We start from the raw sequence: 72,089 nt of genomic DNA on the forward strand, positions 1-72,089 counted from the left end.
GTGTCTCCGCTCTCCTTGTGCTCCTTTATCCTGTGTCTCCGCTCTCCTCACGCTCTTTTAGCCTGTGTCTCCGCTCTCCTCGTGCTCTTTTATCCTGTGTCTCCACTCTCCTTGTGCTACTTTATCCTGTGTCTCCGCTCTCTTCACGCTTTTATCCTGTGTCTCCAATCTCCTCGCGCTCTTTTATCCTGTGTCTCCGCTCTACTCACACTCTTTTAACCTGTGTCTCTGCTTTCCTCGTGCTCTCTTTTCCTGTGTCTACACTCTCCTCGTGGTCTTTAATCCTGTGTCTATGCTCTCCTCACGCTCTGTTATCCTGTGTCTCCGCTCTCCTCACGCACTTTTAGCCTGTGTCTCCGCTCTCCTCGTGCTCTTTTATCCTGTGTCTCCACTCTCCTTGTGCTACTTTATCCTGTGTCTCCACTCTCTTCACGCTCTTTTATCCTGTGTCTCCATTCTCCTCGTGCTCTTTTATCCTGTGTCTCCATTCTCCTCGTGCTCTTTTATCCTGAGACTCCACTCTTCTCGCGCTCCTCTTTCCTGTTTCTCCGCCGATCTCTTTGTGCTCCTTTATGCTGTGTCTCCGCACTCCTCATGCTCTTTTAACCTATGTCTCCGCTCTGTTCGCGCTCTTTTGTCCTGTGTCTCCATTCTCCTCTCACTCTTTTAACCTATGTCTCCACTCTCCTTGTGCTCTTTTATCCTGTGTCTCCATTCTCCTCATGCTCTTTTATCCTCTGTCTCCACTCTCCTCGCGCTCTTTTATCTTTTGTCTCAGCTCTCCTCACACTCTTTTATTGTGTGTCTCCGCCGCTCTCTTCACGCTCCTTCATCCTGTGTCTCCATTCTCCTCGTGCTCTTTTATCCTGTGTCTCCGTTCTCCTCGCGCTCTTTTATCCTGTGTCTCCACTCTCATCACGCTCTTTTATCCTGTGTCTCCGTTCTCCTCGCGCTCTTTTATCCTGTGTCTCCATTCTCCTTGCGCTCTTTTATCCTGTGTCTCTGCTCTCCCCGTGCTCTTTTATCCTGTGTCTCCTTTCTCCTCACACTTTACATCCTGTGTCTCTGCTGTTCTCATTGCGCTCCTTTATCCTGTGTTTCCGCTCTCCTCACGCTCTATTATCCTGTGTCTCCACTCTCATCGCGCTCTTTTATCCTGTGTCTCCATTCTCCTCGCGCTCTTTTATCCTGTGTCTCCATTCTCCTTGCGCTCTTTTATCCTGTGTCTCTGCTCTCCCCGTGCTCTTTTATCCTGTGTCTCCTTTCTCCTCACACTCTTACATCCTGTGTCTCTGCTGTTCTCCTTGCGCTCCTTTATCCTGTGTCTCTGCTGCTCTCCTTGCGCTCTTTTATCCTGTGTGTCCGCTGTTCTCCTCGTGCTCTTTTATCCTGTGTGTCCGCTGTTCTCCTCGTGCTCTTTTATCCTGTGTCTCCACTGTTCGCCTCGTGCTCTTTTATCCTGTGTCTCCCGCTGCTCTCCTCCTGCTCTTTTATACTGTGTCTCCGCTGCTCTCCTCGTTCTCTTTTATCCTGTGTCTCCGTTCTCCTCGCTCTCTTTTGTCCTGTGTCTCCGCTGCTCTCCTCGTGCTCTTTTATCCTGTGTCTCCACCGCTCTCCTCGTGCTCTTTTATCCTGTGTCTCTGCTCTCCTCATGCTCTTTTATCCTGTGTCTCCGCTCTCCTCACGGACTTTTGTCCTGTGTCTCCGCTGCTCTCCTCGTGCTATTTTATCCTGTGTTTCCGCTCTCCTCTCGCTCTTTTAACCTATGTCTCCGCTCTCCTTGTGCTCTTTTATCCTGTGTCTCCATTCTCCTCATGCTCTTTTATCCTCTGTCTCCACTCTCCTCAAGCTCTTTTATCTCTTGTCTCTGCTCTCCTCACGCTCTTTTATTGTGTGTCTCCGCCGCGCTCTTCACGCTCCTTCATCCTGTGTCTCCATTCTCCTCACGCTCTTTTATCCTGTGTCTCCATTCTCCTCGTGCTCTTTTATCCTGTGTCTCCACCGCTCTCCTCATGCTCTTTTATCCTGTGTCTCTGCTCTCCTCGCGCTCTTTTAACCTATGTCTCCGCTCTCCTTTTGCTCTTTTATCCTGTGTCTCCATTCTCCTTGTGCTCTTTTATCCTCTGTCTCCACTCTCCTCGCGCTCTTTTATCTTTTGTCTCAGCTCTCCTCACACTCTTTTATTGTGTGTATCCGCCGCTCTCTTCACGCTCCTTCATCCTGTGTCTCCATTCTCCTAGCGCTCTTTTATCCTGTGTCTCCATTCTCCTCGCGCTCTTTTATTCTGTGTCTCTGCTCTCCCCATGCTCTTTTATCCTGTGTCTCCATTCACCTCTCGCTCTTTTAACCTATGTCTCCGCTCTCCTTGTGCTCTTTTATCCTGTGTCTCCATTCTCCTCGTGCTCTTTTATCCTGGGCCTCTGCTCTCCTCGCGCTCTTTTGTCCTGTGTCTCCGCTGCTCTCCTTGCGCTCTTTTATCCTGTATCCCTGCTCTCCTCGTGCTCTTTTATCCTGTGTCTCCGCTGCTCTCCTCGCGCTCTTTTATCCTGTGTCTCTGCTCTCCTTGCGTTCTTTTATCCTGTGTCTCTGCTCTCCTCGCACTCTTTTATCCTGTGTCTCCGCTCTCCTCACCCTCTTTTATCCTGTGTCTCCATTCTCCTCGCGCTCTTTTATCCTGTGTCTCCGTTCTCCTTGCGCTCTTTTATCCTGTGTCTCTGCTCTCCTTGCGTTCTTTTATCCTGTGTCTCTGCTCTCCTCGCACTCTTTTGTCCTGTGTCTCTGCTCTCCTCATGCTCTTTTATCCTGTGTCTCCATTCTCCTCATGCTCTTTCATCCTGTGTCTCCGCTCTCCTCGTGCTCTTTTATCCTGTGTCTCCGCTCTGCTCACGCTCTTTTATCCTCTGTCTCTGCTCTCCCCGTGCTCTTTTATCCTGTGTCTCCTTTCTCCTCACGCTCTTTTATCCTGTGTCTCTGCTCTCCTCGCGCTCTTTTATACTGTGTCTCTGCTGCTCTCCTCGCACTCTTTTATACTGTGTCTCCGCTCTCCTCCTGCTCTTTTATCCTGTGTCTCCGCTCTCCTCACGCTCTTTTAACCTATGTCTCCGCTCTCTTCGCTCTCTTTTATTCTGTGTCACCATTCTCCTCTCGCTCTTTTAACCTATGTCTCCGCTCTACTTGTGCTCTTTTATCCTCTGTCTCCACTCTCCTCGCGCTCTTTTATCTTGTGTCGCTGCTCTCCTCACGCTGTTTTATTGTGTGCCTCCGCCGCTCTCTTCACGCTCCTTCATCCTGTGTCTCCGTTCTCCTGGCGCTCTTTTATCCTGTGTCTCCATTCTCCTCATGCTCTTTCATCCTGTGTCTCCGCTCTCCTTGTGCTCTTTTATCCTGTGTCTCCGCTCTGCTCACGCTCTTTTATCCTGTGTCTCTGCTCTCCCCGTGCTCTTTTATCCTGTGTCTCCTTTCTCCTCACACTCTTATATCCTGTGTCTCTGCTGTTCTCCTCACGCTCTTTTATCCTGTGTCTCTATTCTCCTCACGCTCTTTTATCCTGTGTCTCTGCTCTCCTCGCGCTCTTTTATACTGTGTCTCTGCTGCTCTCCTCGCGCTCTTTTATACTGTGTCTCTGTTCTCCTCGTGCTCTTTTATCCTGTGTCTCCGCTCTCCTCGCGCTCTTTTAACCTATGTCTCCGCTCTACTTGTGCTCTTTTATCCTGTGTCACCATTCTCCTCTCGCTCTTTTAACCAATGTCTCCGCTCTCCTTGTGCTCTTTTATCCTGTGTCTCCATTCTCCTCGTGCTCTTTTATCCTCTGTCTCCACTCTCCTCGCGCTCTTTTATCTTGTGTCTCTGCTCTCCTCACGCTGTTTTATTGTGTGTCTCCGCCGCTCTCTTCACGCTCCTTCATCCTGTGTTTCCATTCTCCTCGCGCTCTTTTATCCTGTGTCTCCGTTCTCCTCGCGCTCTTTTATCCTGTGTCTCCACTCTCCTCGCGCTCTTTTATCCTGTGTCTCCATTCTCCTCACGCTCTTTTAACCTATGTCTCCGCTCTACTTGTGCTCTTTTATCCTGTGTCTCCATTCTCCTCATGCTCTTTTATCCTCTGTCTCCACTCTCCTCGCGCTCTTTTATCTTGTGTCTCTGCTCTCCTCACGCTGTTTTATTGTGTGCCTCCGCCGCTCTCTTCACGCTCCTTCATCCTGTGTCTCCGTTCTCCTTCCGCTCTTTTATCCTGTGTCTCCATTCTCCTCATGCTCTTTCATCCTGTGTCTCCGCTCTCCTTGTGCTCTCTTATCCTGTGTCTCCGCTCTGCTCACGCTCTTTTATCCTGTGTCTCTGCTCTCCCCGTGCTCTTTTATCCTGTGTCTCCTTTCTCCTCACACTCTTATATCCTGTGTCTCTGCTGTTCTCCTCACGCTCTTTTATCCTGTGTCTCTATTCTCCTCACGCTCTTTTATCCTGTGTCTCTGCTCTCCTCGCGCTCTTTTATACTGTGTCTCTGCTGCTCTCCTCGCGCTCTTTTATACTGTGTCTCTGTTCTCCTCGTGCTCTTTTATCCTGTGTCTCCGCTCTCCTCGCGCTCTTTTAACCTATGTCTCCGCTCTACTTGTGCTCTTTTATCCTGTGTCACCATTCTCCTCTCGCTCTTTTAACCTATGTCTCCGCTCTCCTTGTGCTCTTTTATCCTGTGTCTCCATTCTCCTCGTGCTTTTTTATCCTCTGTCTCCACTCTCCTCGCGCTCTTTTATCTTGTGTCTCTGCTCTCCTCACGCTGTTTTATTGTGTGTCTCCGCCGCTCTCTTCACGCTCCTTCATCCTGTGTTTCCATTCTCCTCGCACTCTTTTATCCTGTGTCTCCGTTCTCCTCACGCTCTTTTATCCTGTGTCTCCACTCTCCTCGCGCTCTTTTATCCTGTGTCTCCATTCTCCTCACGCTCTTTTAACCTATGTCTCCGCTCTACTTGTGCTCTTTTATCCTGTGTCTCCATTCTCCTCATGCTCTTTTATCCTCTGTCTCCACTCTCCTCGCGCTCTTTTATCTTTTGTCTCAGCTCTCCTCACACTCTTTTATTGTGTGTCTCCGCCGCTCTCTTCACGCTCCTTCATCCTGTGTCTCCATTCTCCTCGCGCTCTTTTATCCTGTGTCTCCGTTCTCCTCGCGCTCTTTTATTCTGTGTCTCTGCTCTCCCCGTGCTCTTTTATCCTGTGTCTCTGCTCTACTCACACTCTTTTAACCTGTGTCTCTGCTTTCCTCGTGCTCTTTTTTCCTGTGTCTACACTCTCCTCGTGCTCTTTAATCCTGTGTCTATGCTCTCCTCACGCTCTGTTATCCTGTGTCTCCGCTCTCCTTGTGCTCCTTTATCCTGTGTCTCCGCTCTCCTCACGCTCTTTTAGCCTGTGTCTCCGCTCTCCTCGTGCTCTTTTATCCTGTGTCTCCACTCTCCTTGTGCTACTTTATCCTGTGTCTCCGCTCTCTTCACGCTTTTATCCTGTGTCTCCAATCTCCTCGCGCTCTTTTATCCTGTGTCTCCGCTCTACTCACACTCTTTTAACCTGTGTCTCTGCTTTCCTCGTGCTCTCTTTTCCTGTGTCTACACTCTCCTCGTGGTCTTTAATCCTGTGTCTATGCTCTCCTCACGCTCTGTTATCCTGTGTCTCCGCTCTCCTCACGCACTTTTAGCCTGTGTCTCCGCTCTCCTCGTGCTCTTTTATCCTGTGTCTCCACTCTCCTTGTGCTACTTTATCCTGTGTCTCCACTCTCTTCACGCTCTTTTATCCTGTGTCTCCATTCTCCTCGTGCTCTTTTATCCTGTGTCTCCATTCTCCTCGTGCTCTTTTATCCTGTGACTCCACTCTTCTCGCGCTCCTCTTTCCTGTTTCTCCGCCGATCTCTTTGTGCTCCTTTATGCTGTGTCTCCGCACTCCTCATGCTCTTTTAACCTATGTCTCCGCTCTGTTCGCGCTCTTTTGTCCTGTGTCTCCATTCTCCTCTCACTCTTTTAACCTATGTCTCCACTCTCCTTGTGCTCTTTTATCCTGTGTCTCCATTCTCCTCATGCTCTTTTATCCTGTGTTTCTGCTCTCCTCGCGCTCTTTTATCCTGTGTTTCTGCTCTCCTCACACTCTCCGCTCTCCTCGTGCTGTTTTATCCTGTGTCTCTGCTTTCATCGCGCTCTTTTATCCTGTGTCTCCACTCTCATCGCGCTCTTTTATCCTGTGTCTCCGTTCTCCTCGCGCTCTTTTATCCTGTGTCTCCATTCTCCTTGCGCTCTTTTATCCTGTGTCTCTGCTCTCCCCGTGCTCTTTTATCCTGTGTCTCCTTTCTCCTCACACTTTACATCCTGTGTCTCTGCTGTTCTCATTGCGCTCCTTTATCCTGTGTTTCCGCTCTCCTCACGCTCTATTATCCTGTGTCTCCACTCTCATCGCGCTCTTTTATCCTGTGTCTCCATTCTCCTCGCGCTCTTTTATCCTGTGTCTCCATTCTCCTTGCGCTCTTTTATCCTGTGTCTCTGCTCTCCCCGTGCTCTTTTATCCTGTGTCTCCTTTCTCCTCACACTCTTACATCCTGTGTCTCTGCTGTTCTCCTTGCGCTCCTTTATCCTGTGTCTCTGCTGCTCTCCTTGCGCTCTTTTATCCTGTGTGTCCGCTGTTCTCCTCGTGCTCTTTTATCCTGTGTGTCCGCTGTTCTCCTCGTGCTCTTTTATCCTGTGTCTCCACTGTTCGCCTCGTGCTCTTTTATCCTGTGTCTCCCGCTGCTCTCCTCCTGCTCTTTTATACTGTGTCTCCGCTGCTCTCCTCGTTCTCTTTTATCCTGTGTCTCCGTTCTCCTCGCTCTCTTTTGTCCTGTGTCTCCGCTGCTCTCCTCGTGCTCTTTTATCCTGTGTCTCCACCGCTCTCCTCGTGCTCTTTTATCCTGTGTCTCTGCTCTCCTCATGCTCTTTTATCCTGTGTCTCCGCTCTCCTCGCGGACTTTTGTCCTGTGTCTCCGCTGCTCTCCTCGTGCTATTTTATCCTGTGTTTCCGCTCTCCTCTCGCTCTTTTAACCTATGTCTCCGCTCTCCTTGTGCTCTTTTATCCTGTGTCTCCATTCTCCTCATGCTCTTTTATCCTCTGTCTCCACTCTCCTCAAGCTCTTTTATCTCTTGTCTCTGCTCTCCTCACGCTCTTTTATTGTGTGTCTCCGCCGCGCTCTTCACGCTCCTTCATCCTGTGTCTCCATTCTCCTCACGCTCTTTTATCCTGTGTCTCCATTCTCCTCGTGCTCTTTTATCCTGTGTCTCCACCGCTCTCCTCATGCTCTTTTATCCTGTGTCTCTGCTCTCCTCGCGCTCTTTTAACCTATGTCTCCGCTCTCCTTTTGCTCTTTTATCCTGTGTCTCCATTCTCCTTGTGCTCTTTTATCCTCTGTCTCCACTCTCCTCGCGCTCTTTTATCTTTTGTCTCAGCTCTCCTCACACTCTTTTATTGTGTGTATCCGCCGCTCTCTTCACGCTCCTTCATCCTGTGTCTCCATTCTCCTTGCGCTCTTTTATCCTGTGTCTCCATTCTCCTCGCGCTCTTTTATTCTGTGTCTCTGCTCTCCCCATGCTCTTTTATCCTGTGTCTCCATTCACCTCTCGCTCTTTTAACCTATGTCTCTGCTCTCCTTGTGCTCTTTTATCCTGTGTCTCCATTCTCCTCGTGCTCTTTTATCCTGGGCCTCTGCTCTCCTCGCGCTCTTTTGTCTTGTGTCTCCGCTGCTCTCCTTGCGCTCTTTTATCCTGTATCCCTGCTCTCCTCGTGCTCTTTTATCCTGTGTCTCCGCTGCTCTCCTCGCGCTCTTTTATCCTGTGTCTCTGCTCTCCTTGCGTTCTTTTATCCTGTGTCTCTGCTCTCCTCGCACTCTTTTATCCTGTGTCTCCGCTCTCCTCACCCTCTTTTATCCTGTGTCTCCATTCTCCTCGCGCTCTTTTATCCTGTGTCTCCGTTCTCCTTGCGCTCTTTGATCCTGTGTCTCTGCTCTCCTTGCGTTCTTTTATCCTGTGTCTCTGCTCTCCTCGCACTCTTTTGTCCTGTGTCTCTGCTCTCCTCATGCTCTTTTATCCTGTGTCTCCATTCTCCTCATGCTCTTTCATCCTGTGTCTCCGCTCTCCTCGTGCTCTTTTATCCTGTGTCTCCGCTCTGCTCACGCTCTTTTATCCTCTGTCTCTGCTCTCCCCGTGCTCTTTTATCCTGTGTCTCCTTTCTCCTCACGCTCTTTCATCCTGTGTCTCCGCTCTCCTCGTGCTCTTTTATCCTGTGTCACCATTCTCCTCTCGCTCTTTTAACCTATGTCTCCGCTCTCCTTGTGCTCTTTTATCCTGTGTCTCCATTCTCCTCGTGCTCTTTTATCCTCTGTCTCCACTCTCCTCGCGCTCTTTTATCTTGTGTCTCTGCTCTCCTCACGCTGTTTTATTGTGTGTCTCAGCCCCTCTCTTCACGCTCCTTCATCCTGTGTTTCCATTCTCCTCGCGCTCTTTTATCCTGTGTCTCCGTTCTCCTCGCGCTCTTTTATCCTGTGTCTCCACTCTCCTCGCGCTCTTTTATCCTGTGTCTCCATTCTCCTCACGCTCTTTTAACCTATGTCTCCGCTCTACTTGTGCTCTTTTATCCTGTGTCTCCATTCTCCTCATGCTCTTTTATCCTCTGTCTCCACTCTCCTCGCGCTCTTTTATCTTGTGTCTCTGCTCTCCTCACGCTGTTTTATTGTGTGTCTCCGCCGCTCTCTTCATGCTCCTTCATCCTGTGTCTCCATTCTCCTCGCGCTCTTTTATCCTGTGTCTCCGTTCTCCTCGCGCTCTTTTATCCTGTGTCTCCACTCTCCTCGCGCTCTTTTATCCTGTGTCTCCATTCTCCTCACGCTCTTTTATCCTGTGTCTCCGTTCTCCTCGTGCTCTTTTATCCTGTGCCTCCGCTCTGCTCGTGCTCTTTTATCCTTTGTCTCTGCTCTCCCCATGATCTTTTATCCTGTGTCTCCTTTCTCCTCACACTCTTACATCCTGTCTCTCTGCTGTTCTCCTTGCGCTCCTTTATCCTGTTTCTCTACTGCTCTCCTCGCGTTCTTTTATACTGTGTCTCTGCTCTCCTCGCGCTCTTTTATCCTGTGTCTCCACTCTCCTCGTGCTCTTTTATCCTGTGTTTCCGCTCTCCTTGTGCTCTTTTTTCCTGTGTCTTCATTCTCCTCATGCTCTTTTATCCTCTGTCTCCACTCTCCTCGCGCTCTTTTATCTTCTGTCTCCGATTTCCTCACGCTCTTTTATCCTGTGTCTCCGCCGCTGTCTTCGCGCTCCTTTAACCTGTGTCTCCGTTCTCCTCACGCTCTTTTATACTGTATCTCTGCTCTCCTCGCACTCTTTTATCCTGTGTCTCCGCTCTCCTCACCCTCTTTTATCCTGTGTCTCCATTCTCCTCGCGCTCTTTTATCCTGTGTCTCCGTTCTCCTTGCGCTCTTTTATCCTGTGTCTCTGCTCTCCTTGCGTTCTTTTATCCTGTGTCTCTGCTCTCCTCGCACTCTTTTGTCCTGTGTCTCTGCTCTCCTCATGCTCTTTTATCCTGTGTCTCCATTCTCCTCATGCTCTTTCATCCTGTGTCTCCGCTCTCCTCGTGCTCTTTTATCCTGTGTCTCCGCTCTGCTCACGCTCTTTTATCCTCTGTCTCTGCTCTCCCCGTGCTCTTTTATCCTGTGTCTCCTTTCTCCTCACGCTCTTTCATCCTGTGTCTCCGCTCTCCTCGTGCTCTTTTATCCTGTGTCACCATTCTCCTCTCGCTCTTTTAACCTATGTCTCCGCTCTCCTTGTGCTCTTTTATCCTGTGTCTCCATTCTCCTCATGCTCTTTTATCCTCTGTCTCCACTCTCCTCGCGCTCTTTTATCTTGTGTCTCTGCTCTCCTCACGCTGTTTTATTGTGTGTCTCCGCCGCTCTCTTCACGCTCCTTCATCCTGTGTTTCCATTCTCCTCGCGCTCTTTTATCCTGTGTCTCCGTTCTCCTCGCGCTCTTTTATCCTGTGTCTCCACTCTCCTCGCGCTCTTTTATCCTGTGTCTCCATTCTCCTCACGCTCTTTTAACCTATGTCTCCGCTCTACTTGTGCTCTTTTATCCTGTGTCTCCATTCTCCTCATGCTCTTTTATCCTCTGTCTCCACTCTCCTCGCGCTCTTTTATCTTGTGTCTCTGCTCTCCTCACGCTGTTTTATTGTGTGTCTCCGCCGCTCTCTTCATGCTCCTTCATCCTGTGTCTCCATTCTCCTCGCGCTCTTTTATCCTGTGTCTCCGTTCTCCTCGCGCTCTTTTATCCTGTGTCTCCACTCTCCTCGCGCTCTTTTATCCTGTGTCTCCATTCTCCTCACGCTCTTTTATCCTGTGTCTCCGTTCTCCTCGTGCTCTTTTATCCTGTGCCTCCGCTCTGCTCGTGCTCTTTTATCCTGTGTCTCTGCTCTCCCCATGATCTTTTATCCTGTGTCTCCTTTCTCCTCACACTCTTACATCCTGTCTCTCTGCTGTTCTCCTTGCGCTCCTTTATCCTGTTTCTCTACTGCTCTCCTCGCGTTCTTTTATACTGTGTCTCTGCTCTCCTCGCGCTCTTTTATCCTGTGTCTCCACTCTCCTCGTGCTCTTTTATCCTGTGTTTCCGCTCTCCTTGTGCTCTTTTTTCCTGTGTCTTCATTCTCCTCATGCTCTTTTATCCTCTGTCTCCACTCTCCTCGCGCTCTTTTATCTTCTGTCTCCGATTTCCTCACGCTCTTTTATCCTGTGTCTCCGCCGCTGTCTTCGCGCTCCTTTAACCTGTGTCTCCGTTCTCCTCACGCTCTTTTATACTGTATCTCTGCTCTCCTCGCGCTCTTTTATCCTGTGTCTCCATTCTCCTCATGCGCTTTCATCCTGTGTCTCCGCTCTCCTCGTGCTCTTTTATCCTATGTCTCCGCTCTGCTCACGCTCTTTTATCCTGTGTCTCTGCTCTCCCCGTGCTCTTTTATCCTGTGTCTCCTTTCTCCTCACACTCTTATATCCTGTGTCTCTGCTGTTCTCCTCGCACTCTTTTATCCTGTGTCTCTGCTCTCCTCACGCTCTTTTATCCCGTGTCTCTGCTCTCCTCGCGCTCTTTTATACTGTGTCTCCACTCTCCTCGCGCTCTTTTATCCTGTGTCTCCATTCTCCTCACGCTCTTTTATCCTGTGTCTCCATTCTCCTTGCACTCTTTCATCCTGTGTCTCCGCTCTCCTTGTGCTCTTTTATCCTGTGCCTCCGCTCTGCTCGTGCTCTTTTATCCTGTGTCTCTGCTCTCCCCATGCTCTTTTATCCTGTGTCTCCTTTCTCCTCACACTCTTACATCCTATCTCTCTGCTGTTCTCCTTGCGCTCTTTTATCCTGTGTCTCTGCTCTCCTCGCGCTCTTTCATCCTGTGTCTCTGCTGCTCTCCTCGCGCTCTTTTATACTGTCTCCATTCTCCTCGCGCTCTTTTATCCTGTGTCTCCATTCTCCTCGCGCTCTTTTATCTTGTGTCTCCATTCTCCTCATGCTCTTATATCCTGTGTCTCTGCTGTTCTCCTCGTGCTCTTTTATCCTGTGTCTCTGCTCTGCTCACGCTCTTTTATCCTGTGACCCTGCTCTCCTCGCGCTCTTTTATCCTGTGTCTCTCCTCTCCTCGCGCTCTTTTATCCTGTGTTTCTGCTCTCCTCGCACTCTTTTATCCTGTGTCTCCGCTCTCCTCGTGCTCTTTTATCCTGTGTCTCTGCTCTCCTTGCGCTCCTGTATCCTTTGTTCTGCTGCTCTCCTCGTGCTCTTTTATCCTGTGTCTCCGCCGCTCTCCTCACGCTTTTTTATCCTGTGTCTCCACTCTCCTCGTGCTCTTTCATCCTGTGTCTCCGCTCTCCTCGTGCTCTTTTATCCTGTGTCTCCGCTCTCCTCGCGCTCTTTTATCCTGTGGCTCTGTTCTCCTCATGCTCTTTTATCCAGTGCCTCTGCTCTCCTCGCACTCCTTTGTCCTGTATCTCCGCTGCTCTCCTCATGTCTTTTATCCTGTGTCTCCGTTCTCCTCATGCTCTTTTATCCAGTGCCTCTGCTCTCCTCACGTTCTTTTTTCCTGTGCCTCCGCCGGTCTCCTTGCGCTCCTTTTTCCTATGTCTCTGCCGCTCTCTTTGTGCTCTTTTATCTTGTGTCTCCACTCTCCTTGTGCTCTTTTATCCTGTGTCTCTGCACTCCTCCTGCTCTTTTATCCTCTGTCTCTGCCGCTGTCCTCATGCTCTTTTATCCTGTGTCTCCACTCTCCTTGTGCTCTTTTATCCTGTGTCTCCGCCGTTCTCCTCGTGCTTTTTTATCTTGTGTCTCCACTCTCCTCATGCTCTTTTATCCTGTGTCTCCGCTGTCCTCGTGCTCTTTTATCCTGTGTCTCCATTCTCCTTGTGCTCTTTTATCCTGTGTCTCCGCCGCTCTCCTCGTGCTTTTTTATCTTGTGTCTCCGCTGTCCTCATGCTCTTTTATCCTGTGTCTCCGCTGTCCTCGTGCTCTTTTATCCTGTGTCTCCACTCTCCTCGTGCTCCTTTATCCTGTGTCTCCACTCTCCTTGGGCTCTTTTATCCTATATGACCCCAGCCATTGGAAAGATTTCCTCTGATCCATATTGATTTCAATTTTACTTTTTTTTAGTTTCAGTCACAGGATGTGGGCTTCATTGGCTGCTCTAGCATTTATTGCCCACCCCTAGTTGCCCTTGAGAAGCTGGCGGTGAGCTGCTTTCTTGAACAGCTGCAGTTCATATGTTGTAGGTACACCCACAGTGCTGTTAGGAAGGGAGTCCCCCAGATTTTGACTCAGTGACAGTGAAGAAACGGCGATATATTTCCAATTCCTGCTGTGCATCTTGTAGGTGGTACACACTGCTGCTGCTGTGCGTCGGTGGTGGAGGGAGTGAATGTTTGTGGATGAGGTGCCAATCAAGTGGACTGCTTTGTCCTGGATGGTGTCCAGCTTCTTGAGTGTTGTGGGAGCTGCACTCATCCAGGCAAGTGTGGATTATTCTATCACACTCCTGACTTGTGTCTTGTAGACGGTGGACAGGCTTTGGGGAATCAGCATGTGAATTACTTGTTGTACGATTCCTAGCCTCCGACCTGCCCTTGTAGTCACAGTATTTATATGGCTAGTCCAGTTAAGTTTAAGGTAACCCCCAGGATGATAATATTGGGGGATTCAGTGATGGTAATGCCATCCAGGGGTGATGGCTGGATTCTCTCTTGTTGGAGATGTTCATTGCCTGACACTTGCATGGCGAGAATGTTACTTGCTACTTGTCAGCCCAAGCCTGGATATTGTTCAGCTCTTGCTGCATTTGGGCACAGACTTCTTCAGTATCTGAGGAGTTGTAAATGGTGCTGAACATTGTGCAATCATCAGCGAACATCCCCACTTCTGACCTTATGATGGAAGGAAGGTCAAGCTCCTCAAGCTTCTTGTTGTCACACTCCAGCAAATGTTTGCTTTATATCAAGGACAGTGTCAGAAAGATAGAAAAATTTCCATAAAGTTATTGGAATTTATTGTAAAATGGAGTAATAGTGGGATGTGTGTGTGTGACTTAATTGGATTAAAGGCAGCTGGTCTGAAGGCTTTGATGTAACAGAAGGGAAGTTAAGTTTGAAATGCTAAATAGGTAAATATGAGTGGAAGTTTGGAATGTAAGGTATAAAAGGATATTTGCATTTTTAAATAAACCATACTGGATTGTTTTCAAAGGAGGAGTGAAATGTGTCAACCAGCCAGGGAAAGTTAAGAAACAATGTGTTTAGTTTTCCCAAAGATTACTGGTAAACTTAGTACTATAAGAAATTTTTATGATTAGAGATGTGAAGTCCAAAGACATAGTGAAACAATGGGAATTTGCATTCGGGGGGAAATTCAAAGGGGCTGTGTGTGAGGAAAGGCAGTCTAAGATTCAACAATTGTGAACCGCCGTCAGCCTATACGTACCAAATTGCTGCCTCCGGGGTTTGAAGTTCATTATTTATCCCTGAATTCGATTGGTTCAAGGCATCATGTTTCTTTGCCTGGGTCTTTTAAAATCTATGGGCAGCTTTTTGCAGTTGGCGACCAGGGGAGGGACTGCTGGCCGATGCATAAAATGATGAGGGGTGATGTCGGGCATGCGTCCCAACATTTCCCTGCGTCGTTTAGATTTTCAGTTCGGCGGGCACACAATGCCTAGTCAATAGGCCTGTCAACGGGCTACTAAGGCCATTAAAAAAGTAATTGAAATGATTAATGGACCTGCCCATCCAACCTTAAGGTTGGTGGCTGGAGAGCCCAAGCGGCCTTCAGAAAAATCATGAAACCTCATCCATGGGTGGGATGAGGTTTCATGAGGGATTAAAAATTTTCAGGATATTTTTAAATATATGTAATGGACATGTCCCAGCTAATGTGACAGTGTCACATGAGGGGACATGTCAGGAAAATTTTTTCTAACCTTTAAAAAAAAATTTTTATAATTTCAACCGAGCTCCCTGAGGCGGCACTTTGCCTCAGGGAGATACGTGCACTCTTTCACGCACATGCACAAAAGAGTGCCCTCCCAGCTCAGGGAATCCACACCACCCCCCCCACCCCACCCACACCCCCACCACCCCCCACCCCCCCCCCCCCCCCCCCACCCCCCCACCACCCCCCCCCACCCCCAACTCCTGCACAGGGAGCTCACAGCGCTTCCGAACGGGCGTCACGCTGGGCAGACCTTCATTGGCCCGCCAACGTAAGATGGCGGCACGCCCCGGCTGGGGGGTGCCAATAGGGAACCCGTCCGCCTGCGCCTACTCCCGCACAACCCCCACCCGACAGGGGGAAAACGCTGCCCTATGTGTCTTACAGTTGCCTCAACAAAAGCGTAGCTGGGAGTTAAATTAATTAGGGGATTTAGAAGTTATTATAGTAGTAATTTGTAGACATATGGGTGCGCTTAAAATTCATGAATCTTGATGTCTAACCTAGTTTTGTAAAAACCTAAAAGACTTGGTGATCCTATTGAATTATTACTGAATTCAAGCTACGCATCTCAAAATTTATTCAAGTTGCAAAACAAGTTTTGGCAGTTGTTTCAAGTTTCCCTTTGGGATTTGAACAATTCAACATTTACCATCTGCTTCGTGTCAGAACAGGCAGTCACATTGAACTCTCTTCTCCAATTCCAGTCTTTTGTCCATATTTGGAACAAGTCTGGAGCTGAGAATTGATGAGCAGATTATTGTTAAATGCCTGCCATGTAAGGTTTTGGGCAGGAACAGCCTTGGCAGTAAAGCTTTATTGTACATCGACAATTTAGACAAAGTAAGGACAAGTTTATTAAGTTCTCAGAAAAACTATGTTAATAACCTTGGGCAGTGATTTACAGTTTAATGCAGGATATACTCCCGTGTCAAGATCCACTTGGCAGGGCACACAAAATGGCTTCTCTCATGGCTTTGTTCTTTGATCTTTGAGCCTCTCTCACTCACTCACCCTCTCTCTCTCTCCCCCTTGACTTGTCTTGTTTTGATCTTGTCTCTGGTTGGTCTTTCTCTCCACCACAAAGAAGACGAGTTCAAGGTCTCTTTTAATCTGGTTGTAACCCTTTCTCACTCCAATCATCTTCAGCCTGTGTGTGAGGACACCTTCTTTGACCAACCAGGAATAGTTTATGTGGCTGTTGCTAACCTATACATTTACATAATTAATGTCCTTTGTATGTAACATTGTATCTCAATGTTTTAAATGCCATCGTTCCTTATCTGATAGAGAGAGAGCAAAATCTACATTCTATCCTCACACAAGTAATTTTCCACAACCTTCAAGGTCTTGTTCTTACATTCAAACACAGAACCAAGGAGCAGGAGTAGGCCATTCAGCCCCTTGAGCCTGCTCCAGCATTTAATAAGATCATGGCTGATCTGATAGTAACCTGAAATCTGCATCCTACCTACCCCTGATAACCTATCACCCCCTTTCTTACCAAGAATCTATCCACCCCTTCCTTAAAAATATTCAAAGACTCTGCTTTCACCACCTTTTCAAGGAGAGAGTTCCAAAGACTCACGACCCTCTAAGTGAAAAAGTTTTGCCTCATCTGTTTTAAATGGGCCACCCCTTATTTTTAAACAGTGATCCCTAGTTCTAGATTCTTCCACATTAGGAAAAATTCTCTCCACGTTCACCCTGTCAAGGCCCCTCAGGATCTTAAATGTTTCAATCAAGCCGCCTCTTACTTTTCTAAATTCCAGCGGATACAAGCCTAGTCTATCCAACCTTTCCTCATAAGACAACCCACCCATTCCAGGTATTCGTCTGGTAAACCTTCTCTGAACTGCTTCTAACACATTTACATCCTTCCTCAAATAAGGTGACTAATACTGTACACAGTACTCCAAATGTGGTCTCACAAGTGCCCTGTACAACTAAAGCATAACCTCTCTACTTTTATATTCAGTTCTCCTCGCAATAAATCATAACATTCTATTAGCTTTCCTAATTACTTGCTGTACTTGCATACTAGCCTTTTGTGATTCATGCATTAGGACATCCAGATCCCTCTGCACCTCAGAGTTCTGCAATCCCTCACCATTTAGATAATATGCTTCTATTTATTCTTCTTGCCAAAACGGACAATTTCACATTTTCCCACATTATATTCCATCAGATCTTTTCCCATCCTCTCAACCTATCTATATCTGTTTGCAACCTCCTTATGTCCTCTTCACAACATACTTTCCTACCTATCTTTGTGTCGTCTGCAAATTTAGCTACCATGCCTTCATCCAAGTCATTTATATAATTGTTAACAGTTGAGGTCCCAGCACTGATCCCTGTGGCATGCCATTCGTTACATCTTGCCAATCCGAAAAAGACCCATTTATGCCTACTCTGCTTCCTGTTAGTCAGCCAATCTTCTATCCATCCCAATATATTATTCCCTATACCATGAGACTTTATTTTGTGCAATAACCTCTGATGTGGCACTGTATCAAATGCCTCCTGAAAATCTAAGTACAGTACACCCATTGGTTCCCCTATATCCACAGCACATGTTACTTCCTCAAGGAACTCCAATAAGTTGGTTAACTCGATTTCCCTTTCACAAAACCTTGTTGATTCTGCCTGATGATCTTGAGCTTATCCAAGTGCCCGCTATAACTTCTCTAATAATAGCTTCTAATAGCTTCTTGTTCTTTTTGCTGCCAATAATTTCTTTATAACTTGATATAAACTCCCAGAATCCCTCTACTTTGACATCCTTTCTATATTGTGCCCTACTTCTAAGTTTTCCAACTTTATAATTCTACAAAAAGGTTGTCTAATCAAGTCAGATGTCAGGAAACAACAAGGTTAGGTGTTAGTTTCTCATAATTAAGTTAGATTTTAACAATTAATATTCGTGTTTGTAACCAAATAACTTTACAATTCTCCAGTTGAAGGGAAGATAATCTTATTGACCCCTCACAATTCATCTCAGGTTAACATAGGCATTCCTTACAGATGTCAAGATTGACACTCCCACCCATAGTTCAGATCACTCAATGATATCCCTTATCTTTTTGCAGGGGTGCTGCTACTTCTATGTCATTAGCATATTCGCACATACAATTAAAGTAACAGATTATGTATGGGTTTAAAATAATCTCCAGCTCTCCCTTCACTCGTATCCATCCTGTGAATAATTCTTATTAAGTATTACTTCTCCATAGGCTTTAATTGTCCCAACCCAAATATTATCCCTCTTACTTTAATTTTACTCATTTTGACAATTACCAGTGCATTTAATTCTATCCTGATTATTTTAAAGTCGGTTTCTCTATGAAGTATGTGTGAGTATCTTGATGATATAAAATGTTGTCTCATTATTGTGATCACATTAACCATTTCCTGCCCTGTTGTTTGTCAAGTAGTTGTGAATGTCTAAGATCCATTCTTCAGTGCATTTTACAATGTGCTTCTGCATGCTAGCAGCTTCACATGTAACAAGTCATTTCTGCACTGTTGCGCTGGTATCCCAATATCATGTTATACATTCTTACTTTCAGACGACTTTATCAAAAGTCTCAAGATCTTTGATTATTCCCCCCCCCCCCCCCCCCCCCCCCCCCCCCCCCGCATGATCCCAATCTGGAGGCCAGACTATCAAATCTGGTTATCTTAAATAGTTCATAGGCAAGGACACAAACATCTCCAAGACAAAGCTATCAGTTTACTAGCTTCATTTGCACTTTTCTTTCACTAGAATGTACATTAATACCAGATTGACATATTCCATTGAACCATAACCAAGGTAAGTTATTCTATTTCCCATTTGGTGGTGTGATTATCCCCTTAAACTTCAGGTAAATTTCTCTTTCAGTACTTGAAATAGCAGCACAATAATTTATTTTATCAATTTCAATTTCAGAATCAATTATGCCCAGTCTTGGTGCTTTTAAGTAGTGCTTTTTCTTCAGTGACAGAAGGGATTGCAATTTTTAGTGGTAACTTTCACATCTCCCATTCTCAAACACTTTGTCTTGGAAGGTAAGCACCTACCCCTGTAGAGAGGCAGAGAGAGGCAGACGAGTTGGATATACACAGCTGGGGAGCAGTTGAATACAGCACGAGGAGCAAGGCCTACAGCACTTGGCTTCAGGAGAGAGGCAGTGAGAAATCCAAGAGCGCCCTGATTTGAAAAAAAGTGAACAGCGACATCACAGAAAAGTCATAAGGTGTTTGGCCGGTGAGTATTGCTGCTTAGGACTGAGTCTACACAAGTGAGATTTTAAAAAATATTTAAAATATTAACTACTAATAATAAGTCATAAAAAAGTAAATGGTAATTCATATCTTTTATTCTTGAGTAAGGTTTATTACCACTGGTAAGATGTACTAAGTATTAGTAGGGTTTATTAATATTAATAAGGTATATTAATAGTAATAAGTCTTATTAGTATTGGTGAAGCTTTATCAATACTGATAAGGTTTATTACCAGTAGTAAGGTTACTGAATAGAGGAATGGCACTGCTGCTCCAATCTCGAGAGTGCACATCCTGCGCTATGATCCCCAGAATGGACCTGGGCTAAATAAATTGGAGTCAAAGGTTGGCAAAAAAAAATGGTAGCTGAGCAATGTGGTACCTTCAAAGAAGAGGTAATTTAGGCCCAGTCAGGACATATTCCCTCAAAAGGGAGAGGTAGGGCAAACAAATCCAGAGCTCACTAGATGACAAAGGAGATAGACATTAATATAAAGAAGAGAAAGGGATGTGAATAAGCAAATAAGAGAAACAAAAATGGAATATGAAAAGAGACTGTCAAATAGCATTAAAGGGAATCCTAAAGTCTTCTATAGACATTTAAATAGCAAAAGAGTGATAAAAGTAGAAATAGGGCCAATTAGGGACAAAAAGCAGTTTTACACATGGGGGCAGAGGGCATAGCTGAGATACTAAATGAATACTTTGCATTTTTCTTTACCAAAGAAGAGGATGCTACCCAAGCCATGGTAACAGAGGAGATTATTTAGATACTAGATGGTTTTAAAATTGAAAAGGAGAAAGTATTGGGTAGGTTATCTGTACTTAAAGTTGATAAGGCATTGGGGACTGGATGTGATGCATCCAAGGATACTGAGGGAAGTGAGAGAGGAAATTGCATAGGCACTGGCCAAACTTTTTCAGTCTTCCTTAGACGCAGGGGTGGTGCCAGTAGATTGGAGAATTGCAAACATTACATCCTTGTTCAAAAAAGGGTGTAAAGAAAAGCCCAGCAGCTGCAGGCCAGTCAGTTTAACGTTGGTGGTGGCGAAACTTCTGGAAAGAATAACTGGGGGCAAAATTAATAGTCACATGGAAAAATGTGGGTTAATTAAGGAATGCCAGCATGGATTTCTTAAGAGAAAATCATGTTGAACAAACATGCTGGAGTTTTTTGAAGAGGTAACAGAACGGGTTGATGAGGGCAATGATGAAGATGTGGTGTACATGTACTTCCAAAAAGCGTTTGACACAGTGCCACCCAACAGACATGTGAGCAAAGTTAAAGCTCATGGAATAAAAGAGACAGTAGCAACATGGATACGGAATTGACTGAACGACAGGAAACAAAGAGTAGTGGTTAATCAATGTTTATCGTGCTGGAGGGAGGTTTGTAGTGGGGTTCCCAGGGGTCAGTGTTGGTACCCTTTCTTTTCCTGCTGCATATTAATGACCGAGACCATGGTGTGGAGGGCACAATTTCAGATGATGAAAAACATGGAAGCTTTGTGAACTGTGTGGAGGATAGTGTGGAACTTCAAAAGGATGTAAGCAAGTTGGTGGACTGGCGGAAAGGTAGCAGATGAAGTTCAATGCGGAGAAGTGTGAGGTGATTCATCTTGGTAGGAAGAATATGGAGAAACAATATAAAAAAAGGGTACAACACTAAAGGGATGCAGGAGCAGCGGAACCTGCGTGTATATGTGTATAAATCATTGAAGGTGGTAGGACAGGTTGAGAGCGCTGTTAATGAGGCATACAGTATCCTGGGCTTTATTAATAAGGGCATAGAGTACAAGAGCAAGGAGATTATGGTGAACTTGTCCAGGACACAAGGTCAGCCTCAGCTGGAGTATTGCGTCTAGTTCTGGGCACCACGTTTTAGGAGGGATGTCAAGGCATTAGAGAGGGTGCAGAAAAGACTCACGAGAATGGTTCCATGGATGAGGAACTTTAGTTATGAAGATAGGTTGGAGAAGTTAGGACTGTTTTCCTTAGAGCAAAGAAGGCTGAGAGCAGATTTGATAGAGGTATTCAAAATCATGAGGGATCTGGACAGAGTAGATAGGGAAAAAGTGTTCCCATTAGCGGAAGGATTGAGAACAAGAGGGCACAGATTTAAAGTAATTAGTAATAGAAGTCAAAGTGATATAAGGAAAAACCTTTTCCTGCAGCGAGTGGTTAGGGTTTAGAATGTGCTGCCTGAGTGTGGTGGAGGCAGGTTCAATTCAGCTATTCAAAAGGGAATATCTGAAAAGGATGAATGTGCAGGGTTATGGAGAGAAGGTGGAGAATGGCACTAGGTGAGCTGCTCTTTGGAGAGCTAGTGCAGACATAATGGGCCTGGGGCCTCTTCTGCGCCATAACAATTCTGGGAATCTGGATGATAACAAATGATAGCAAATGGCCTGAATAGTTAAAGCAAGTCTCTGAACGACAAAGCCTTTAGTGCAAAATTGGTGTCTGTAAGTAAGTTTTGAATTGAAAGACTCCTGGGTCCTTTGCTGCAGTATCAGTACCGATGTGGCCTTGGAAATCTGTTAAATAACAGATAAACAAAATCCACTGTGGCTCTGATTAAGAGCGCATTCCGTTAATATGTCCAATAAAACTGTAAATTTGGAAACTCCAAATTTAGTAATGTTCACTTAGCAATATGAAAGTTATGTGGTTAATTTTAAAAAACCGCTGTCATCAGAAAAGATTAACTTCTCCGCTTGTTTTTCCAAGGAGTGGAGCAAAACATTTTGAAATGTATTTAATTGCATCACTTCACTTTTTTAAAACTCTCCAAATAAGAAAGCCAAACTCCATTTTTTTTTTTAACTTTGCTCAAATTTCAGATTAAATTCTAATAGTTTCAAAACCTTGTAGCATTTTTCAAGAGTTTTTTTTCAGAATTTACTTTTCCTGGTCCAACCAGGATAATGAATTACCCAGAATCAATTCCAAATTCACATAAAATTCACTAAAATCTTTAAAGAGCCAATGTTTATATATGTGTGTGTCTTTTTATCCAGAAGCCTCCAATTTACACCTTGGCACTATAACTAGTTTCACTGTGGCCTCTCAATGAACCTCTAGTTTGCACAGGTTAACAAGTAATAAACCTTAATACTCCCAATTTAATTCAAATAACACGTTAAATAAACACAGCATAATGATACACGCTCTAAGAAGATAGGCACCATTTCAAATGACTGTGAAAACTATGGACAGAAAAAGCTAAAGGAAACATTAGCTTTCACAGTTAAATAAAACCTCCAACATTCTAAGACAGAAAAGAGTTATCGAGGGACACTAGCTTCTTAAATAAAAACAACAGTGCAGATTTACAGACTAACTGTAGAAAAGGAATAGAATTTCTCCCTTCCTCTTTTGTTTTCCTGTTTTCTCCTTTAAAACAAGCAAAATGATTTGAACAGTTCAAATTAGATTTCTGCAAAACATTTTGAAGGCAGGAGCTTATCATATACAATAAATCCGTTTCCACAGTTGCAAAACTAAGTGGAAACAAGAGTAACACATGGATCAGCAATTTTTAGTTAAAATGTAATCTAATTTTCACATTTTTCTAATTCTGACTGCACGATCTTAAATTGAAAGATTCAGAGGCCCAGATATGCGTCCCCAGGTCAGGCTCGCTTGGCAAACGCAACCTTAAAATGTCCACCTGCAGTTCAGATTTTCGGTCAGCAGGGATGAGCTGAAATAGGAGTCATGGGTGGGTAGTTTTGGAATGAGCACAGAGGCTGGTGGGTGCAGAGATGGGCTGGGTGCAAAGCCTGCCTCCGTGCTTTGGCACTGTGTGTAAATAAATCAAAAATAAGAATAAAACAAAAATAAATCCCTCCACCCCTCACCTTTCACTCCCTCACCACCTCCCAGACACTTACTATGCACCATCCATGCCAACATATACCAACCAATGCCTCTCATGGTTGCTTACAGCCCCTATGTCAACCCATGCCCCTATCCAACCCCATTGCCCCATACCACTTATGTCAACCCATGTCCCTCTACTCACTCCCATTACCCCATAACTCTATGCCAAATTGGTGCCAACTCATACCAACCAATGCCCCTACCCAGCACCCTTTTCTCTTACCCGTTTAAGCCAACTCACCTAGTATCCTTGGACAGTTCCTTGACAGCATTGACAATTCCTGGACAGCTTCGTCAGCTGGCCAGCTGTTCAACAGTTCATTGACAGCTGGACAGTTCTCTGACAGCTAAGAGTTCCTTGACAGCTAGACAGCTCTTTGACAGATCCTTGGCAGCTGGACAGCTCTGCTTGACAGTTCCAATGAGTTTGTGTGTAAAAATTGCATCATCGTGTTCGCTTTTAACCATCCCAAAGGAGCACCTTACCTCTCCAAAGGGCTAACCAAACCAATCCAACAAGTTCAGACCTCCTCTTACCTGTTCTAAGCTATGTTCCGGGGGTAGAATTTTTCTGTTGCCGTGCCGGGAGGTGGGGGTGGGGGGGTCGGGGGGATGGTGGGGGGCTGGACACGCGCATGCCAACATGTAAAATGGCACGGGGTGACGTTCGGGTGGAACTCCTGATGTCACCCTGCATCAATTACATTTTCAGGTCGGCAGCCAACTTGGCTGTGCACCCGCCAACCTGTGAATGGCCTATTAAGGCCATTAAGAAACCAATCCAGCATATTAATGGACCTGCCCGTCCAGCCTTAAGGTTGGCGAGCAGGCTGGGAGACCAGGCGGACTTGGGAAAAAACATAAAACCTCATCCACCGGCGGGATGAGGCTTCATGAGGGTTTTTATATTTTAATGGAAGGTTAGAATAAAAGTTATGGACATGTCCCAACTCATGTGACAGTGTCACACGAGGGGACATGGCAGGGAAAATTTTTAAACACCTTCATTAAAAGTTTCAAAACAGAGCTGATCTCCCTGAGGCAGCACTTAGACTCAGGGAGATCTGTGCACTGTTTCGTGCACATGCGGGACTTAGAAAATTCACCCATTTCCTTGATTTTTCGCAGCTGTCCAGCGTGGCAAGAATCTGGGCCAACAGCCACATCCCTATTTTCATGCAACTTTGAGATATTGATTCCTGCAATGGCTTACGAATTCAGGGAGCTAAAATCTGCGTTACATTCCCAGTTCCCATGCACAAGGAGCACCCAGCTTCAACTCAGTCACAACCAAAGCATTGCCCAAGTTTCCCACAAAAATATATACACGCGTTTAGATAGAACAAGTCACAAACTTACACTTTGAACATTGACGGCCAGGCGACATGGTTCTACAGAAAAGAGAGATAAGGGCAGGCATTCGATCATTTGGAAGCTTTCCAACATTCACCCAGAAGTAATGAAAACAAGGTCCATTAATCATCCCCTTATATCAGAAATAATCTTTATTCCTTTCTCACAGCAGGTTTTACTATTGCTATTGGATTTCTAACTCATCTCTTTTTCTCCTAGCTGTTTCCCTCCTGCACAATCTCAGCACAGAACCTGAAAACCTAATTGATGCTTTCAACCCCTAAGTTTTTTCTGGTTTTTTAAGACTTCACAGCAGCTTGTCTTGGTACACAAGCTTGTTTTTAACCATTCATTTTCCTCTTGGTTTCTAGATTCTTGATCTTCAATCATGGCTGCATTAGCATTCAGGTTAGAGACATGCTGCTGCATCAACAAAGCAGTCATAGGCTTTTTGCGCAACTCCAAACTTCAAAACCGCTGGTTCAGTCACTCTATCTCCTCATCTTTCTAGTTAATAGTCTTATCATATTTCTGAGGGCAACGCTGAGAGCTGTAAACCACAAGGTCTCTTAGCCTCTCAAATTTTAACTTCTGGCTTATCTTATCTTGGATAAAATCTAGTTTCTGCTCGAAGAACTGTTTAACATTTTTTGACAACATTTTGTCTATTCTTTATCTATTCTGGTGTATTCTTATTCCAATGTAAGTGCCTTTAATCATCAATGGGCCTGTCAATGTCTCCACACTCCACCCCCTCAAGGGTTTCCCCTCCTGAGACATGAGCTAGCCAGACTCGTAAACTCGAGATGCTGTCCTTCTCTCAAAAAGTGCTCATAATGCACCGAGTCCTGTTGTATGGGTGACAGGATAATGTTTTGGAGGTCTTTATATTCCTTTAAGGCCTTGGCAGTGAAGCTTTGTTGTGAATTGACTTTATTGAGGCCAAGCCAGGACAAGTTTCTTAAGTTCTCAGAAAAACTATTTTTATGTGATTTACAGTTTAAGCTGAAATATAGTCCCATCTCAAGATCTGGATGGCAGAGTACCCAAAATAGTTTCTCCCACAGCTTTGGTCTTTTGGTCTTTGAGCCTCTTTTCCTCTCTCTCTCCTCTCTCTCTCTCTCATAAGCAACATCCTTTGTAATACTGGATCTCATTTTTTTTACGTGCCATGGTTCCTTATCTGGTAGAGAGATTCGCACAGACAGCCTTCAAGGTCTTGCTCTTTATTGCTACCAATAAGTTCTTTAAAACTCCCAGAATCCCTCTACCTTGGCATCTTTTCTACACTGTGCCCTGCTTCTAATTTTCCCATTTTACTATTCTAGGAAGAAGGGTGTCTAATAAGTTTAAGTGTTAGTAACCTACAAAGTTAGGCATTAATTTTTAATAATAGTTAGATTTTAGCAATTAGTATTCTTGTTAGTAACCTAATAATTTTACAGCCAGTTGATAGCACTGCCTATGAAACCTTCCATTATTTTGCTGATGATTGAGATAGACAGATGGGGTGATACTTGGCTCCAGGATAAAGTTGCACATTGTTTTGTAGATGCCTATGTTGTGCAGGAACAGCTGAACTGGTAGAATGGCTAGCTCTGGAGTGCTGAAGTCTTCAGCACTACATCCAGGATATTGTTTGGGCCTAAAGGGCTGCATCTTACTCATTAAAATAATCTCTGGTCGGGTCCCAATCCCACACATCACCAGAATGATCCTACATGAGGAGGCCTGCTAAAAATGGCAAACCTTTCCAAAGAATGGCGTGCGGCTATATCTGTGGTCCACTGATCCCTGTGGCTCCGTGAGGTCAGGTTGGGGGTGGGTGGGGTGCGGGATAGCAGAAGGCCTCACAAGTCCCTGGCCAGCAGCCAATAGGCAGCCTCCTGGCATCTGCTGGACTTTGGCCTCAACATGGGGACTGTCTGCCACCAGGATGATCCCAGAGCATTTCACCACCCGTAGAATCTCCACCAGGACCAGCCGCTCCACAGCCATTCAACACTCCGTGGAGCGTTAATTGGCTCAAGATGGGACTCCTGCCCCTCACTCAGGAGGAAGTCCTGCCTCTGGAGAGCTGCAAGCCAAACTGATTGACCAGCAGCTCTGTAGCTACAGCAGCGCAGTGCAAGCAGCCCTCAGACTCTAAGTTCTAGGTTCAGGACCATGTAAGTGACGGAGGCCTCATGGCCTGGTGGGGAGGTGAAGCCCGGGGAAGTGGGGAGAGAGAGAGGTGGTTTTTCACGGAGAGGCTGGGTAGAGGATGCATCCGTAGGGGCCAGAGCTTGTTGGGGGGTGGGGAGGGGGAGGGGGTCGCTCGATATGGAAAGGCGGCCATTGAGGGAGGTGCCCCCGCATGCCAAACGAGGCCCTCTGTCTTGTAGCTTCTCCAGGTTGGTGCCTCATTAGTTAGGTATGGGTGGTGCTGCTCTTGGCATGCTTTCCCAAACTCCTCATTGAGTGTTGGTCCCTTGCTTGATACTAATGGTAGAGTTTGGAAAATGCCAGTTGTTGAGGTTACAGATTGTGGCAGTACCACATTTACTATCTCAACCTCCTTTGCTCTTCCCTCCTATGTGTTGTTTAATTTTCACTCCTCTAGCCCAAATTTCAATGAGAAACAGAGGCCCCGATTTTTGTTCCTGGGTCAGGTGAGTAGAAATGGGAGAATTCCCAGCTCCATGAACCTGTACGTCCGAATTTTGGTCCAGGGGTGAGGGGTGGGCCGGGGTGGGGACAGGCTGTAGTGGGAATGGGTACAGGTGACCCGGGAAGAAGTGAGGTGGCTGCCGGGTGTGGAGGTGGGCTGGGCGGAAGGCCTGTCTTGCAGCTTTGACACAGTGTATAAAATTTTTTTAAAAAGCATGAAATGACCCTTCAGCCCTCACCCCTCACCCGTCTCACTTCCCCAAAACACTCTCCATGCTCCATCCATGTCAACCCATCGCCTCATGCCACCATCCCCCACCCATGGCCTCTCATGCCCCATGCCAAGGTCCATCCACCCTAAATAACCCCATGGCCTCTCATGCCCCTCATGCCAAGCTATGCCCCTCCACCCATGGCCTTTTATAGCCCCCATGCCAACCTAATTCCCTCCACCCTCCCCCTTGGCTCTTTATAGTGCCAATTCATGCCATCTGATGCCCACTCACCACCATTTGCCCTTGCACCTACCATGCCAACTCACATTATTCATCATGAGCAGACCTCGGGATGATGTGGAAATGAGATAAAGTTTGATAAGATAAATTTCTAAACCTTAAAATCTTTGAAAAATAAACCTTTGGAGTATTTTAAAAAATGGTTGCTTGCTACTTCACTCTATCTGTTGTCATAAACTTGAATGCTTCCATTACTGGATTAGTGCTGCATGACTGATTTTACAACTATCCATTCCCACAGTACTGTGCCTACCATTTCACAGTTTGATTGACAGCTACAAGTGGTTATAGACTCTTTGATTATGGGACTATGAAGTCCAATGCTTGTTTTTACAAGGGATTATGCACTTAAATTAGATATTTGTTGTTATAAGACTTTATTTAGTTCAAGGAATGTAGTAAATGGGCTTTTTATGAATGAAAGTTTTTTCCAATTTAGTGAAGTCAGCAATAGACACTTAGAAGTTTATTTTATGCAACATTATTTTATCTCATCTCTGCGTGGGTCCTGAGGTCTGCCCATGGTGGATAACAGGTGAGTTGGCATGGTAGGTGTAAAAGCAAAGGATGATGTGTGGGGGGCATGGGTTGGCATAGGGGATATAAAGGGTCAAGTGGGTTGGTGGGGGGTATAGCTTGGCATGGGGAGCATAAGGAATCATAGGGGTTATTTGGGGGACATACTTTAGCATGAGGGACCACAGGAGTTGTTTGAGTGGCATACTTTGACACAGGAGCATAAAGGGCCATAGGGGGCGGGTGGGGGGCATAAGGCAGCTTGGATTGGCATTGATGGGTATGGGGAGTGTATGGGGGGTGTGGGGAGGTGATGGGTGAGGGTTGGAGGGATGTTTCATGTTTTATTCTTTTATCCTCATTTTTGGACACAGAGCTCCAAGGTAAGGCCTTCCACCCTGCTCACCGCCATACCCTGCAGCTTCCTCACTTCTTCCCAGATTATCCACCCTGACTCCTATTGTAGCCCACATCCCCAGACCAAAAATCGGAAACTCAGGCAGACGTTTTTAAGAGGTCAGTTTCGCAGAGCCAGGAATACTCCCAACTCTGCGCAACTGACCCAGGAGCGAAATTCTGGGCTTCAGACCTGGTCTTACCTGCACAAGTCAGGTTTCACACTCCTGGTCTACCATAATCCCACTTCAGTGGAGGCAATTGATGATTTAACTAGCCAGGTGGCTCCATAAGCCATGCATGGGTGAAACGCACCCTTCCCCTAATCCCCCTCCTCAGCGAAAATGCAGTGGCATATTCAAGGGTGGGACTTCGATTTGCAGGCACATCTGCTATTTTGCCCATGAAGGAGAGTCTCTCCATTGTGGCAAAAGTCTCTCCCAAAGCCTCTAAATTCATGTAAAAAGAAATTAAGATAGCTGGTGAACAAACAGAAATATTAACGGATATGAGAAATGAGTTTGAAAAAAAGAGGAACATTGATGGATCTGGGAAGTGAGCAGGAATATGTAATTAAATTGGGTAATTATGTGGACAAAATTTTTGCCAAAATGGGCCAAACTGTTCCTTTCTGTGCTGTGTCATATCCTAAAAAAATACTGTGAACAAGATTATTGGAAATTAAGGTGATTGTTAATTCTATCAGATCCACAATAAAAATACTGTTTGGAAGTGATAGCTGACAAGGCCCCTCACAAAAAAACTGCCGGCAGGTTGTTGAGGGACAAAACCTCACCCAAGAGCCAAGTTTCTGCCAATCATGCCACGCTAATACACTAGGTGTCAAGGGCCTTGTTCACAAGTGAGCAAATATTCTGGAGAGGGGTGTCTGGAGACTGGTGACTCACGGAACATGTCATAATTGGAAACCTATCCTCTCACTCCCGTTCTTCAATGGAGAAGGGCTGAGCTTACAAAACCTGATAGGTTTTAATGGAACTGTGTACTTTTTATTTTGCATAAACATAACAAACATTGGGAGAAATATCCTGAGGAGTGGCAATCGCCATTGGGTTGCCGCTCTGCTCCTATGTACCTACCTTAGAAACATAGAAAATAGAAGCAGAAGTGGGTCATTCGGCCCTTCGAGCCTGCTCCACCATTCAGTATGATCATGGCAGATCGTCTATCTCAACGCCATACTCCCGCTCTCTCCCTATACCCATTGATGCCTTTAGAGTCCAGAAATCTACCTATTTCCTTCTTAAATATATTCAGTGACTTGTCCCCCACAGCCTTCTGTGGTTGGGAATTCCACAGATTCATCACCCTCTGAGTGAAGAAGTTTCTTGTCATCTCAGTCCTAAATGGTCTACCCCGTATCCTGAGACTGACCTTTTGTTCTAGATCCCCAAGCCAGAGGAAACAACATCCCTGCATCCAGTCTGTCAATCCCTATCAAAATTGTGTGCTTTTCAATGAGATCCCCTCTCATTCTTCTAAACTCCAGTGAATACAGGCTAGTCAGCCCAATCTGTCCTCACATGACAATCCTGCCATCCCAGGAATCAGTCTGGTGAACATTCATTGTACTCCCTCTATGACAAGTATATCCTTTCTTAGGTAAAGAGACTGTAGTAATTGCAGTTTTAAGGAATGTAGCTTTAAGACTTATTGTATTGTATGGTATCACATGACAGTATGAACAAATCAGCTCTAAGTGCAGGGAACCTTAGAGTGGGAGTTCTTCTTCTAGTTGTGGAGCTTGATGGAAGCGTGTAACTGCTGCTACAATTAAAGTTTGATGTTTCTAATAAGAAAACTGTTTGGAAAGTCAAGTCCATAACAAACTGACAACAAGGATAAATCGGGTCCGACGTTGTCCCTCACCCAGAGACTGCGAGTATCTTGTTTAAACAGTAGGAAAGGAAAATATACTCACCAGATATGCCACATTTTTTGAACCATCCACAAAGGATTGATGTCAATAAGCAGAACACCTTGGGTTCTATTTCTAAGCAAACAAAATAACAGAGGAGGAAAACAGGAGAGCAATTCTCCTAAGCGTTTGCGGGAGTAAAACCTATAATTTAATCCAAAATTTGATGGCCCCAACTGCCCCCGATTAGAAGGCCTTGGGTGAATAGGCAGACCTTGTTAATAGACACTTTCAACCCAAACCCTCAGCCACCATGCAGGGGTTCAGATTTAATTCGAGAAAAAGAGCCTCGGGGAGACTGCTGCAACATATGTGGCGAAATTGAAACGAGTAACTGAACGCCGTGATTTCTGGGAGATCCTAGATGATATGCTCAGAGGTTGTTTGGTCTGCAGTGTGCAAGATGATGCCATTCAATGACAATTATTAGCTGAAGTAAACCTCAGTTTAAAAAAAGCGTGTGAAATAGCACTTGCATTGGAAAGTGCCGAATGGGATTCTCAGGCTATACAAGGTGCACAAAATGGTGCCATTTTCAAGTTGGGGTGGGAATAGACAGCTGAATGTGGTGCGAAAAACAAGGAATCCTCCACAAAGTAGGAGACAGTCCCTGTCACCCGAAAATTTTAAAAAAATATACAGGAAACAGCTCAGCAGCAAATCAGAAAATGAATTGTTGCCGATGTGGAAGCAATCATCCTCCTGAAACTTGCCGTTTTAAAGAAATGGAGTGCTATTTTTGCCACAAAAGAGGGCACATACTGAAGTATTGTAAAGCAAGATTGAGACTCCAAGACAGCAAACTAAGTTAATCGAAGTACATAATGTGGAAGAACCAGCAACCACCAAATCTGATATTTGCTCTCTATTTAATGTAAACGTAGGGAAGACAGAGCCAATCACTGTTATTCTGCAGGTAAATGGAAAACCTTTAATGTTGGAAGTGAACACTGGATCTTCAACCACTGTCAGACCTTCAAATATTTAAACAAGGTCACTCAGCAATTGAATTTGGAGCAGACTTCAGCCAAATTGATAACTTATACTGGCGAAGCTATCCAAGTGAAGGGTATTACCATTGTACTTGTTTACTATAAGCGCCAAACAGCACAACATCCGGTGTTGGCAGTAGAAGGTGAAGGACCAAGCCTTCTAGGTCATGATTGGTTGAAAGACTAAATTGGTCTGAAATTTTCCAGCTACAAGTAGGAAGACTACCAGAGCTGCTAAAGAAACATGACATGGTTTTTCGAGATGAATTGGGGAGAATCATAGGCCTCCAGGCTAAGATCTACATTGACTCAGAAGCGACTCCTCGTTTCTTTAAAGCAAGGCCAATGCCATATGCTCTGAGTGAGAAGGTTGACACTGAATTGAACTGTTTAGAGAGGCTGGGGGTCATACAGCTGGTTCAATTCTCAAAGTGGGCAGCACTTATAGTCCCTGTCTTAAAACCAGATCAGATCATCCGGATCTGTGGGGACTATAAACTAACAGTAAACAAAGCTGTCAAGTTGGACAAGTACCTTATCCACATTATTGAGGATCTCTATGCTAAATTAGCAGAAGGAACAACTTATACTAGGTATGAGTCATGTGTAACTGGAACTGGATGATACTTCCAGAGAGTTTGTGACCATAAACACCTACAAAGGGTTGTATCAATACACATATCTGTCCTTCGGTGTTTCTTCAACCTATGCAATTTTCCAGAGGACGATGGAGAGCTTCCTACAAGGACTACCTCAAATTGTCGTCTACCTGGATGACGTCCTAATATCGGGGTTCACGGAAGCTGAACTCTTGGCTGATTTGGAGGAAGCCTTCAAATGATTTTTGGAAGCAGGGGTGCGCTTAAAAAAATAAATTTGTACCTTTCAGTCAAGTGAAGTCATTTACTTGAGCCACCGGGTGGATGCCTGAAGGTTACACCCGGTAGAAGACAAAGCTAAAGCTATTAAGGAGGCACCTTCACCTAAAAGTATCTCTAAGCTCAAGTCATTCTTAGGTATGGTCAATTATTATGTTCGATTCCTACCCAACTTATCAACGGTCCTAGCTCCTCTACACATTATTAAAGAAAAACCAGCGCTGGGTTTGGAAGTCAATTCAAGGAGAACCCTTCACAAAAGTTAAACAACTCTTGCACTCTTCAAACTTGTTAGTACGCTACAACCTGACACAGGAACTGGTACCAACCTGCGACTCATCTCCCTATGGCGTGGGAGCAGTACTATCACACAAGATGGATGAAGGTTCAGAAACCCTTCCCATGGCCAAGAAAGGATATTCGCAAATAAAGAAAGAAGGATTACCAATTATTTTTGGAATTAAAAAATTCCATCAATGCGTTCATGGCTGACACTCTACAAAACTGCCTGACCACAAACTGCTCTTGGGACTGTTCAGTGAAGAAAGAGCTATCCATCCCATAGCTTCTGCACACATTCAAAGATGGGCTCTAATTTTATCAGCATTTGAATACACTTCAGTGCACGAATCAGGGATGCACATGAACAACTCAGATGCCCTAAGTCACCTTCCTCTACAGGAGAGTAATGAGCATTCTCCAATTTCCCAAGAAATTGTATTAGCAATGAATTTCTTGGATTCCTCACCAGTCTGTGCAAGGCAGATAAGAAACAGTACAAATCGGGATCCAGTCCTGTCCAGAGTGAGAAACCAAGTTTCAAAAGGGTGGCCCCAGGAACCAGTCCCTAATGAATTGAAGCCATTCTTCACTCGAAGGTGAACATGGTATCTTATTATGAGGTGCACGAGTCGTTGTTCCTTCACAAGGAAAGAAACCGCTCTTACAGTTGCACAGCGCACATCCGGGAGTCTCAAGAATGAAGATGATCATGCGAAGTTACATTTGGTAACTTGGCATGAACGAGATATTGAGAAGGTGGTTAAACACTGTACACAATGCCGACAACTACATAAGTTGCCTGCTGTGGCCCCACTACACCCGTGGGAATGGCCTGGTAGGCTCTGGGTGAGACTGCACATAGATTACGTCGGTCCTTTTCTGGGCACCATGTTTCTGCTAATAATTGGCACACGTTCCAAATGGCTAGACGTTTATGAGGTTAGGTTGCCAACATCAGGTGCACCTTTAAAAAAGTTACGCCAATTTTTCTAAGCATGGATTGCCAGAAGTAATCATCTCAGACAATGGTGCAGCATTTACTAGCACTGAGTTGTGTTTGGTATCAAACATGTAAAATTAGCACCACATCATCCACCATCTAAATGATTAGCTGAGAGAGCAGTACAAGCTTTTAAAGCTGGGATGAAAAAATTATCAGAAGGATCATTGGAGACTAAACTTTCATGTTTCCTGTTTCACTATAGAACAGCCCCCCACACTATTACAGGGGTTTAATACCTTCAGAGTTATTTATGAAGCAACGAGATTAAGCCTGGTACTTCCCAATTTGGAAGGGAAGGTAGATAAAAGTCAAGGGAATCAAAAAGCAACTCATGATTTTCATAGTCAAGAGCAAGAATTTACTCTTGGTGAAGCAGCATATATACAAAACTTTGGCGGTGGATCGAGTTGGTTACCTGTTTCTGTGACTGGATCCTTGTCATGCCATATAGAAGTGGGGGGCTGGATCATCCCTAAACACGTGGATCATTTGAGAAGAAGGGAGATACCCCAACAAAATGATGTCCCACCTGTAAACATTGGAGAACCTGTGGTCCCTGTTGAAATTGTTTAGCCAAGGACAGATATCCATCTCTGTCAGAGCAGATAACACTGAACTGCCTGTTTCTAAAGGGGTACCTGATGTTGCTGCTGTTCCAGATAATGTGGATCCTGCAAGAGATTTGAAAGTCAAAGAGCTATGACATTCCACCCAGATCAGGAAACCACCTGAGAGACTGAACTTATAATTCCATGATCCGTGTATATATTTGTAATGTCATGAACGTAGATGTACTTGTAAATACAAATTGTACAAATAAATTTAATGGGGGAAGAACATAGTAATTTTAGCTTTAAGGAATGTAGTGACTGTAGCTTTAAGACTTATTGTACTGTATAGTTTCACATAACAGTACAAATGAATAAGCTCTAAGCACGGGGGACCCAAGAGTGGGAATTCTTCTTCTAGTTGTGGAGCTTGATGGAAGCATGTAACTGCTGCTGCAGCCTGTAAATGAAGTTTGATGTTTCTAATGAGAAACCTGCCTGGAAAATCTAGTCCATAACAGAAACCAAAACTGCGCACAATACTCCAGGGGCAGAATTTTACGGCAGTAGGATTTTACATTCTCGCTGTCGTCAATGGGATTTATAATGACCCGCTGCATTTCACAGCCCTGTCCCCGCAGAAACAGGGCCATAAAATTCTGCCCCAGGTGTGGTCTCACCAAGGCCCTGTAGAGCTGCAGTAAGACATCCTTGCTCCTGTACTCAAGTCCCCTTGCAGTGAAGGCCAACATACTATTTGCCTTCTTAACTGCTTGCTGCTCCTGCATACTTGCTTTCAGTGATTGGTGTACAGGGACACCCCAGGTCCCTTTGTACATCAACATTTCCCAATCTATCACCATTTAAATAATACTCTGACTTTCTGTTTTTCCTACCAAAGTGGATAACTTCACATCTGCCATGTATTTGCCCACTCACTCAACCTGTCTAGATCGCCTTGAAGCCTCTTAACACCTTCCTCACTGCCCACATTCCCACCAAGTTTCGTGTCATCAGCAATCTTGGAAACATTACATTTGGTTCCCTCATCCAAATCATTGATATGTATTGTGAATAGCTGAGGCCCAAGCACTGATCCCTGCGGCACCCCACTAGTTACCACCTGCCACTCCAAAAAGGATCCATTTATTCCTACTTTGCTTCCTGTCTGCTAACCAATTCTCAGTCCATGCCAATATATTACCCCTAATCCCATGTGCTTTAATTGTGCACACTAACCTCTTATGTGGGACTTTTATCAAAAGCTTTCTGAAAATCCAAATACACCACATCCACTGGTTCTTCCTTATCTATTCTACTAGTTACACTGTCAAATAACTCCAGTTGGTTTGTCAGACATACCCTTTCATAAATCCATGTTGACTTTGTCTAAACCCGTTGATATTTTCTAAGTGTCCTGTTATCACATCCTTTTCCCTACTACTGATGTTAGGCTAACTCGTCTGTAATTAGCTGTTCTTTACCTCCCTCTGTTTTTAAATAGTTACACTTGCCACCTTCCAATCTGCTGGGACTGTTCCAGAATCTACAGAATTTTGAGAATTTTGGAAGATGACAACCAACACATCCATTATTTCCATGTAGTACCCTGGGATGTAGATTATCAGGCCCAGGGGATTTATTGGCTTTTAGTGCCATTAATTTCTCCAGCACTGTTGTTTTAGTAATACTAATTTCCTTCAATTCCTCCTTCTCACTAAACCCTTGGGACAGAGCTTTTCATCCCGTTTGCCCGATCTGAACGGGATTAAATAGTGCACGGTGATGTTGGGTGAGCATCCCGATGTCATCGTGCACTTGCGTGATATTTCGCTCGGTGGGCCCGCGCGGGTACCAGAGTGGTGCCCGCCATTAATTAAGCAGCCACTTAAGGCCCTTAACAGCCCAATTGACTGTGATCTTACCTTGGCCATGCAATTTTCTGCTCATCACATAGGCAAAATGGGCAGGCGGGCAGCCGACATTTTCACAAACCTCATCCAAGGCCAGGATAAGAAGGGTCAGCATCATTGCCAGTGTAAGTAGTCAGGAGTCTTGGAGGTCATTTGCTGCTGGTTACTTATTCGTACTTGACAGCTTCATCTCTGTTCGGGACTTCATTTTTAGCATTTCCAGGCTTCATTTCAGGACTCATTGCTGTCTGCCAGGCCCCCAGAGGATTCAAACCATGTGGACCCTTCCAGGTATCAGACAGCCTTCCCTTACCCTGGTAATGGGGAGTGTGGTCTCTGCTGGAGGCACCTCCCCGGAGGAGGAAAAGAGGGGCAGAAGGGAGAGGAGGCCACATGTCCCTATGCAGCTTCCAGGGAGGGGACTGTGGGAGGAGAGGCGCAGGCACAAAGGGCGCAGGGCCATCTGGCAGTCCAAGGCAGAAGGGACCACAGAAGGTGGCACTATCCTGCTGCCAGGGTTTACAGGTGGCGATGGAGCTATGTCTGAGGTGCAATACCGAAGGAGGCTCCACCTCACAAGGGAGAGCGTGACCTCCATTTGCCAGATGATTGGGACTGAGATAAGTTCTGAATGTGTGGGTGGACACCCCATGCCAGTCACTCTGAGGGTCACAGTGGCCCTCAACTTCTATGCCTCAGGCTCTTTCTAGGGTTCATTGGGGGATCTGTATGGAGTCTTCCAATCAGCTGTCCACAGTTGCATCAAACTGGTGACAGAAGCTCTGTTCAGGCAAGTACTGACTTTTATTCTTTACCATGTGGCTGAGGCCAGCCAAGCTGAGCGAACCAGAGGCTTTGCAGCCATTGCTTGTATTCCCTGCATCCAGGGTGCAATCGACTGCACACATGCGGCCATCAAGGCACCAGTGGGTCTGCCGGGTGTCTTCGTCAACAGGAAGGGCTTCCACTCCATGAACGTGCAGACAGTGTGTGATCACAGGATGCTGGTTCTACAAGTCTGTACAAGGTACCCAGGCAGCTCCCACAATGCCTACATCCTCAGACACTCCCAGGTGTTGAGGCTCTTCAATGCTCTAGCCTGACTGGATGGATGTCTGCTGTGACAAGGGCTATCCCCTCAAAGGATGGCTCATGACGCCTCTCTGCCATCCAAGAACAGAGGCAGAGCAGTGTTATAATATAAGTCATGACTCCACAAGGGTGGTAGAGGAGACCATAGGTCTTATTGGGATGCACTTCTGATGCCTGGACCGTTCAGGAGGAGAACTCCAATACCCCCCAGAACGGGTGTCACTGATCATGGTTGCATGCTGTGCTCTCCGCAATCTGGCATTGGCAAGGGGGGAGCCCACTGGAGGGAAAGGCCCACTTGAAGCAGTTGCGCAGACCACAGATGATGAGTCCAGTAGTGAGTCCAAAGATGAGCATGGTGTGGAGAATGCTGAGGGCTTAGAGCCAGACCTCAGTAACCTGCAGGAAGGCAGGGGCACCAGGGACACCTTGATCCAACGCTCCTTCAGCTGAGCTACCAACCGCATGACAGGGCTGCTGCCTCCATCCCAGGACCCTTTAATTTGAACACAAAGAACACTCAGTGCCTGTGAAATAAAGTTCAGAGCTACCTACATCCAGCATTACGTACTGGCATTCCCCACACCAATGAAACAAAAAGGTGAAGCATACTCAGGCCATGAAGACAAAAACACAATATATGTCATTCTGGCAGTTCAGCAACCTAAACAGAAACATTTCTGGTATTCAACATCAGACCAGTATACATAAAGTTAACAAAAATGTACATAAAATCACCTGTGACCTGTCCCTCTTCTGCTCATGGTGTCTTTAACTTATGTTTGCGGGTGCTACATCTAGGTGCTCCGCACTCGATGGTAACGGTGTTGGAGAGAGCCTGTTGTCTTGTTGGCCTTGATGACCTTGTGGTCGTCCTCTGGCCAATGGAGCCTGTGCTGGCCTCGCCTGGGAGGGAGCAGCCAGCGCCATAGCTGGCATCTCCCCAGTCACTGCAGCCTCATCAGATGCCACGGTCATTGGCAGAGGGGCAGAGGAGCTGCTGCCATCATCCGGAGCGCCCTGAAAGGAGCCCACAGAGATGACAGGCAGCTCGTGCACCAACGTGAGGTCGCTTGGACCTCCCTGCTCACCATTGATGGACGGACACCTAGCTGGAATACTGGCTGTCTCATCCATCTCCCACACTGACATTGGCCACCTGAGGTCATTGCCTGTGTGAGGGCTTACATGTCCGAGCACAATGCCAGGAAACTACCATTCTATCCCCGGAGCTGCCTCTCTATGAGAGTCGCCACTCTCTCAATGGCAGAGGTAGTGCGCTCAGCCATGACAGTCAACACAGTGCTCCAGCTCCGCATGGACTCCTCCATCACGGAGACCATGGCAGACATACCCTCATGGATCTCCACTAAATCCTCCCGCACATCCCACTGGACATCCAGCATCTTGCCTGTGGACAACTCCAGAGGTTCATCATCAGCCTTCGACTGAACATCGTCCTGGTCTCCAGCAGTCCTCCGGCTGCCATCATCCTGGGCACTCTCAGCCTCCACCTCCACCTTAAGCGATTGTGAAGTGCCCTCACCAATGTGCACTGAGATACTAGCCCCTGCTCTAATGCCCACCGAAGTGCTGGTATCTGTGCTGCCTGCTTCAGAAAGCAGGTATGACGCAGGTACAAATAACACCCGATGACCCTCCAGTGTCAGATGTGGCCCTTCGGGGTCTGGAGGTCGAACATCTGCTGGCAAACCTAAAAGGGAGAAGAAGGACATGTGATTAGTTAAAGTCAACATACTGCATGCCAGGTACCCTGGTGAGACAACGGAGATCTGCATCACGGTGCCCTAGTCTTCCAATGATCAACGGGGATTCCAAGTTTGAGGCTCACATCATTGAAGAGGCTACACTAGAATGGTTGCATAATCCGAAACTCTCACCTCTGTGCACTGCACTCTTACCTTTGTCCCTCACCCCCGCCTCTCCACGCCCGGTTGCACATGGGGCTTGCTGGATCTCAAGCTTCAGAGCATCTAGCTTGTACCCCAAAAGGATTAGGAGGCTGCTCCCAAGCCCATCTGACAAAGGGAAAATCCTGCCCTTGGTTACCTAGTTTTTCTGGGAAGTTATTAATGTCTTCTTTTGTGAAGACAGGACTAAAGTAGTTGTTTAATTGCTCTGCCATTTCCTTGTTCTGCATTATAAATTCTCAAGTTGTGGACTGTAAGGGACCTACATTTGTCTTCACTAACCTTTTCTTTATACATACATATAGAAACTTTAACAGTCCACTTTTATGTTCCTTGAAAATTTGCTCTCATACTCTATTCTTTCCCCTCTTAATCAATCTCTTGCTCCTCCTTTGCTGAATTCTAAACTGTTCCCAATCCTCCGGCTTCCTGCTTTTTCTAGCAACTTTGTACGGCTCTTCTTTGGATCTAATACTATCCTTTAATTTCTTTTGTTAGCCATGGTTGGGCCGCTTTTCCTGTTGTTATTTTGTGTCAGAAAGGAATGCATATCTGTTGCAATGCATACTTTAGTTTCTCAAATATTAGCAATTGCTTATCCACCACCATGCCTTTTAATGAAGTTCCCCAATCTATCGTAGCCAACTCACCCCTCATATCTTTGTAGTTTCCTTTGTTTAGATTTAGGACCCTAGTTTCAGATCAGACTACTTCACTTTCCACCCTAATGAAGAATTCCATCTCGTTATGGTCACTGTTCCCTAAGGATCCCACACTACAAGGTTATTAATTAACCCCTTCTCATTGCACCAAATCTAGGATAACCTGTTCCCTAGTCGGTTCCTCAACATACTGGTCTAAAAAACCATCTTGTACACACTCCAGGAATTCGTCCGCCACAGTATTATTGTTAATTTGGTTTGCCCAATCTATATGTAGATTTAAGTCACCCATGATTACTGTAGCACCCCTATTACATGCATCTCTAATTCCCTGTTTAATGCCGTCCCTCTATATTTTCACTACTTTTGGAGGCTTATAGACAACTCCCACTAATGTGTTCTGCCCCTTGTTGATCCTTCACTCCACCCAGACTGATTCTACATCTTGATTTTCTGAGCCAATATCCTCTCTCACTATCACACCGATTTCATCCTTAAATAACAACACCACCCCACCTCCTTTTCCTTTTTGAGTACCCCTGGATATTCAGTTCCCAACCTTGGTCACCCTGCGACCATGTATCATATCCATTTCCATCTGTTTGCACTGTTAATTCATCTACCTTATTACGAATGCTCCATGCATTCAGATCCAGTGCCTTTAGACTTGTCTTTTTAACATTTTTACACATTTTTTTTGTACTGCGGCCCTATTTGCTGCTAGCTCTTGTTTCCTCCGGATCAAAGGGGATCAAAGGTTACGGGGAGAAGGTGGGAGAATGGGGTTGAGAAACTTATCAGCCATGATTGAATGGCAGAGCAGACTCGATGGGCCGAATGGCCTAATTTCTGCTCCTATGTCTTATGGTCTTATGGTCTCTGCCTTCCACTTTTGCTGTCTACTTTTCTGTCTTTCATTCCTATCTTTGTTTCCCTCTCTCATGTATCCCATGGCTCAGGTTCCGATGCCCCTGCCAATCGAATTTAAACCCTCTCCCACAGTACTAGGAAATACCCCTGCAAGGATATTACCCTATGCTGGGGTCCTGACCGTCCAACTTGTACTGGTCCCATCTTACCCAGAATCAGTCCCAATGCCTCAGCAATCTAAGTCCCTCTCTCCTACACCATCTCTCCAGCCATGCATTCATCTGGCCTATTCTCCTATTCCTAATCTTGCTAGCACATGGCACTGGGAGTAATCCTGAGATTACTACCTTTTGAGGCCCTGCTTTTTAATTTATTTGCTAGCTCCCTATATTCTGCTTTCAGGACCTCATCCCTCTTTTTACCTATGTTGTTGGTACCGATATGGACCATGACCTCTGGCTGTTCAGCCTCCCCTTCAGAATATCCTGCTGCTCAGTGACATCCTTGACCCTGGCACCAGGGAGGCAACATACCATCCTGGTGTCGCTTCTATGGCTGCAGAAACATCTATCTGTTCCCCTTATGATAGAATCCGCCATCACTATTTTCTCCCACTCTTTTTTTCTCCCCTCCCCCCACCTCCCCATGCAGCTGAGCCACTAGTGGTGCCACGGACTTGGCTCTTGCTGCATTCCCCTGAGAAACCATTTCCCCCACAGTATCCAAAACGGAAAACGTTAGAGAAGGAGATGGACCCAGTGGTCTCCTGCACTACCTGTCTGATGCTTTTACTCTGTCTGGTGGCCACCCATTCCCTTTCTGCCTGTGCACTCTTAACCTGAGGTGTGACCACCTCACATGTTATCCATGAAGATCTCATCCTTGTAGATGCTCCACGGTGACTTCAGCCACAGCTCCAGCTCCAAAACACAGATTTCAAGTAGCGGAAGCTGGAGACACTTCTTTCACACATGGTTACCCTGGACACTGGAAGTGTCCCTGACTTCCCACATTGCACAGGAGAAGCATTCCACCTGGCCAAGCTGCCCTGCCAGGACTTACCCTTAAATTACTCCCTTTCCTTTTCATTCCTCTAGCTAAAGAATATTAAGGACAGAAGAAATACTCAGGTCCTACTTACCAAGGCCGCCGGTCTTCTTATTTAGGAAAGGTAGAAAATTAAAGGATCACCTCCTTCCCTATTCACCGAACTCCCTCTCTCACCAAACTCCAACTGAAGCTCTCTAATACAACCCAAAACTGCACTCCAGTGAAGAAAAAAGTAGCATTGCAGATGGTTTGCTTTTATGCTGTCTGAATCTAGCTTCTGAAAACCTGTTTAAGCCAGTTAACAAATTAATTAGTTGTAGCTGCAAGCAGAGGCTGTATAACCCCTGTTCTAAAGCTGGACTAAAACTCACCTTCTCCCAAATCAAACAGCAACTTTTAGTTAGTCGCTAACTTAAAGAAAGATTAGACTTTAGATACAAATTAACCCTTAAAAGTCCCTCTCTCACCAAACTCTAACTGAAGCGCTTGAATGCAGCCCAAAGCAGCACCCGTTGCATCAGGGTTCCACATTTCTTGCCTGGACTTCCAAACGGGGCCTCCTCAGAAATACGGAATGTTGAGTCCTCCTGTGTAGTGCAGGAACATTGGGGAAATCCAAGTCATACCCCCTTTTTACAGTATTAACTGCCATATTCAGTTTAAATGTCCCAAAACCACCTTGAGAGCTACAGAGAGAAGGTAAGTGTGTAAGGTAAGTGGTTGAGGGGGTAGGGTTGCAGGCGGGTGGGTGAAGGGTTAGGGTGGGTTGGGAGCAAGTTTGGGGTTGACGGAGGAGTAGTCGGGTGGGGGTGTAGTCGGGTGGTCGGGGATGGTTGGGGAGATCGGTTGGGGGGCGTGGTCAGGTGGGTTTTAGTCAGGGTTCGGGAGAGTAGTTGTGTGGTTGGGGGTTAGTCAGTGGGGGTCAGGGGATAGTCAGGTGGGGGTAGTCTGCTGTGAGGTAAACGGGGGCCAGGGAATTAGTTGGGTGGTCAGGGCCTAGTCGGTGAGTCAGGGGGTTAGTCAGGGTTTGTGGGGGTAGCCAGGGTGTCAGTGGTAGTTGGGGATTCAGGGGGAAGTCGAGTGGGTGGGTGGGGGAGTTAAAACTGTTTTTAATCCTTCTAACTTGTCCTGGGTAACTATTCTGCGAAGTAAGTCGGAACCATCCGACATCTCAGACTCTAACAGTTTCAGAGGGTTCCAAGCATCGGGTAATTGCCCATTGGAAATCCAAACTTGCCTGGCAATTCCCATGTTGTCAGTGCATGGGGACTTTGGAGGAGACTCCCAGCACATTGTGGTACAACCTTCCAGAGATCAGAAGCTCTGGGCCCAGACAGTGTGAGAATGTTACATTCACAGCATTAAACCAAAGCAATATGTAAATCTGTTTAACCTCTTGTCCATTCGTCATCACTAAAATTAATGGTTTCCTTCTACAGAAACGCCCGAATGCCCAGATTTTCTCAAAGCAAAGAATGAATAACACAAGCAACGTGGAGAATAATTCATCATGTGAGAGCATTTACAACTTCAAAGCTAGCATCTATGTACCATCATATATCATTATATTTATTTTTGGATTTACTGAGAACCTATTCTGTTTATATGTGTTTCTGAAGTTATACAAGAAAAAGACGGCATTCAGCATTGTCATGGTGAACCTGGCGATATCAGATTTGCTCTTTGTGTGCACTTTGCCCTGGCGCGTGCACTATTATTCAGAAAATATTTGGAAACATTCACATTCCTTGTGCATATTCCTGACTTATGCCCTGTACCTCAACATGTACTGCAGCATCTACTTTCTGACTCTGATAAGCATATTGCGCTACTTCGCTATAGTGCATCCAATTACATGTTTGAAGTTTAGAAGTGTCAAATGTGTGCAAATCATATGCATTGCAATATGGATGTTTGTTGGAATAGCAGCCATTCCTTTTCTGTCACTTGAAAATAAGAAAAAACGATGCTTTGAATTCAATGACAGCACTGCTGTCATATTTACCATGAATTTATTTTCCCTGGTATTGGGTTTCATTATTCCCTTCTTTATTTTCAATACCTGCTACATACTTGTCATTAAGACCTTGCTAACTTCAGAGGCAAATCATCACAATCAAAAGAGCTCCAGAAGTAAAGCTATTGTCAGGATTATTGTTGTAATGGTTATATTTATAACTGGATTTCCGGTCTATCATGTTCTACGAACTGTCTACCTTGCCGAAATCCAGAACAAGAGCAATCCAGTACAAGTCAGCTGTTTTGTTCAGAAAAGTGCCGTGGTTACCCTGTGTCAGGTAGTGATGAATCCCTGTTTGGACCCTGTTTTCTATTACTTTGCAGCAGAGAGCTTCAGGGACAAGCTGAGAAGCACGGTCAAGAACACATTCAAAGGCTGTCCTGCCCTGATGCATCAAAACTGATCCCCTCCTGCAATTTTTTTGCACATCCAATTATTATCATTTAAGACTGTTGGGAGTGCAGGATTTTTACTCTTGTTCAGGATACAAAAGGTTGAAGATCAAGTGTGACATTGTATTTATCTTCCAACATTAAATAATTTAACTTGACTTACAGACATGGAAGTTGTCACCTCACAGAAAGTAATAGACCCTAATGCAACCTTTTTTCTATTGAGTACAATCCCATACTGAAAGATTATTCAGGTCCTTTTTGTCTTTGCAGAATACGAAGGCTCCTTTCTTATACCATCTTGTGTTATAAAAGTATAATCATTTTCATAATATCATTGTAATTTATTGTAAAAGTAGGTGAATAGTGAAGTTTGGATATTTTCTGTGTGTGTGTGAGTGATTTAATTGAATTGGAGGCAGCTGGTCTGGAGGATTGGGAGTATCAAAAGAAGTTAGGTAGAGAGGGTTTGAAATGCTAACTACATGAGCATGAAGTTTTAGAATGTAAGGTATGAGGAGAATTTGCATCTTTAGATAAATTGGGGCAGTTTGAATTTCAAAGAGATAGTAAGATGTTTACACCTAGCCAGAGAAGTTAGGTCAAGCAGTGTGTTTATTTTTCCCAAAGGTTACTGACAATATTAGTGCCATGAAAATTTTTATATTTTTGGGAAGTACATTTTCAAAGACATGTGGAACAAAGAAAATTACAGTTTAAGGAGAAAAAATGTGTATAAAGGAGAATGAAAAGCTCTGTGGAGAGGCCCTGTGACATCTAGCAGAAGCTTATGAAACAGCCTCAGCAAAGCCTTTAGTCATGTTTGCATGAGTCTGCTGCATTCAGCCCTTAAAGATAATAACTGTGCTGGCCTGTCTTTTTAACTTTAAAATCTATTTTGGACTGTTGCCTTACAAGGGGTGTATTTGGGAGTCAGGTTAGGTAGGAATTTTAGTGTTTACTATAATTCCAGTAACTAGAATCTTATGTATATGTTTGGCGTGTTTTCTTTTCTTAATAAATATCTTAATTTCAAAATTTAAAACTCTGAAGGTCTTAGTGGACTCATTACTTCTGATTTCATTGCTCAGTCTTCTCATAATGAATACAAATTGCAAAACCGTAACGACTGCGGAGCCAAGTTTCCCTCATGTGTCTGCCTGGCACACATCACCTGCCATGTCATAACACTTGTTCCAACATTATATGTGGTTTTCCTTGAAACCCTTGCAGAATGGGCTGCTCTGTATATTTCCTTTCAAACCTGCTGTTTGCATCTTCCAGCCCTACAGCCCTGCGAGATGTCTATGTTCTTCCAACCCTGGCCATTTCTGCATTAGCAATTGCAATCACTCCACCATTGCTGGTTGTGCCTTCAACTGCTTGGATCGTAAGTTCTGCAATTTAATCTCTCAATGCTCTGTTACCTATTTTCCTCCTTTAAGACATTCCTTAAAACCTATCTCTTTGACCAAGCTTTTGATCATCAGTCCTAATATCTCCTTATTTGACTCAGTGTCAAATTTCATTTGATAATATTTCTGTAAAGCACCTTGGGAGGTTTCATTATGTTAAAGGCATGATATAAATGCAAGTTTTTGTTGTTGATCACAATACCATTTTAAGTTATTTTCAACACAACACTTAAGAATTTATCAGTTCTTCATACCTTGTTACCTAAGTTTGCAACTGTGAATCTTGTTTCTTATTAGTTCTTCAGACATTGCGGCTTACCAAGAACTATCTTGTTGTCTCAGCAAAACTCAACTCTGCCAGTAAATAGTCAACAAGATCCACGATCCTTTTCAGAACATGTCAATGACCTAATTTTGCAGCATTTTGATTTTGCTGAAGTTGATAATTCAACCAAATAATCGTGGTTTCAAATACATCCTTCTGGTCTTTTTTAAAAAAAGGTATTAAATGTCCACATTGGAAAGTCTAATATGTTTCAGCGAATATATTATAAAGCATGAGAATTGGATTTTAAAAATCTGAACTGTGGTGCAATGCTGAAAGTAAACACCAAGGAAATCCCAGTTCAATTCCTACCCTGTGATTGAGCCAATCTCAGTCAGCATGTTGGTGGTTTTGCTACATTTCTTTCTAGGCTGTGGGGGGAACAAATATTGCAAAGGTACCCATAGGGTCATGAGGCTTCCATGGCAAGCATCTTCCTTGCTTCGAGGGACTACCATAGAGAGAGAGTCATGAGGTTAAGATAGCGCAAAAGGAGGCCATTCCACCTATCAGGTCCACACTGGCTTTCTGTGGAACAATCCAATCAGTTCCATTTCACTGCTCTATCCCTGTAGTCCTGCAAGCTTATTTCGTTCAAGTGCCTTTCCAATTTCTCTTTGAAATCATTGATTATCTTCTCTTCATAGGCAGTGAGTTGCAGGTCATTACCATTCACAGTGTAATAAAGCTCCTCCTCATATTCTCCCCTGCCCTATATCTCTTGTTCAAAACCTTAAATCAATATCCTCTTGTTCTTGTGCCATCAGACAATGGTTTTCCTTGTCCTCTCTATCTAAACCTGTCTCAGCTTGTACACCTCTATCAGATCTCCCCCCAACCTGCTTTGCTCTGCAGAGAACAAGCCCAGCTTCTCCAATCTAACCTTGTAGTGAAATTCCCTCATTCCTGGAACCATCGTGGTAAATTTCCTCCACACCCTCTGAAGGACATTCACATTCTTTCTCAGGTTCATTGATCAGAACTGGACAAAATGCTCCACTAATGGCTTAAGTGGACCTTTATAAAGCCAGTGACGCCCATTGTACAAAATGTCATTGTAGATATGTTGGATGATAAGTGCTACCCATATGGTGAAACAACCTGCCAACAACCAGGCCCTTTATTTACACACATGAAATTAGCGCTTCAGCAGACTACAAGAAATTTGCCAAGGCTGTTTAACTTATGCACCAGCGTAAGTTATTTCTTTGTGGAAAAATTTCAAGAATATTGTAAAGGAAACAGAAGAACTTCAAATTATTCACAAATATACATGCATCTTATTTAGATTCACTGGTGTCCACACAATTGAAGTGCCTGTAGATAGAATCTTGTATGAGTGCCGAAAGACCTTAAACACTTCACAGCCAATGGGATAGCTTTAGGAGTGTAATATAAGGAAATATAGCAGCCAACTTCTGCACAAAAAGATTTCTCAAACAACTAGATCAATGACATCTTTAAATGATCTGTTTGCTTTTTCTGATGTTAGTTGAGGGGAAAATATTGGCCGAGTCAACTCCTCTGATCTTCTTTAAATAGTGCCATGGGATCTTTAACATTTATCAGAGGGGTGGACATGGCCTCAGTTTAACATGTCATCCAAAAGACAGCACCACTGAGGTGTCATCCTAAATTATATATATTTATTTCCAGAGAGGACTTTGTGGCTCTGATGAAGAAGTGCTACTACTGAGTGAAGTCTGGCTCCCTAGCTCTCTGTGTATGAACCATTCAACTTAGAGCAGGATTTTCCAGCCCCTCCCATCACCGGGATCATCCAGTCCCATCAAAGGTCAATAGACTTTTGGCTTGGCTGCCAAATCTCCAGCAGCAAGTTCCGCCCTGACAAGGCCGGAAAATCCCAGCCTAAGATTTGGCAAATCTGTACCTCAACTCCAATTACCTACCTTTGTTCCCAGATTGATTTTGTCTTAAAAATATATTTGCAGAAGTTGCTTAGAAATTGGGAACTACAACCTAAGTTGCTCCAAGCACCATTCATCTATAATTCCCCATAGTTTAGACTTGGTTCTTATCTTTATTAAGGTAACGCTGACAAATCACGAAATGCGATTGAGATAGGCTAAAATGGTCCAATATTTTGACCATCAGTAAAGGAGGCAATCAAATCAAGCTTTGAGAATGATGTGTTGTAACAAGGTTAGAGAGGACTAAAGAATGGTTTCAGAGCAAGTGTGTGAAGGACGAATTCAGTCTGTGGTAGGCTTCATGGCTTTGCTGTCAGTACTCAGCCAGGTGATGCGTGCAAAGGAAGTGCATTAAATTCAAATTAGTTGGGGCTTCCTGAGCTGTTTCAAATGTTTTATCACGGGATAGCTTCATAGAAACATAGCAAATTACAAAAGGTGCCTGGGAAATGGCACGATGTTTTGGACATGTGCATGAAGCAAATCACAATTTGTATTAGTCCAAGCAGTATCTTCATCATATACCAGTTCAGATGGACTGCAGCAGTTCAAGAAGGCAGCTCACCACCACCTTCTCAAGGGCAAATAGGGATGGGCAATAAATGCTGGTCCAGCCAGCGAAGCCCACACCCCATGAATGAATAAAATAATGATTCCTTAGGAGCATCCTTGTCAATGTTTGAGTTCCACATTAGCCATACATTTGAAGGTTTTGTCAATTCCTATTAGGCATCCAAGTGGGAGTACAATTGAATGTAATCCCCACAGTTCTTATTTCAGTTTGAAGTTGATATTGAAAACAGGGACACATTGTGAAATCTACAAGCTAGAAGTGATTGTTCAGAAGTCAAGGTAGATGGGAGGGGTAAAGAGGATGCATAAACAAATATAGAATGTTAAAACACGTGAGGAATTAATTAATCAGCCATTATATTCATCACAACAAAACCATTAGATCAAGATCACTTGCAATTCATAAACAGAATTATAACTGAAAGTGGAAATAATGCATCATGCTTTTGATATGTCTTCACATGAGATAAGGGTTGGTGGAGAATCATTGTGATGGCATTGATTAAAATTAGCAGTTTTCCGTTAGACTACTGAGCTTGCTTTGGATTTTGTAACTGCCTTTCCTACTGCTATGGTTTCATTCAGCTGATTGGAGCTTCTTGATGTCGTATTGGGTTATCACTTGGTCTTGCGTAACATTAAACAAAGACACCCCACCACCTCCCGAATGAATATCATGGTCTGTTCTTGCCCCGTCACAGCCCAAGTGTCAACTTTGCTTCAGTCTCTGAGTGAGACGGTTTTGGGTTCAAGACTTACTCTAGAGGTTTAAGCATGTAAACTAGGCTGACATTCCAATGCCATCATGAGGGAGTGCTACACTGTTGGAAGTGCCATCTTTCAGATGAGACATTAAACCAAGGCACTGCTGCCCCTCTCAGCTGAGTGAAAACATTCACATCGCGCTATTTTGAAGACTAGCAGGGGGGTTCTCCCAATATCTTGGCCAACATTTAACCCTCAACTGACATCACTAAAGATAATTAGCTGATCATTCATCCCATTGCTGCTTGTGGGACCTAGCTCTGTGCAACTTGGCAACTGCATTTCTTACATTACAACCTTAAGTGCACTTCAAAGATACCTCAATGGATGTGAAGCAGCAATCTGAGCCCTGGACCTTCCTTAACCTTGCCTCACCCTTACGTGTCTTCAGCTAAATCTTTCATTGTTTGATCTGCCTCTCTCCTACATGTAGCATCTGGGAATGTTTTATTATCTTTTCTATTCATAGTGCTGTATTTATGTATGTTGTTGTTGTAATGTGGAATTCACCCCGATCCACCTTCTTTCATGAATCAGTAGTTTGCTGATCCCTTTAGATTAATGTGCTCTGTTCCAATAATCCATTAGTTTTATACTAGACTATTCACCTTGTTCTGATTACTGGTGTTGCTCAAATATGTCAATTTGTTGCAGAATATATTTTATTTTACAAAATTGACTCTTGTATGTATCACGTCAAGCTTCATTCAATGGCTGAAAATTCCTGGCATATGGAATTATGTAAAAGATAAGAATATTTATTTCATAAATATGCACTTTTGTACCTGCACCTTGAAGGCTACAATATTTTACTGCATTTATAAATTTGCTTTTTTACTTTTATTTTAAGTGTGTAATGTTTTCAGCTCAAAAATATAATTTGAAAATATAAAATAAAGTCAACAGTTTCAGTTCCACAATCTTGGGTTTTATTAGAGGAACTGGATGGCTCTGTGCACTTCCTTCCGCTTATCATTTACCCTTTTAATTGAATCTCGGCCAAGTGATGGAGGCCTTCAATAATGTGGAAGGGCAAGAGAAGCTGGGATTGTTCTCCACAGAGTAGAAAAAGTTAAGGGGAGATTTAATGGAGATTTCTAGCTTCATGAGGAGATTGATAGATTAAGTTGGCAGCAGAGCCAATAACCAGAGGACACAGATTTAACATAATTGTCAAACAAACTAAATCAGAACTTTTGTATGCACCGAGTTATTATGATCTACAATGCACTGACTGAAACAGTGGTGGAACCAGATTCAACTTTGAATAGGGAAATCGATATTGTTAAAAAGAAAAAGATTGCAAAGCTATGGGGAAACAGGAACCAATTGGATAGCTTTTTCAAAGAGCAGGCATAGTCAGGATAGGACAAATGGCCTCCTTCTGTGCTGTATTATTCTTTGAATCACAAGCTACCTATATTCATCCATGGCATGCCTTCCAATTTTCAACCATCAGTTGATGTGGCCCACTTATCACAAAACGTTGACCTACCAATGTTATCATCAGCAGCCACTGGCATGCTGGGTGTTCATTGACGTGTGGCCTGTAATGCAGAGCAGCAAAATGCACAGCCATGTCGGGGCTCTTCACTGAACCCCACCTCACCAATCTCTTTATAATTGACAGATGAGGAGACCTTCTTTGGGCTTTGATTGAAATTGATGCTACTCTGCTATGACATCACGGCAGTTTAATGTTGAGCCAGAATAGGATAGGCCCAGGCGGCCACAATAGCATCGGAGGTGGCATCAGAAAAACCAAGGCCATTTTATGTTCCAGCAGAAAAGCGGCAGGAGCCAGCACCACTCCCAGGCAACGCTCTGTACCATTCATCAGCTGACCACTGCACTTCTTTCCCCCTTATAGAAGAGGTACATGACTAGGCAATGGATTACTGTACGTAATCTCAAAGTAGAAGCCTGTGCATGGTGGATAATAGCAAACAGAGGATAACAGTGCTCTTTTAGGCCAGTTCAGTGAATATGTGCACTCAGAACTGCTTGCTCCTGGGATTTCATACAGTCTAATGTAATTGTTTTCCTTAGATGTAACTAAAGAATTCCTGCACTGACAGATAGCTGCCGATTCCTGTGGAATATCTCTACATTGGCCCCCCAAGGGCAAATTTAACTGCTGTCCTATCAGCCTGGGCAGTTACAATTATATGTTTGAATCCTTAGATCTTTCTGTCCATCCATACTTTTCAGTCTCTTCCCTTTGAGTGTACACTTCCATTCCTTGTTTATTTTTTATCCCACAACTTCTCACCTCACATATATCCATATTAAAATGCACTGGTCAATTGGCTGCTCATTCTGCTAACCAGCTGTTACACCAATCCCCGGCGAGGTTCCCCCAATTTGTTATGATCCCAGGCGAGGTTCCCCAAATTGTTATACTCCCGGGTGAGGAGGAATGAACTGGCTCCCTTTCTTTATTCAATGCCCTCAGTGGGTCACAACAAGATTCATTTAAAAAGGATCCCTCCCCTTATGGATACTTTTTCCCAGTCTAGATGTATTTATGTTTTAAAAACAACAATTTAACCAGGCTTTCTTGAGTCGAAGAAAGAGTGAGTTTATTAGTTACTAAATGCACGAAAAAATAATAAAAACGCAACACACATGCACATCGATTGGAAACGAGAAATCGAGCCCAAAGGTAAAAGTTAAATAGCTATACAAATCAGTCCTTCACCTTATCCATTGAGGTGTAGATGGTGAAATGTTCCAGCCGTTAAGTTGGGATGGTTCCGGTAGCGCTGACTTTGGCAGTTGAGCAGTTAGTTTGGAGATTCTTCTTTCTGCAGGTTCGCTGAAAGGAGTTGTCATGTTTCCTTTTTGACTGTGGCTTTGCTGATTTGTGACTTGCTTCCAGCAATCAGAGAGAGAGAGTTTTTTTACCTGCAAGCGCAGGGATGCCCAGTTGGTGTTCTTCAATTGTGACCTTCACAGCACATGCACACACCAGATAAGCAGACAGAAGTAGGGTTGCCATTGGCTTTTTTAAACCCTTTTCCTTGTGTATTCCTGGAAGGGGAAAAACAGACATGTCTTTTGCCCACATCTGTTTTCTTTTCATTTCAGTTCATGTTCACAGTCTGGAATATAACTCAATGGGAGGAGGTTTTGCCTGAGATGGTAATTATTTTCTATTTTCTCCACAACCACAGGAGATTACAGTTCAGTTTGCAATGTATCTTTTCCTATGAAGTGCCTCTGTCTGAAGTAGGCTGTGTCATGCCTTTGAGGCATGATATTCTGTTCTCTCTGAACTAGTTGTCAAATAATCCACATAGGAATTTTCCAGAAAGCAGTTACCTTGAAATCTCAGCCAGCTTTTGCTTGTATGTCCTTGTTTAAAAAAAAAATCTTACTTAGAAGTTCAATATGCCCATAAGTAACTCGGCGATAGGACCCTTTGCCATAGCTATCTTCCTTTGTGCTAAATATGACTCCAATCAGCAGAGAGTTTCCCCCCTGGTTCCCATTGACTCCAGTTTTTCTAGGGCTCCTTGATGCCACATTCAGTCAAATGCTGCCTTGATGATAAGGTCAGTCACTCTCACTCACCTCTGGAGTTCGACTCTTTTGTCCATGTTTGAACTAAGGCTGTAATGAGGTCAGGAGCTGAGTGGTCCTGGTGGAATCCAAACTGAGCATCAGTGAGCAGGTTATTGCTGAGTAAGTGCCACACAGTCTATGACTTCCTGATCCCTTATATGATCTTCCCCAGTGTGTGGTGAACACCTTGCCTTGTGCCATTAACAAATTTCTACATCCTGCTTCCTATACTCTTAATCATCTTTAAATACCAAGGACAAACATAGGCCCAGCACCGGCCCTTAGGTACTACATATGCTATTGGCCCTGACAATATTCTGGCAATAGTATGGAAGATTCATTCTCCAGAACTTGCTGCGCTCCTAGTCAATCTTTTCTAGTGCAGCTACAACACTGGCATCTACTTAGCAATGTAGAAAATTGTCCAGGTATGACCTGTACACAAAAAGCAGGACAAATCCAACTCAGCTAATTACCACCCCATCAGTCTACTCTCGATCATCAGTGAAGTAATGGAAAGCGTCATCAACAGTGCTGTCAAACGACACTTGCTTAGTAATAAACTGCTCACTGACGCCCAGTTTGGATTCCACCAGGGCCACTCAGCTCCTGACCTTATTACAGCCTTGGTTCAAACATGGACAAACGAGTTGAACTCCAGAGGTGAGTGAGAGTGACTGCCCTTGACATCAAGGCAGCATTTGACCGAGTGAGGCATCAAGGAGTCCGAGCAAAACTGGAGTCAATGGGAATCAGGGGGAAAACTCTCCGCCGATTGGAGTCATACCTATTACAAAGGAAGATGATTGTGGTTGTTGGAAGTCAAACATCTCAGTTCCATGAGATCATTGCAGGAGTTCCTCAGGGTATTGTCCTTGGCCCAACCATCTTCAGCTGCTTCATCAAGAACCTTCCTTCCAACATAAGGTCAGAAGTAGGAATGTTCACTAATGATTGCACAATGTTCAGCACCATTCATAATGACTCACATACTGAAGCAGTCCATGTCCAAATGCAACAAGACCGGGGCAATATCCAGGCTTGGGCTAACAAGTAGCAAGTACCATTCATGCCACATAAGTGCCAGGCAATGGCCATCTCCAACAAGAAAGAATCTAACCACCACCCCTTGAAATTCAATGTCATTACCATCACTGAATCCCCCACTATCAACATCCTGGCGGGTTACCATTGACCAGAAACTGAACTGGACTAGCCATATAAATACTGTGTCTACAAGAGCAGGTCAGAGGCTAGGAATCCTGCAGTGAGTAACTCACCTCCTGACTCCTCAAAGCCTGTCCACCATCTACAAGGCACAAGTCAATAGTGTGAAGGAATACTCCCCACTTGCCTGGATGAGTGCAGCTCCCACAACACTCAAGAAGCTTGAGCCTATACAGGGCAAAGCAGCCCACTTGATGGGAACCTCATCCACAAACATTCACTCCATTCATCACTGGTGCAAGTGGCAGCAGTGTGTACCATCTACAAGATGCACTGCAGAAAATCACCAAGCCTCCTTAGACGGCATCTTTCAAACACACGACCACTACCATCTAGAAGGACAAGGGCAGCAGATAGATGGGAACACCACCACTTGGAAGTTCCTCTCCAAGCCACACACCATCCTGAGTTGGAAATATATCGCCGTTCCTTCACTGTCGCTGGTTCAAAATCCTGGAACTCCCTCCCTAGCAGCAGTGTGGGTGTATCTACACCACATGGACTGCAGCAGGGCAAGAAGGCAGCTTGCCACCACCTATTCAAGGGCAATTAGTGGATGGGAATAAATATTGGCCCAGCCAGTAACGCCCACATTCCACAGACGAATAAAAAAAGACACCACTTCTAACACTTCTCCAGTCCAAGCAATAACTATTTACCCTAAGCCTTTTGTTTTCTATCCAATCTACTGTCTATACCATAGAACCATAGAACCATAGAAAAGTTACAGCACAGAAGGAGGCCATTTGGCCCATCTTGTCCATGCCAGCCCAAGGACACCCAGGTGCCCTTTCTAACCCCACCTACCTGCACCCGGCCCATAGCCCTGCAGCTTACAGCACTTAAGGTGCAGATCCAGGTACTTTTTAAAAGAGTTTAAAACTTCTGTCTCTACCACCAACTTGGGCAGCGAATTCCAAACACCCACTACCCTCTGCGTAAAAAAGTTCTTCCTCATGTCCCCACTACACTTTCTGCCACTTATCTTGAATCTATGTCCCCTGGTTCTAGAATTCTCCACCGAGGGAAACAATTTTATCCTGTCCACTCTATCTATTCCCCTCATAATTTTGTACACTTTTTTTTGCTGCAGGTCTGGAGTCACATGTATGTCAGACCAGCAGGAAAGTGATCTAGATGGGTCTTTACAACAATCAATGATAGTTTCATTGTCACTATTACTGAAACTAGCTTTTCAATGCCAGATTATTAATTGAATTTAAATTAAACTAAACTAGCTGTCATCTGAACACCAGAACATTAACCTGGACTTCTGGGTTACTAACCTAGTGACATAACCACTACACCGCCATCTCCCCACAAAGCCACCAGCTTTAGCTTCTTTGGTAGTACTCTTGCCTCTGAGTCAGAACGTTGTGCGTTCAAGGCCCATTCCTTGAATACCAAATACAGATGTTGATAGAAGTGAAGATGGAAGGGGAAAGATGGATGTTTCCACAAAATGGGAGATTGTGTGGGTCTTGAAGAATGTGTCACCAGACAGAGGGCTTGGATGAATTGCTCATGATGGTCCAACCTAACTCCTTACCATCAAATCTTACAGCCATACGGTGCATTTCTACCATTCCTACATTATCTTTCAGGCCAAACTTTATCCAATCCCTTCTTCCACTTTAGAAACATATATTGTAAGCACATCTTCCTTCAAAAAAGTCACTGGGCAGAATCGTCCCAGATTTGCACTAAGTGCCATAATGAGTAGGACAAAGGACGTTTTACCCGCTGGCCGCAATGGCGGCTTTTCACACCGTATCATCCCAATCCCACCTCATTAATGAGGCATTCCCAGGAAACATGCTGTTTCAATGGTATGCTCTTACATTTCCTCATACTGTACACCTGGAGTTTAGCCTTCTGAAACATATATATTGCAGTTACTGCCTTCCCTTTATTATCCAACCCAAGCTCTTTAAAACATCCCCTTGAAATTTGTCAACCGTGATTATTTTTCGTAAATTCAGGCTGACTGTTCTTTATTAATTCACACATTTCTAATGTTCACTAATTTTATCTCCTAAGTATTTGTCCAATGCTGCCATTCAACTGTCTGATGTACTGTTGCTTATCCATTTCTTCTCTATTGAAGAAAGGTGTTACATCAGCTACTCCCTGCTTCAATGGCACAGTTTGTTCATTGAAAAGTTGTGGCCAGAGCCTATGTTTTCTATTCTCTGATATCTTTCAACTGCCTAGGGTTTAAACCAACACGACCCTGTAACTTAGCTAACTTGAGTTACATATTTTTCAGAATTGATTATGAATAGTCACAAGGAAAATGTTGGGCCTATTAAGGACGCAAAGAAAATCTCAGTAGAGGGAAAGGACATGGCTAAATTATTAAATCATGTCTTCACAAAGGAAGCAGACGGTGTGGAGTTTCCACTAAAAGGGGAGAGGGAAGTTCTGGACAGGATAGTAATAGGGAAGGCATACTGAAAAGATTAGCATTACTGCAAGTAGGTAAGTCACCTGATTAAGATGGAACACATCCGAGATTGCAGATAGAAGCAAAGCTAGAAACAGCATAGGCATTGGTCACAATCTCTCAGTCCTCATACAGGAGCCATACCGAAGGATTAAAAAGTTGCTAATATTATTCTACTATCAAGGGCAAGTAGGGATTGGTAATAAATACAGGCTTTGCCAGTGATGCTCATATCCCTTGAATGAACAATAATAAAAAAAGCTATTCAAGATAAGGGAGCAGGGCCAGGGAGAGAAAATATGGGTCTTGGTGCTTCTCCTGTTTCTGAGCTCCTTATTCCCTCCTCCCTTTGATCCTCCCCCTTAATCATGCAAGATATTTTTCACTCTTTCAAGATTCACCAATCAATTCACCAAACAATCACAAGAAGATCCTAGTAAAATGATAATGCCCATTGTTGGCATCTGGTTATAAATATCGTCTGACATATATGTGCAGCATGGTGATTAACATGAAGAGTGGCAATGATATAATGTAATGATAGTTTGTGTGCTCCCTATAGGTGATCCCACCACAACGATTAAACAAACCAGAGTGCAAATTTTACTTTAACAGCACTGTGCAATATTGTTAATTTGACAGGAAAATCTCCCATTAGTTATTGATAACACTGCAGATGATAACTCTGATTTTGATGGCTGCTTCAGTCCTCATTAACATGTTCTTAACATTGTATCATATGGGCACAGTGACAGTAAATTAATATTTGGGGAAATATTCAATACTTGCAACCCACATAACCTGCACAAGAACTTTTCCATTTTGTAGAAGAAGTAGAAAACTTTCTCCTGCGTTATTCAATATTATTATTTCATTCAAAGGGCGTAATATTTTATCAGTAATTGCACAGTGTAGAAAGATCAAACGACTTCTGAGCAACAAAATGGAATGATTGAACAACATAGATCTTCACTGTCAGAAGCATTGGAGCCCTCAGGCGTCTCTGGTTGGTCATGCTGCTGCCCATCATGCGGCCAGAGTGGGGGTAGAGGACATCGCAACAGGCTGCCAGGGCATCCAAAAGGCGTTCCAGTGATGTGTCACTAAACCTGGGGACTGCAGTCTTTTTGCCTTTCATGGACATCTTCCCTGCAAGTAGCCGTGACCTGAAGCACTGACATGTGTGCGGACAGCTGGTCCTTAAATATGCCGCCCGGCATGATGAGGTGGCGAGGTGATAGTGGGTGGGCAAATCAGAGCCCACCTGCCATTGAAACAGCGTGTTTCCTGGGAATGCATAAATAATGTGGAGGGTTTGGGACAATATGGCGTTAAAACCAACTATCGCAGCCGGCAGGTAAAACATCATTTCCCCCGCACCTTCCCCCTATATTGCACTTAGTGCAAATCTGGGATGATTCCGCCCCAAGTCTCAGGTATTGAATGGCTCATGGATGTGGTGTAATATCCAGTGTTCGTTCCAGTGTTTTATTTCCATGAATGACCCCCACCCTGCACTCCCATCTCGTCCCTCAGTTCCAGGAAGCCTCACTCAATCTCATAACAGTCAATTGCATTTAGTTCAACGTAAGTGACGTGAACAAAGGCATTTCCTATATGGAAATGATGGCTGGACAATACACTTGTAACCCTTGTAAGTGAGGCTCACCTTATGTGACCTCATGAGAATTGTTCATGGAAGATTAATGATTATCCTTATGCTGCTGCACTGAAATGTGTTGTTTGTGTATATTATTATATTTATTGTGACCCTTGTTGGAGTCTTTTCACCCAAGAGTACTTTGCAATGACCTTTATTTTATGACTGTGAGGCTTTGTTAAAAATATTAATCTTCATGGAGCACCATAATCATCCATGCCTTTCTGCAGTGTTATTTTGTCTCTGCTTTTAAGGCTCAACATTACTACTTTATTAGTTCCCACTCTCCCTATGCATGACACTGAATGATGCAAGTTGGTTCTGCTCAGTGACATTTTAAACGTCTGCTAGATGTGCAGGAGTGTGCGATGTCAGAGGTGTGTGCTCAACCTGATGAAGCTGTCCAATAACCTTTGCTTCTGAGGTTGCCTGGCGTTGCTTGATGAAACCCCTCTTTGAGGTAACAGGGTGCCAGTTCATATGGGATTTCATTACATGACTGTGCAATGTTTTAGGGTTCATAGCAAAGATTGACCTCTGTGAGATTGACAATCTTTAGGACTGTAATGGTATGAAAGCAATGTAATGGCATATCTTTAGATTGCTCATCAGTACCTATGAAGGGAGCAAGTTATCATTGACTGCTGTATCAAAACTGACTGGGCCATGTTTCTCCCAGATGCTAATGCAGGACTTTAACTTGGCAGACTCCCGAAGCGTGCAGTTTCATGAGTGATTGACAATAATCACATGATGGTCCTACTGAGCCACTCTGTGTGAGTACAATTCTGACATAGCTCGCAGGTTTGCGCCCATGCTGTCATGTTGCAGATCTCTGCATCCTTGTGTCCGATGGCATCTTGGGGCTCAGTATCAAGATGCGGCCTCTGCATTAATCATGCATGAGAGCTGTAGTTGGAGAGATGTGGCTGTATGGATCTGGCTCTGTCTTCAGACAGTCAAGCGATAACCAGTGACAGATGTTTTTCCTCCTGGAACCTCGTTGCTAAGCTCCCGCCACACTTTCATAGGTGCTTCGATGTGTGCAATAGTGTTTCTGCCTCTTGAAGGCTGTCATGGTCACTGAGTTGAAAGGACAGCACTATGTGTAATTGCTTAAAGATGTGCACTAGTGGAGTACTTATCCTATTACACAGTGGCCACATGCTCCTTAGCCTACTGCGCCATCCAAGGATGCCCCCATCCTTAGGGTTCAAGATGATGTATGCTTCCTCCGTTATCATTTTCAGATTGATGTCCTTTTGTAAGATATTGAAGTTGACAATGAAGGTCTTATTGTCTCCCCTGCATCGAAGCGTGAGGAGTACTATGCTCATATCAACTCATATCCTCCTGGAATCTTGTATCTATGAGGTCATGGGCACCTCTTCCACATCGTTCACATGGCAGCATCATGTGGCCAGTCTAAATCCTCATCCCCTGCAAATTCATCACCTTTAATGCCTTCCTCATCTGAAAAGATGTGTAGATCCTCCATGTCTCTTTCTGGCAATGTACTCCCCTTATGTAGGTGCAGCAAACAACAATGATACGGTTCACTTTCTGTGCTGAGTATTGGAGAGCCTAGCTTGATTGGTCCAAACATCTGAAACGCATCTTTATAAGGCCAATGGTCTGCTCCATTACGGACCTTGTGGATGAATGTGCAGCATTGTATCTCTCCTCTGATGCACTCTATGGACAACAAATGGGCATCATTAGCCATGCCTTTGGGAGTACCCCTTATTAGCGAGGAGCCAACCATCTATTCACCAAGGGCCCTCAAAGATCTACGCACCTGTGAGTAAGTCAAGATGTCAGAGTCTTGTGAGCTCCCTGAGTACCTGGTGCAAACATATAGGATCTGCTTTCTGTGATCACAGATAAGCTGGACGTTGAGAGAGTGAAATATTTTCCTATTAATGAATCTGAGAGGCTGTTGCCAGGGAGCTCTCAAGGCCACATGTGTGCAGTCAATGATACCCTACACTTGTGGGAAGCCTGAGATCATTGCTAATCCCACAGCTCTGGCATCCTGGTTTACTTCATTCATTCATGCGGAACTGGATGTAATGGTAGACCTTATTGAAAAGGGCATCAGTTCCCTCCCTTACTGCAAATGTGTGTCACTGATTGTGAGATTCCGCAGAGGTCCCCAGTGGAGCCCTGGAAGGATCTGCTGGCAAAAATGTTGAGAGCAGCATTAGCCTTAAGTGCAACCATCATAGGATGCCCTCCCAGTCTGCACAGCATGGAATCCTCATGGAGTATGTGGCAAATATGAGCTATTACTTTTCTTGACAAGCAAAGGCATCTCTGGCACTGTCTTTCACTCATCTTCATGTATAATCAGCATCTTCTGCAGACCCTTTGTCATGACAAAAGTCTTCATGGATTTAGTCCCTCCTGGGCTGCATCTGGGTTTTCCTGGAGCTCCACTGGCTCTTGTTCCTCAGGGTGACAGCCTTCCCTGAGCTGTGCCAATCGGCAATGAGCCCTTCTTCTCCTCATTCACATCAAGAAGGCAGCATTGCCTATGGCCTGCATTCTCCATTCCTCCTTGTATCTGTGCTGTAACCCTCAGTCAACGTATTGTCACTGTGTCTCCATTAACCTAGACACTAGTCTAGCCTTGTACTAATGTCCTGACTGTAAACATTATACCCTGCAAACCATGACCATTAAAATGAGAATGCTGAGGCTTATAGTGTGCATGCAGCTTCTGTCCAGCTGCCGTGGCCCTTTTCTCTTTGATCCTCCTCCCCTTTTGACATGCCTCTGTCTGGGAGAATTGCCCAATCAGACCAACTCAAATGTAGCCCAAGATCTTAATGGATTGTCCAATGAATGTACGCCATGAGTGAATGTGGTATACTCTTTCAATGGGCATTTGACCCAAGAAAACTGTACTCAGCTGAGCCTTGTTCGCCATGTCTTCAGCACATGCTTTTTAGGGCTCCCTTTCAATTGGCCCAAAATTGTAGTTGAGAACTCCTCCCACACACACATTGAGGCCCCTCCCCTTTTGTTAGTAACCAATAGATTCTGTTAATGGATGTTAGATGCCTAGTAGTTGAAGGTAATAAGGTGAGGAGGTGTTGGGTATTGATTAGTTAATTATACTCAGATGTGTATATAAAGAAGAGTTAACCAGCACTAAAGGGCATTGTGTCACTGTGGAGAAGTGAACTCTGTAGCAAGCAATAAACAGTCTCCACCAAAGCATCCTAGTCTCAATGTCTTCTTCACAACCAGGCTTGGGAGTTCATCTGTTTTATGTCTTGAGTCTATGAGTTCACTAATCGAGTAAACTTGAATTGCACACCTTCATATACACTTGTTAGTTGATGCTCACTATCAATAATGGAGAGAGGCTGGCATAAGAGCAAACTGTGATTGTTTATTGCAACAGAAGGCAGAGCACTACATCTTCGCATGCTTCCAAAACCGTCTACAGCTCTAGACTTAGTTAACCAGTAGCCTGCACTGTACAGTGATTTGTCAGCACTGTCACATGGTTAGTCTATGTGCATTCTCTTAAAAGTACATGGTACTCTACCTTACCACATTCCTCCCCTTTACTTAAAAAATACAGTTGACAAACTTAATAACATGTGAACTATTTAGACTAATATCTATTTACAAATCAAGACTCTTAGGAGGCTTTCTCAAACTTGTTGAGCATCACAGTTTAACAACCTCGGCTGGTTTTTCCAAGACCTCTTTTTCAGGGGACAGTTGTCCACTAGGTTCCTCAGTGGAAATTGGCAGGTTTGTGTCCCCGACCCCCTCAGGTCCCACATGCCCCATGGTGCTTCCAAATCGTGCGACCTGTCCTCTGATCTATGACCTGTGACATGCGGCACAGACTCAAGCATAGATGAAGATTGCGTTTTTGATAGTGGGATTGGTGTTCTTTTGCAGAGATGATCCTCGTGTCATCTAATTATTCAGCCATTTACCGATACATTATAAGAGTGGGGTCCAGCTACTGCACTCACCTTGCCTAACAGCCAATTGGGCCCATCTCTAAAGTTCTTCGCAAGGACCGCATCTCCCGCCGTGAAAGGTCTTTCGCGACCATGATCATCATGACTGGTCTTCTGCACCTTTTGGCTTTTCCCCACCCTCCCCTCTAAATTTAGCCGGATGAGGGTCAAGTGGGTGCGGAGACGACTCTTCATAGTAGTTCTGCAGGGGCAATGCCAGTCATTGTATGTGGCATGGTCTGGTATGCGAACAAGAACCGGGACAATCTCGTGCCGATGGAATCCCCTTCCATCTTTTTTATCCCGGATTTAATGGTTTGGACTGCCCGCTCAGCCATGCCGTTCGATGCTGGGCGGTAGGGTGAGGTTTTGATATGGGTAATGCCGTTAAGCGTCGTGAACTGGTGGAACTCCCGCTGGTAAAAGCGGTCCCATTATCAGACACGAGGACACGTGCAACCCATGCACTGCCAAACTCTGCTGCAAACTGTCTATGGTGGCAGCCAACCTGGGCAACTAGACTTCATAAACGGCCATCCATTTGGAGTGGGAATCAATCAGTAAAAGAAACGTTGTGCCCAAGAAGGGTCCCACGTAATCGACATGAAGACGCACCCATGGCCACCCCAGCCATTCACATGGGTGTAACGGAGATAAGGGAGGGAGCTTTTGCACCTGCTGGCATTGAGGACAGCTTTTGACCAGGTTATCTATCCAGGTTTCTATATCCAACTCCATGCGTGGCCACCACAAATAGTTGTAACCAAGCATCTTCATTCTGCTAGTGTCCGGGTGAGCGCTATGTAGCTCGGCTAATAATGACCTTCGCCCCCTTGGGGGCACAATAACTCTTGCTCCCCAGAGTAATATGCCATCCAGACAGGAGAGTTCATATCTGTGATCAGAATATGACTTCATCTCCTCAGATTTAGATCCACGTGACCAACCATTCAAGACCTGCTCCCAGGCTTTAGACAATAGTGGGTCCCGGCTTGTCCACTCATGGATTTGTCTGGTCTGAACAAGGGAGGAATCCAGAAAATTTGGCACTAAGACAGTTCCTGGGGAATCGGAGCCTCCGCAGTGTTAGCTGGCAGGGGAAGGCGGCTTAGTGTGTTGGCATGTGCCATTTGACTACCCGTGTGGTAAATAAAAGTGCATTCGTAACCGGCAAATATTGGTGCTCATCTCTTGATGCGAGTCCATGCAATAAGGGGTATTGCTTTATCTTCTCCAAATAATACCAGTATAGAGATTTGTGGAAATGGCAACCATGGAGATATTGATGAAACTTTCAGACACCGAACATAACAGATAAGCCCTCCTTTTCAATCTGGGAATATCGTCACTCTGCGACACTGAGTGTGCGAGATGTGTAACTGATGGGTCATTCGGAGCCATTCGCCATCTGATGTGAAAGGACAGCCCCTAATCCATAAGGGGATGTATCTCTTGTTAAAATTAGTTCTTTCTTGGGGTCAAAGTGGACCAACAAGGCCGACGATCTTAACAATCACTTCACTTTCAGGAAGGCATCCTGGTGCCAACTCCATTTCTGGTTCTTCTTAAGCAGGCCATACAATGGGGCCAGCACAGTCAAGAGGTTTGGGAGGAATCAGCCGTAGTAGTTTACCATGCCTAAGAAGACCGTAAGCTCTGTGGTTTCTGGGGGCAGGTGCCTTGCGAATGGCCTAGGTTTTCTCTTCCACAGGATGCAGGCCCTGTGCATCAACATTGTGGCCCAAGTAAACTACCTCCTTAGCTTGGAACAGACACTTCTCTCATTTTAAACGTACCCCCTCTTGTACATAATGTTTGAGCACCTCTTCTAGATTTCATCATCGGTCAGTCCAGTGGCCAATGCATCATCCAAGTAAACGGTACCATGGGGCAATCCTTGGAGCAAGTTTTCATCGTACTTTGGAAAATCGCACATGATGAGGAGACCCCAAAGGGTAGATGTGTGTATTGATACAATCCTCGGTGTGTATTAATGGTGGCAAATTCCCTGGAGTCCTTTTCCAACTCTACCTGCTGGTAGGCATGGCTCATGTCTAATTTCAAATATGTGGTGCCCCCTGCCAACTTCAAATACAATTCTTCAATCTTGGCTATCGGCTGTCTATTAAGTTTGGCCACATTATTGATAGTTAGCTTACAGTCACCATATAAACGCACGCTTTGGTCCAGCTTCAGTATAGGTATGATGTGTGCCACCCACTCAATTGCACTGCCTGTAGGGTGCCCAATTTTTCCAGTCTGTTCAATTCAGTTTCAACCTTGTCCTCTAGAGCATAAGGGGCTGGTCTGGCTCGTATAAATCTGGGGATTGTGTTTGGGTCTACATGGATTCTGGCCTGTAGCCCTCGAATCCTTCCTAACACCTCGTTGAAAACTGAAGCACACTTTTGTAAAAATTCCTGTAAGTCTTTTGTTATAATTTGAAAAATTTCGGTTCATTTCAATTTAATCTTTTCGAGCCAGTTGCAGCCTATTAAAGCTGTGGCTGTTTCCAGCAACACTATCAAGGGCAACCTTTCAGATTGATCTCCATACATCATCGAAACTTGATATAACCCTTTCAGTCTTACTTCTTCACCCATGTATGTTCTCAGTTTAGTGTCCAAAACTTCCAATCTTAAAGGATGGGTTCCTTTATTCAAGTATCTGAATGTATGTTCTCCAACAATGGACATCGACACTCCAGTATCAACTTCCATCTTACTGGGTTGTCCATTGACTATAATGATTATTTGATTGGCTCAGTTCTTCCTACTTTCAGAGTAAACAATGAATGGCTGTCCGATTCTATTCCTTCCGGTTCTTCCATGAGACATATGTCACGATTTCTCCCATTGTTTTTAAAATGCTGTCTCAGCCTTTCTCTGCAGGGCCACATTATGTGACCATAGTGGTGCAGGCAAAGCATTCGACTTGTTCGAATTATCGATCACCCACTGGATGCCTGGATGCATTTCTCTCATTCATTTTGTGGATTTCACTGTGGTACTGCTGTTTTTTACTGATCTGTACATAGGGGGCGTTTCCCGCCTTTCTGTGAGCTCTGATATGTTCACGCATTTTGTTGCCGGTCTGTCCCACACTACCAGATGGACGGTGCGATTTTGTATGTCTCTTATAGCTTCCAAATTTCTAGCAGCACAGTCCATGGCTGGAGCTAATTCTAATGCCTTACTGAATCTAGATTAGCTGAGGCTAGCAAACGCCTTTGAATAGTATCAGTCCAATCCCGCATATCAGTCAGTCTCTCAACATATCAATAATGGATGTTCCGAATTCGCAATGTTTAGTTAATGCCTTCAAAATGGCAACATAGTCAGCTATTGTCTCCCCTGGAAGTCTATTCCTTGAATTGAACTTGAAGTGCTGCATGGTGACTAAGGGCTGTGGCCTCAGGTGGTTTTGTACAACTTCTATTAACTTGTCGAAAGTCTTCAAGTCAGGGGTGTTAGGTGATGTGAGGCTGTGGATCAGCTCGTATGTTTTGCTCTCGCATGAGGACAAAAGAATCACCCTCTTCTTCTCCGCCCCCACGATGTCGTTAGCGGTAAAAAAGATCACTAGGCATTCAACATAGTGTGACCAGCCCAAGTTGCTGCACCGTGAACGACTGCAAGGGGATGGCACTTCCGGTTGCTCCCCAGTTAATGAAAAATTCAGGTGTTTGGTTTACTGCAGCTTTCTTGGTTGCCGTCAATCAATTCGTGTTTTGCCTTCCTCAGAGTTGCCCCCTCTCCCGGGGTCTCTTATAATTTTTTGTCCATAGCCATTTTTCTTGCATGTACCTCTTTAAATGTATTGCTGCTTTAAGAGCAGTCATCATTTTTTTTTAAACTCGTCTCTGCAGCTATGGGCTTTTCTGTGCTGGATTGGGTGCTCTTTTCTAGTTTGGGCAGGTTCCCCGCGATCACGATTCTGTAGGAGTTTTTTTCTTTTCTCTTTTTTTTTCAAATTTAAAATTGCAGCATTGCTTCCTGCTCTGATTGCCATCTATTTTACAACTAAGCACAGGTTCTCTTTTGTTTTGCTCACCCATCTTGTGGATTCTCACTCAGGGTGCTATTTAGAGCCCCTGTGATAGAGAAGCTCGAGTGGCTATTAACAAGTTAGATGGCAAATTGGCAAAGGAAGCAAAGCAAAACGAACATGGCAATTGGAGAGAGTTTGGCATTTGCATGGAGGCGCCAGACAAAGGGCAGCCAGTGTTGTCCCATAGGTGGAAATGTGCGGAGAAATCAGCTCCCATCTGTCATCAGCTCCCAACAGCTATATCACGCTGGCTGGCCAATTACCTGCCAGCCAGCATGAAACACACTCTGAAAGAGGCCCAACGCTGCCGGTGGGAGCAGGAAGAGGGTGGGAGCTGGGACCGGAAAGAGTGCGGGCGGGAGATTTAAATGGAGCTTCCTGAAGGCTGGAGGTTTGTGCTCAGAGCCTCAGGGAGCTGCTGTGAAACTTGCATTCTTTGACACTTCACTTGATCGAGAACGCTGCTACTGCCTGCAGGGTGTCATGTGTACCCGGAGCCCATGCCAGGCGTGATGGAAATGCCCAGAGCCAGTCTGCCCCACCCCCCGTTTGTCCAATGAATGCCTTAGTGTTTTGCTGGAAGCAGCTAGTGATCGGCGTGACATCCTGCTGTCACGGGCCAGTAAGATGAGGGCATCACACATGACGAAGAAGGCCTGGACGCAGGTGCAAGCCTGGTCAGCAGCCATGATGTCATTCGCAGAACCTGGATCCAGTTTAGGAAAAGGTTCAATGGCCTCCAGCCCTCTCCCAGGGTCAGTACTGATTCCAGTCAGAACTGTGGATAGAGAGAGGTGATGCCTCAGTGGTAATGTCACTGGACTATTAACCCAGAGACCCGGGGTAATACTCTAGGGATCCAGGTTTGAACCCCACCATGGATGGGGGAATTTGAATTCAATAAAAACCTGAAATTAAAAGTCTAATGATGACCCTGAAACCATTGTTGGTTCACGAATGTCCTTTAGGGAAGGAAATCTGCCATCTGTACCTGGTCTGGCCTACATGTGACTCCAGACCCACAGCAATATGGTTGACTCTTAACTGTCCTCTGAAATGGCCTAGTAAGCCACTCAGTTGTATCAAAAAATTTAGACTACAAGGTCTAAAGGGAATGAAACCGAATGGACCACTCGGCATCCAGCTAGGCACCGGAAACGACAAGGACAAACTCAGCCCTGTCAGACCCGCAAAGTCCTCCTCCCTGACATCTGGAAGAGCTGTCCCACAGACTAGTCAAACAACAGCCTGACAGAGTCATACTCACGGAATTGTACCTCACAAATAATGTCCGAGACACCACCATCACCATCCCTGGGTATGGCGGCACAGTGATATACAGTCAGGAGAGAGTTGCCCTCGGAATCCTCAGCATCAACTCTGGACCCCATGAAGTCTCATGGAATCAGGTCAAACATGGGCAAGGAAACCTCCTGCACCTCCTGAATCAGTGCTCCTCCATGTTGAACATCACTTGGAGGAAGCACCGAAAGTGACAAGGGCACAGAATGTAATCTGGATGAGGGACTTCAATGTCCATCACCAAGAGTGGCTCGGTAGCACCACCACTGACCGAGCTGTCCAAGTCCTAAAGGACTTGGCTGCTAGACTGGGTCTGCGACAGGTGGTGAGGGAACCAACAAGAGGGAAAAACATACTAGACCTCATCCTCATCAATCTGCTTGCCACAGATGCATCAGCCCATGACAGTATTGGTAAGAGTGACCCCCACTGTCCTAGTGGAGACGAAATACCGCCTTCACATTGAGGATACCCTCCATTGTGTTGTGTGGCACTACCACTATGTTAAATGGGCTAAATTTCAAATAGATCTAGCAACTCAACTGAGCAACTATGAAGTGCTGTGGGTCATCAGCAGCAGCAGAATTTTACTCAACCACAATCTGTAACCTCATGGCCTGGTATATCCTCAAACTTTCCACCAAGCCAGGACATCAACCCTCATTCAATGAAGAGTGCAGGAGGGCACACCAGGAGCAGCACCAGGCATACCTAAAAATGAGGTGTCAACCTGGTGAAGCTATAACACAGGACTTGACAAATATGCGTGCCAAACAGCATATGTAGCAAGTGATAGACAGAGCTAAGCGCTCCCACAACCAACGGATCAGATCTTAACTCTGCAGTCCTGCCACATCCAGTTGTGAATGGTGGTGGACAATTAAACAACTCACTGGAGGAGGAGGCTCCACCAAGATTCCCATCCTCAATGATGGAGGAGCCCAGCACAACAATGCAAAAGATAAGGCTGAAGCATTCGCAATAACCTTCAGCTAAAAGCGTCGAGTGGATGATCCATCTCGGCCTCCTCCAGAGGTCACCAACATCACAGATGCCAGTCTTCAGCCAATTTGATTCACTGGATACTGCAAAGAGTATGGGCCCTAACAATAGTTCGGCAATAGTACTGCGGACTTGTACTTCAGGACTTCCTGCACCCCTAGCCAAGCTGTTCCGGTACAACTACAACATTGACATCTACCAGGCAATGCGGAAAATTGCCCAGGTATGTCCTGTACACAAAAAGCAGGACAAATCTAACCTGGTCAATTAATGCCTATCAGTCTATTATCGATCATCAGTAAAGTGATGAAAGGGAACATCAACAGTGCTATCAAGCAGCATCTGCCCAGCAATAACCTATTCTGACACTCAGTTTGGATTCCGCCAGGATCACTCAACTCCTGACCTCATTACAGCCTTGGTTCAAACATGGACAAAAGAGCTGAACTCCAGAGGTGAGGTGAGAGAGTCTGCCCTTGACATCAAGGCAGCATCTGACTGAGTGTGGCATCAAGGAGCCCTAACAAAACTGGATTCCATGGGAATCAGAGGAAAACTCTCTGCTGGTTAGAGTCATATTTAGCACAAAGGAAGATGATTGTGGTTGTTGGAGGTCAATCATCTCAGCTGCAGGACATCACTGCAGGAGTTCCTCAGGGTAGCGTCTTCAGCCCAACCATCTTCAGCTGCTTCATCAATGACCTTCCTTTCATCATAAAGTCAGAAGTGGGGATGTTCGCTGATCATTGCACAATGTTCAGAACCATTCGTGACTCCTCAGATACTGAAGCAGTCCATGTCCAAATGCAGCAAGACCTGGCCAATATCAAGGCTTGGGCTAAGAAGTGGCAAGTAACATTCATGCCACACAAGTGCCAGGCAATGACCATCTCCAACAAGGGAGAATCTAACCATCACCCCTTGACATTTAGTGGCATTTACCATCTTGAATCCCCCACTATCAACATCCTAGGGGTCACCATTGACCAGAAACTGAACTGGAACCATAGAAGCATAGTAAAGTTACAATGCAGAAAGAGGTCATTCACCCCATCATATCTGCACTGTCCATAAAGAGAATAAGGAAACTAGCTGCTCATTTTAATCCGACTTTCCAGCACCTGGTCCATAGTCTTGCAGGTTCCAGCACTTCAGGTGCAGATCCCGGTACCTTTTAAGTGAGTTGAGTATTTCAGCTCAGCCACCAACTTAGGCAGTGTATTCCAGATGCCCACCACCCTCTGGGTGAAAAAGCTTTTCCTCATGTTCCCTCTAATCCTTAAATCTATGCCCCCTGGTAATTGACTTCCCTGCTAGGGGAAATTGGTCTTTTCTGTCTACCCTATCTAGGCCCCTCATAATTTTGTGCACCTCAATTAGGTCACCCCTTAGCCTCCTCTGTTCTAAAGAAGACAATCTCAGCCTATCCAATCTCTCCTCATAGCTGCAATTTTCAAACACGGGCAACATTCTTGCAAACCCCCTCTGTACTCTCTCCAGATCAATTATGTCCTTCCTGTAATGTGGCGACCAGAACTGTACACAAAATTCCAGCTGTGGCTTAACCAGCATTTTATACAGTTCCAGCATTACATCCCTGCTTTTGTATTCAATACCTTGTCCAATAAAGGAAAGCATTCCATTTGCTTTCTTTACTATTTAATCCACCTGCCCTGTTACGTTCAAGGGCCTGTGGACATACACTCCAAGGTCTTTCACTTCCTCAACCCCTCTCAATAGCTTCCCATTTATTGAGTATTCCCTTGCAATGTTTGCCCTCCCCAAATACATTACCTCACACTTTTCCAGATTGAATTCTATTTGCCACTTCTCCACCCACTCAACCAAACCATTGCTGTCATTCTAGAGTCAACAGTTTCATCTTCACTATCACTATTAGTCCAATTTTTGTGTCCTGGAAACCGTTTTCCATTCGCAAAAACATCCATCAACCATTACCAGTCATACTGGTCATTATGAGTCATGCGGACTCGAAACGTTAACTCTGTCTTTCTCTCCACAGATGTTGTCAGACCTGCTGAGTTTTTCCAGCATTTTTTGTTTTTGGTTCATCAACCATTACCCTTTGTTTCCTGTCGCTGAGCCAGTTTTGGATCCAACCTGCCACCTTCCCTTGTATCCCATGGGCTTTTACTTTTCTGTGGAACCTTGTTAAATGCCTTCCTGATATCCATTGTGGACAACATCCACTGCACTATCCTCATCAATTCTCCTTGTTACTTCCTCAAAAAATTCTAACCATGTAAACACTGTGGCTACAAGAGCAGGTCAGAGGCTAGGAATCCTGCACCGAGTAACTCACCCCCTGACTCCCCAAAGCCTGTCCACCATCTACAAGGCACAAGTCAGGAATGTGATGAAATACTGCCCACTTGCCTGGATGAGTGCAGCTTCCACAACACTCAAGAAGCTTGACACCATTCAGGGCAAAGCAGCCCACTTGATTGGTACCATATCCACAAACATTCACTCCCTCCATTGATGCACAGTAGCAGCAATGTGTACCATCTACAAGATGCACTGCAGGAATTCACAAGGCTCCTTAGACAGCACCTTCCAAACCCACGACTGTTACCATCTAGAAGGGCAAGAGCAGCAGATGCATGGGAGCACCACCACCTGGAAGCTCCATTCCAAACCACTCACTACCCTGACTTGTAACTAAATTCCCAAACCTTCACTGTCACTGGGTCAAAATCCTGGAACTCTCTTCCTAATGGCACTGTGAATGTACCAACACCACATGGACTGCAATAGTTCAAGAAGGCCTTGGAGTGCATCATGCAACTGATAGGGTAGATGACTGGGAGTTGTGTTCAGAGGTCAGGACTCAAGTGTCAGGAGTGCCTCATCAGTAACCATCAGTGAGGTACTGTTTCCTTTACCATCACCTTGACTCCTTGCTTTGGATTCCTAACTGAAGGTCCTCTGGTCCCTCTGCCTATCATAAGCATCCTCACATTGGGATCTTGCTCTTCACCCTGGAGGTCTTCAGGCTCCTCCTCAGACTCAGCACTTGATTCGTCCTCTGCGGAGCAGGATCACTGTCTTCATTCTCCAATAGGATCCCTCCTTGAGAGAGCAAGATTATGCAGTGTGCAGCACACAACAATAAGGGAAATGCACTCAGGAGGATATTGAAGTGACCCTCCTGAGCATTCCTGGCAGCAAAACTACATCTTGAGTCAGCCTATGGTCCCCTGCCCTTGTGGAGACATGACTGCGGTTGTAGCTCTCCTCGGCTGCAGTACCTGGGTGACTCAGTGGTTTCATCAGCACTTTTTCAGCAGATAACCTTTGACCCCCAGGAGCCAGCCATTCAAGCAAGCAGGAGAAATGAACAGACTTGGCACCTGGGAGTGACAGAGGATATAGGCATCATGGCAGCTTCCTGGATAGTTTTCACCCTTCAGTATTTGACTCTTGTGATCACACACATCCTGGACATTGAGAGAATGGAAGCCCTGTCAATTTACAAAGGCACCCTGCTCCTCTGCTGGGGCCTTTATGGGCTCATGTGTGCAGTTGGAGCCTCTGGCTCGCTCTGCCTCACTGGCCTAGTCGATCCTGAAGTGAATGAAGGTAGTGACCCTTCGGAACAGTGCGTCAATGACCAGCTTGATGCAACTGTGGGCCGTCGACTGGGAGAGACCGCACAGATCTCCCACTGACGCCTGGAAAGAACCTGAGGTGTAAAAGTTCAGGGCAACTATCACCTTCAGAGCCCCTGGCAAAGGGTGACCACCTACACAGTTGGGGGCAATTTCGGGATTGATCATGTTGCAGATAGAGTTGACAGTCTCCCTGAGAGGCAGAGCCTCCTTCGGCACTGAACCTCAGACATGTCGAGGTAGCATGAGCACTCCATACACTCTGCCTGCTGGGTAATGGTGCCTCCTCCAGACCCTTCTGCCTTGCACTTCCAGCTGGCCCTGCACTCCTTCTGGCTGAGCCTCTCGGGTCCGTAGGTCTGACTCCATGACAGCGCCCGCGAGCAACTGGCCTCCTCTCCCTTCTGGCCGTCTCCTCCTTTTCTGAGGAGTTCCCTCCAGCAGAGCAATCCCCATTGTTGTACAGATGGCAGCCCGGTTTCTGCACTGAAGGACCCATGGCAGAAAGCTCCTGCAAATGCTTCAAAACCAGAGAGTTCCCCAGAACACAAATGCCAGAAACTAT

General features: G+C 45.0%; 1 protein-coding gene across 1 annotated transcript; it reads left to right on the plus strand.

Annotated features, from left to right (window-relative positions):
- The first annotated feature begins 18,565 nt into the window (after window positions 1-18,565).
- LOC121290793 (cysteinyl leukotriene receptor 1-like) lies at window positions 18,566-44,685 on the plus strand. The gene is made up of 2 exons (XM_041211726.1): window positions 18,566-18,737; window positions 42,668-44,685. Exon 2 carries the CDS (start codon window positions 42,704-42,706, stop codon window positions 43,649-43,651), a length of 948 nt encoding a protein of 315 aa, XP_041067660.1. The 5' UTR covers window positions 18,566-18,737; window positions 42,668-42,703; the 3' UTR covers window positions 43,652-44,685.
- Window positions 44,686-72,089: the final 27,404 nt, after the last annotated feature.

This window comes from Carcharodon carcharias, chromosome 18, assembly GCF_017639515.1.
Source record: "Carcharodon carcharias isolate sCarCar2 chromosome 18, sCarCar2.pri, whole genome shotgun sequence".
In the NCBI taxonomy this organism is placed as follows: Eukaryota; Metazoa; Chordata; class Chondrichthyes; order Lamniformes; family Lamnidae; genus Carcharodon; species Carcharodon carcharias.

Coding starts and splice junctions, on each gene's coding strand:
- LOC121290793 (XM_041211726.1), top strand. CDS start 42,704: ATGAATAACACAAGCAACGTGGAGAATAATTCATCATGTGAGAGCATT.